We start from the raw sequence: 72,089 nt of genomic DNA on the forward strand, positions 1-72,089 counted from the left end.
TCAACATCTTTTCTGCCATTTTTTGAATCAAATCATTGGGAGAAATTATCCATTTACCTATTGCCAATTTAATCTCACAAATTTTTGGAAAATACATATTAGCAGTTGGATGCTTAGTAGCAGAAAATAATTCAGTGATAGCATTGAACAATTTCAATTTTCCACACACATCTTTTGCAAATTGCCACTGTAAAGTAGTAGGCAAACATGTATATTGAGCCTCTCGTTGCTTTAACCGACTAAACACATCTTCATATGATATGGCAATTTCAAGCATTTTGTACGTCGAATTCCATCTAGTTGGACAATCTAAAACCAAACTCTTATTGTAAGGGATTCTCAATTGTTTTGCTGTTTCTTCAAATTTTTCTTTTCTCTTAGGAGTTGCTGTCCAATATGCTACACTATCCCGAATCTTTTCTATCCCATCTTTCACCACTTCCAACCCATCTTTTACTATCAAATTCAAGATATGTGCACAACAACGCATATGAAACAAAGAACCATCCCTCAATAAAGTGCTTAACTGTAACTTATCCTTAATTTTTTCAATCATAGCATCATTTGTGCTACAATTATCTAGTGTGATAGTGGATAACTTTGTGTCAATGTTCCAATCCATCAAACAGTCAACTAATACATTACAAAGTTTATCACTTGAGTGAGGAGCGGGAACATAAATGAACCTAACACAATAAAATTTTAATTAAATCAATTTATCATACAAATAGTTACATGACAAATAATGTGTAGTGCAAATAAGTTAAAGAAAACTGTTACCTCAAAATACGACTTTGCAAGTTCCAATTCCCATCAATATAATGAGCTGTGACTGCCATATACCCTCTTTTTTGATTACTTGAAGTCCACATGTCTGATGTAATAGCCACTCTTCCTTGAAGGCTATCCAACAACTTTAAAGTAATTGATCTCTCAAATGCATAGATTTTAAATATCTCTTTCTTCATTGTGTTTCTACTAGGAACTTGAAACAGTGGTTGAAGAGCAGTCGAATATCTCTTAAAACCAAGATGATCCACAATTGCAAGTGGATATTCATGCATAATGATTGCATATGCAAGTTCTCTTCTTGCATTTTCTGCATCATAAGTTCCCGTACCTAACTCTTGCTTGCCTTGCATGACCTTGGGCATAAGAAATATTTGTCCTTTATTTCCTCTCATCGCGATCTTTTTAGTTACACAACATTCCATGTGATGCCATAAGTGCTTTGTTCCATTTTTTGATTTTCCACCCAAATGTTTCTTACAATAATTGCATTGAGCTTTGTCTTCTCCATTAACTTTAACTTTTGTAAAATGCTTCCAAACCTCACTTTTAAGCCTACTTGCCCCTGTTTGTGTACTTGTGTCTTCCATATTACCACCTGTTATATCTTGAGGTTGAGGTTCAATTGTTTGAACATGTTCATTAATTGCAGGAGTAGTACCAACACTTGAAGGATCACGATTTCCTTCTGGAATTGCTTGAGGTGTACTTTCTGGTGTCATGTTAATATCTGTCATTACTTTCTTTAAAAAAATCTGTCAAAAAGTATAAAAAAAATGCATTCACTTTACTACATTATAAAAACTGCACTATAATAGTTATACAAATAAATTAACTGCACTATAAATTATTTACTATAGCACTTATTTAGTAGATCAACAATTAACTAGTATGTGAGGCATTCCTATTATTGGGTGCAGTAAGTATAATAAAAATAGTTTGTCTTTATCCATCTAAGAGAACCTTTTTTATGAGAAAATAAAATAAAAATAACCCAAAAAAACTATGTTCCTAAGAATATTTTTTTAAAAATAACTACTAAATATGAGAAATCAAAGATGACAAAGACAAAAAGGGGGAAACAAATATCTTAAAATAAAGAAAATGAAACAAGAAAACTGGGGGTGTTTCATGCGTGCAACAAGCCTAACATAAAATGAATTTTGTACATAACATAACATGTGTGCAACAAATATGCACTACCAACATCATTTTCAATGTAAAGATTTTAAAATGTCAAGAATTTGAAATCAAGATTCTGATATGCAGATTTTGTCAAAGATAAGGAAAGATAAAGAAATAACCTAAATGGACAAAATTCAAGATACTCTCACGTTGCCTGTTTGACTAACCCAACAACAGAGTACCAACACCAATCGAAAATGTTCTCATAACCTGCAAAATGAGTTAATATATATTATTCATCATGTAATTTTAAGATCTTGCACACAACCTCCTAAAAATAAATTGGGAGTGCAGATTCTGCTATTACCTTCAAATTTGAGATAAGAGGAAATATGTAATTAATTGAAGCAATCCCATATTCACCCTCACACGTGGGATGATCACTTTGAAATAACTACAACGTGGGGCTTTCCAGAGTGAACGATTAAGGGTAAAAGCAAGTGATCTGTGGAAAGTCATGAAGATTCAACTTCTCTAAACAGGAAAAAATAGAAGAATCAAGCAAAAAAATAAACTTTAATATCACAAAAATATGGCAATAATGGCAGCAATTTATCCAAACATACTCAATCCCACTTGAACTAGGATGAAGAGATGAAAAAGAGAGAGTTGTGGCTTGCGTTCGTGACTCTAAGAAAGATGAAGAGATGAAGAGATGAAGAGGCAAGAATTGCTGGCCTGCTGCCGTGTGAGGTGAACTTCGTGACTAAAAATGAGGCTAGGGTTTCTAATTTTGGTTTATATATGTATATAAGGGTAGTTTTGTAATTACATTATTAAGCGGGGGCGGGGACGGGGGCGGGTATGGGTGCGGGGGCGGGGCGGGTATTAACATCCCCGCCCCCGCCCCCGATTTTGCAAAGCGGGGAAAACCCGAACCCGAACCCGAACCCGGTCAACACGGGTTTTCCCCGTCCAAATCGGGGCGGGGTCGGACGGGTACCCACGGGGCCGGGTTAGAATGCCATGCCTACATGCAACAAAGCTTAAAACCACACAAAACATGATGCAATTTGTACTCTTATCTATCAAGAGGCTCAATATTCAAAACAAACTACAAGTTACACTCTTATCTCTCAATAGACTTATTTGTAATCATCAAAACCAACTAGGATCATGTCTTCATCTTGAGCTTGATCAACAAACTCCCCCTTTTTGATAATGACAAATATTCCTTTTACTTGTTTTGATTCATCCAATTATACTTTTGTATTTGTACGCTATCTTTCCTTTTAAACCAGATTGAATACTCTTGTTGCTTCAATACTTTGTACACTCAACTTGCAAAATAATTACATATTACCTTTATCCCTCTTTGGATATCATCAAAAATATTTTGTTTTACCAAGTTTCAATTCCAAAACTCGAGAATTATCGAATACTGTAGATTACCCTTAATATCAACTTCTTGTATCATATGCTCAACATGTAATCAATATAAAAGTAACATACAAGTATTGTGAACTATGAAAATTTTCAACACCAAAACATTCTTAGTCATTATCAATCATAGTAATTACCAAACATTGTTTAAATCATTCAATCATTCATTGTTTAAACACCACACTTAAACGTACCAAATTTAAATTTAAGAACTTAATAAAAATATAACCAAATTTGAACTAAAATGAAAATTGTACATAATATCAAAAGATTAAAATCACTATAATACAAATTGTTCAAAAATTAAAATATTATAGACCATATATTTAAAAACTAATAAGAAAACTAGCCTAAGGATAAACCAACAAAGCAAAATAGAACATCCTAAAACTAAGGTCTTCAATTTGAGTCATCCTCTATACCCAAGTGATGTTTGATCTTATTGATCTCATCTTGAAGCTCATCAAATCTATCAAGTATCCCAAAGAATGTAGACTTGTGTTTCTTATTTGTTTTTATGATAGCATCCATCTTGTTATTGAATTTGATCATTTATTTCATTCATAGTAAACGGGTACCAAATGAATATGGGGTGGATTAACAAACCTTGTGTCTAGAAATTTGGATGGTGTTAGGTGTAGTCTTTCATTAAAGGGGTCGTTGTGGCTTCAATGATGATTCTACTGCAACTAATGGTGTTTCTTTGTTGACTATCTTTTATGGCTCTCTATTATCATTATGTTCTTTTTCTTATTTTCTATCTTTGTATGTTGGATCTACAATTAAGGTATATCTCCATGGGAAGGTGATTGCTTTATGCTATATAACTTTCATGTTATTGCTAATATGAGAAATTTTAACATGACTCCAAATTTGAATTTTGAATGGATACTGAATTAATATGACTTTTTGTTAAGGTTTATGAAAAAAAATCATTTTTCTTCTTTGTTGAGTTTTTTTATCCTCTCATTTTTTTATATCAGTAAATAATAAATACTCCTTTGTTGTATTTTCCATTTTGTGCATCTCTATTTTTAATATTGAAATTAAAATCTTTGGTTCATCCTTTGTTGAATTCCATATATTTTATTGATGAATTTGGTTGTAGTAGCCAATTTCTTCAAGAATATTGATTTGAGTTAATTTTAGCTTGTGTTTGATCCCATTTGAACAAATGTTAATTTAATTATTTCTTTTACTTTTGTAATATTTTTCCCTAGACGAGTCATTTTGCAATTTATATTGATGTATAAATTTAGATGATATTTAATTAATTTTTTGTTAATATTATTGTGACTTGACTTAAGTAGCTTGATATGAAGGTTTTGACCATGCTAGACGTTGTGTAACATAGCAAATTATTTCAGAAGGCCCAAAAGTCCAGTATGGGTGATTTAGTAGCCCAGAACGGGCTGTTCCAAGCTACTGAATTGACCTATAAAACGTAGCTGAGAACGGGCCATTCTGGAGGGAGAACGGGTCATTCCAAACCCCAAAACGGGCCGTTCCAAAGGGAGTACGGGCCGTTCTGGATGGAGAACGGGTCATTCTGGATGAGTCTCAGAACGGGCCGTTCTGATTTCAGAACGGGCCGTTCTGCATGTGATTTTTGTACTTGTTGAGGGAGTGTAGAACAGGCCGTTCCGGATTCAGAACAGGTCATTCTGGCCACTCCTGAACTTCTATAAATAGGGGTTGGTGGTTGAGGAGAAAGTGAAGTTTTTAGAGAGAAGTTTTAGAGAGAAGGACTCTGGGTCTGTGAGCTCCTTTCTCTTCCAAATTTCTCTGTATGATTCATTTTCTCCTCTAGATCACTAATGCCTTCTGTCTTTTCTTGAAATTCAGATTAGGAAGCTTGCTTTGGGAGGATTGAAGTTCCGGGTTGAGCTTCGAAAGGGAATTCTACTTATTCTCAGTTATAAGCTATTTTGAGTCAATCTTCAGGTGAGGGAAGCTAGAATGTTTGTTGTTAGGTTGCATGTGAGTTTAGAAACTCAATTGATGCATGAATGTTGAGAATCCATAGATGGATTGAAGAAAATCTCATTTTTTGGGCTTTTGAGAAAAAGGAAGATTTTGATGATTTTGATGCATAGGTTGGATGCATGTGAGATTTAAGTTTATTTTGAGTCGTATGGAGCCTATGCATTGTGTTTTGTGTTTGCATGTGGCTGAGTTTATTAGTTTGGATGAGAGTTTTGAACTCTCTGACTGGGATTTAGGCCAGGCGCAGGTTGAGCGCGCCGGGCATGGAAGAGCTTAGAGCTCTCAGATTGGTGTTAGGCTAGGCGCGAGCTGACTGCGCTGAGCGTGAATATGTTTATAAATAATTGATTTAAATTGATGCTTATGCATGTTTAAAGTTGAAGTTTTAGATCATGTATGTATGATATGTGATGTATGGTGCGGTGTGATTCATATGTATGCTTTGTGATGATACGTATGAATGTTTGAATATGATATGACATGTGTATATGTTCATATGAGTATGTTTATTGATCATAATGGTGGGTAGACCATGTATGATGTATGATGCATTATTGCATGTGATGTCTTATGACATGTGTATGATTGTTGATTCATGATGGTGGGCAGATCATGTATGATGTGTGATGCATAATTGCATGTGATGCCTTATGGCATGAGTCTAGCCTAGGACTTGGGGAGAGGAAAAATATTTTTAAACTGGAAGAGCTCACATAGAGTCTCTTGAGAGTGATGCTTGGACAGGCCACTAATATATGAGAGTGGTGCTCAGGTAGTCCACTAGATTTGGGAGTGGCGCTCAGATAGGCCACTGGGTTGGGTGAGTCTCCTTTAAGTCCTTAGCTAGTGTTGGAGCGGGGTATGAGGTCGAGGGTTATTCCCTTAACCAAGTACTCGGGAAGGTTGCGTGGATCCTTGCGGATAGTCGGTGGGCGAACTCCACAATTGACTTGGTTATGCATGCCAAGGTCATGGTAATCCCGTACCCAGCTGTGCTATACCTGACGGTGGATCTGGACTTCCAATTGTGTAAGTGACATCATTCGAGTAAACCCGAGTGAGGATTATATCCTGTTTAGCTGTTACCGAGCGGGCGCATTGGGCGTGAAAACGGTTGAAATGGTTTCGGTAGGATGGAATGTCACTTATACAGCTCTATTGTTATGGAGATCTCCTAGGTGTATGCATGACGACGCATTAGATGATTAATATGCATTGATATCTGTCATGAGATGCATTTATTGCATGATTATTAATATGATGAAGTGTGGTGTTTGACTTCATGATTGGTGGATTGTATTTTATGCATGAGTGGTGTTGGATAGAGTGTATAGTGTGACTTTATGAACATGATTGGTAGTTGGATGATGTGTAGTATAGATTTTATTCTATACTTGTATGATTGGTTTTGAACTCTAGCTTACCCTTTTGTTTCCATGTGATGGAACAGCGATGATCATACTTGGTATGAGAGCAGGTCAGGGCTAGCTTGGAGTTGAGGTGTCCGTTGCGAGACGGGAAGTTTTGATCCTCGTGTTAAAGTTACCATTTTGGGTAATGGTTTTGTTTGTGCTTGACCGACACTAGGGAATATTATCTTTGGGATGATTGTACATATATGGAGTTCTATTTTATAACCAGAAACTTAGTTATTTTCATTTTTATTTGTACATGTATGTATGAGTTATCCAGCTTAATATTTCTCTTAGTTTCACTAGCAGTAGTGTGATTCCACTAAGTGTAGAGACCATGGCGGGTCGTTACACTTTTATGGTATCAGAGTCGGTCGAGTCTTTTGGGATACTCTGTGGGGAGTGATCCTTCTAGGTTTCTGTTGTGTCGTATCTCTAATATGTGTTAATTTTGGTGAGTTGTAGTGGTGAAGTGTTAGTAAAAGAATGTTTTGAATTCTTTTAGTATGGTGAGGCCTCAGTTTGATCAGATCGCTAGGGCTATGGAGATGATGGCCATGGTGATGCAGCAGCAAAGTGCTCACTTTGCTCAGATGGAGGCGGGTAGAGCTGCGGTTGAGGCATCTAGATCGGTGGTCTCTTAGGATTGGAGAGATTTAGCAAAGTTCAGGAGATGTTAGCCTCCTCAATTCAAGGGGGATTCAGATCTCAATGTGATAGATTTGTGGTTGTGTGAGATGAGAAGATCTTCAGTGTTTTGGGATCTTCTGAGGAGAGGAAGTTGGCCTATGTAGTATGTATACTGGTAGGCGAGGCTGAGTACTGGTGGAGAGGCACCAAACAGATGTTAGAGAGCAGGAGTGTACCTGTTGATTGGGATTGCTTCAGGGGGTCTTTTTGGAGAAGTATTTTCCAGATAGCGTTAGATACGCTAAGGATGTAGAGTTCACGAGACTGCAATAGGGGAGCATGTCTGTTTTAGAGTATGTTATGAGGTTTGAGCATCTGGCTCGTTTCTACTCTCAGGCCGTATCTAAGGCTTGGAGATGTAGGGAGTTTATAGAGGGATTGAGGTATGAGTTGAAGAGGGTCATAGTCCTTATGTCCATAGATGAGTTTCTTGCCTTGGTTGAGAAGGCAAAGACTGTTGAGAGATTGGAGGGTCATGGTAGCAGCGGCAAGGCTGCTAGAGTTCAAGAGGGATCATCTGGATCTAGGAGGGGAGGTCAGCAGAGAGGACCCTATGACAAGCCTGTTTAGTCTCAGAGAGAAGCTGTTAGTAGGGGACCTCGTCCTGCTACTCCTCAGGGTGGAGCACAGTCGGTGCAGTGTTACAAATGTGGAGAAGCCCACATGGTTAGAGATTGTTCCCATTCGGAGATTTTTTTTTCAGATGTGGCAGGCCAGGCCACATTTCCAGAGATTGTCAGATGCTACCGACTCCATCTGGAGTGCCCCAAGGCCAGTCAGGCCTACGGTTGCAGGGAGAGTAATTTTCTTTATCAGGTGTAGAGGCTTCCACTTTATCAGATTTGGTGAAGAGGAAGGGGAAGGCAGCAGGTGAGGATGTTTTGTTCCTGCTTGATTCTGGTGCCACACATTCATTTATTTTGTTGATTGTGTGGGGAGATTGGGTTGTCGGTGTCTGCATTGCACGTTGATTTGTATGTATATACTTCGACTTTAATTTCTTTGGTCACATCGAAGATGTGTGTGAGATGCCCGATAGAGGTGTTTGGTAGGAGGTTCCGAGCGAATCTAATTGTGTTGCTCATGGTAAATATGGACATAATCTTAGGGATGGATTGGTTATCTGCCCATCACACCCTTATAGATTGTGCTCGAAGAGAGTTGGTATTTTCTCAGTTGGAGGATGAGGTGTTGTTGTCAGTGGGTCAGGCTGAGTAGTTGATGAGAGATGGAGTTGAGTGCTTCATGTTATTTGCCGCCTTGAGTGTTGAGACGAAAAGGGTCATCATTGGGATTAAGATTGTCAGTGAGTTTCCTGAGGTGTTCCTAGATGATGTGTCGGGATTGCCACTTATGCGTGATGTTGTGTTTAACATTGATCTGGTACTGGGTGCAAGACCGGTATCAGTGGCTCCTTATACGATGGCTCCAGCTGAGTTGGTAGGGCTGAAGAGACAGATTAAGGATTTGTTGGAGAAACAGATGGTGAGGCCCAATGTTTCTCTTTGGGGTGCCCCGGTATTGTTAGTAAAGAAGGATGGTGGGGCCCGTTTGTGTGTTGATTATCAACAACTAAATAAGTTGACGATAAGGAATAAGTATCCACTTCCGAGGATTGATGATTTGATGGATCAGCTGAGGGGAGCTTCGATATTTTCGAAGATTGATTTGAGATCCGGATACCATCAGATCAGGGTAAAGGAGAGTGACATACCTAAGACTGCTTTCAGGAATAGGTATGGTCACTGTGAGTACGTAGTGATGCGTTTCGGTGTCACTAATGCTCCAACAGTGTTCATGGATTACATGAACAAGATTTTCAGGTCATTCTTGGATAGGTTTGTGGTGGTCTTCATTGATGATGTATTGGTGTATTCTAGATCTTTGGAGGATCACCATGAGCATCTGAGGTTGGTTTTAGAGGTGCTGAGAGAGAGGTAGTTGTATGCCAAGCTGTCCAAGTGTGAGTTTTGGTTGTCTGAGGTGAGGTTTGGGGCATGTAATATCGGTAGAGGGGATCGTAGTGGATCCAACCAAGGTAGAGGCTGTGATTTAGAGGGAGCGTCCAAGGACTGCTACGGAGATTAGGAGTTTTGTTGGGTTAGCGAGTTACTATCAGAGATTCATTGAGGGTTTCTCTTGAATAGTAATGCCTTTGACTTAATTGACTCGGAAGGATCAACTTTTTGTTTGGATGGACGCTTGTGAGTAGAGTTTTCAGGAATTGAAGGGGTGATTGACTACTTCTCCGATTTTGGTGTTACCTGACACTGGTGAGTATTTTGAAGTATTCTGTGATGCTTCTCACTAGGGGTTGGGTGGTGTGTTGATGCAGGGAGGGAGAGTAGTGACATATGTTTCAAGGAAACTTAAGACTCATGAGAGGAATTATCCTACTCATGATTTGGAGCTTGCAGTTGTGGTGTTTGCTTTGAAGTCGTGGAGGCACTATCTGTATAGTGCGAGATTCAGTGTATTCAGTGATCACAAGAGTTTAAAGTACTTGTTTGATCAGAAGGTGTTGAATATGAGGCATAGGAGATGGATGGAATTCCTAAAGGACTTTGATTTCCAGTTGATGTATCATCCTGGGAAGGTGAGTGTAGTAGCAGATGTATTGATTAAGAAATTCATTCATATGTCGGCTATAATGATTAGGGAGTTGGAGCTGATTAAGCAGTTCAGAGATTTGAGACTAAAGGTGGAGGTTGTTCAAGATCACATTAGTTGTGGTATGATTACCATAACTAATGAGTTCTTGAGACAGGTGGGAACTAAGCAATTACATGATCCAGAGTTATTGAGGATTTTGGGATTGCTTGGTACCAAGAGGGCAGCTGGTTTTGAGCTTAGTGCTGATGGAGATTCCCGAGTAAAAGTGTGATAGTGTCACTAAGGACTTTGTGGTTGGGTTGCCTAGGACAGCTAGGAACAGTGACTCTATCTGGGTGATTGTTGATAGGTTGATAAAGTGTGTGCACTTTCTTCCTGTCAAGCGGTGGTCCTTGGAGAGGCTTGCACAATTGTATATTAGAGAGATAGTACGGTTGCATGGAGTGCCTTCCAGTATTATCTATGATAGAGATCCAAGGTTTACTTCCAGGTTGGCAGACTCTGTATCAGGCTTTGGGGACGAGGTTGAGGTTGAGCTCCGCTTATCATCTATAGACAGATGGACAGTCAGAGAGGATAATTCAGTCACTGGAGGCTATCTTGAGAGCCTGTGTGTTGGATCATCTGGGTAGCTGGGAGGAGGTGTTACCATTGGTAGAGTTCACCTACAATAATAGTTATCACTAGAGCATCGGCATGGCGCCTTTTGAGGCTTTGTATGACAGGAGGTGTAGGACTCCATTATGCTAGTATCAGGAGGGTGAGTCTATAGTGGTTGGTCTAGAGTTAGTTCTTTAGACTAATGAGATGGTGAGATAGATTTAGGAAAGGTTGAGGGCTACCCAGAGTCGATAAAAGTCCTAGCTGATAGGAGGAGGAGACCTCTAGAGTTTGAAGAGGGAGAGCACGTGTTTCACGTTTCACAGTTGAGGAAGTACATCAGAGACCCGAGTCAAGTGGTAGAGATAAATGAGGTGCAAGTTAGAGAGAACTTGACCTATGAGAAGAGACCGTTAGCTGTGGTTGATCACAAGTTGAAGAAGCTTCCTGGCAAGTCCATCAGTTTGGTGAAGATTCTTTGGGATGCAGCTACTGGTGAGGCTACCTGGGAGGTGGAGAGTCAGTTCAAGAAACAGTATTCATTCCTCTTTTCAGGTAAGCCTATTTTCGGGGACAAAAATTCCTATTTGTTGGGGGGTATTGTAACGTAGCAAATTATTTCAGAAGGCCCAAAAGCCCAGTATGGGTGATTCAATAGCCAGAATGGGCCGTTCCCAAACTGGAACGGGCCGTTCCAAGTTACTGAATTGACCTATAAAATGTAGCTGAGAACGGGCCGTTCTGGAGGGAGAACGGGCCATTTCAAACCCCAAAATGGGCCGTTCCGGAGGGAGAACGGGCCGTTCCGGAGGGAGAACGGGCCGTTTTGGATGAGTCCCAGAACGGGCCATTTTGATTTCAAAACGGGCCGTTCTACATGTGATTTTTGTACGTGTTGAGGGAGTGCAGAACGGGCCGTTCCGGATTCAGAACAGGCCGTTCTGGCCACTCCTGAACCTCTATAAATAGGGGTTGGTGGTTGAGGAGAAAGTGAAGTTTTTAGAGAGAAGTTTTAGAGAGAAGGACTCTGGGTTTGTGAGCTCTTTTCTCTCCCAAATTTCTCTGTATGATTCATTTTCTCCTCTAGATCACTAATGCCTTCTGTCTTTTCTTGAAATTCAGATTAGGAAGCTTGCTTTGGGAGGATTGAAGTTCCGAGTTGAGCTTCGAAAGAGAATTCTACTTATTCTCAGTTATTAGCTATTTTGAGCCAATCTTCAGCTGAGGGAAGCTAGAATGTTTGTTGTTAGGTTGCATGTGAGTTTAGAAACTCAATTGATGCATGAATGTTGAGAATCCATAGATGGATTGAAGAAAATCTCATTTTTTGGGGTTTTCAGAAAAAGGAAGATTTTGATGCATAGGTTGGATGAATGTGAGATTTAAGTTTATTTTGAGTCGTATGGAGCCTATGCATTGTGTTTTGTGTTTGCATGTGGCTGAGTTTATTAGTTTGGATGAGAGTTTTGAACTCTCTGACTGGGATTTAGGCTGGGCGCAAGTTGAGCGCTCCGGGCGTGGAAGAGCTTAGAGCTCTCAGATTGGTGTTAGGCTAGGCGCGAGCTGACTATGCTGAGCGTGAATATGTTTATAAATAATTGATTTAAATTGATGCTTATGCATGTTTAAAGTTGAAGTTTTAGATCATGTATGTATGATATATGATGTATGGTGCGGTGTGATTCATATATATGCTTTGTGATGATACGTATGAATGAATATGATATGACATGTGTATATGTTCATATGAGTATGTTTATTGATCATAATGGTAGGTAAACCATGTATGATGTATGATACATTATTGCATGTGATGTCTTATGACGTGTATGATTGTTGATTCATGATGGTGGGCAGACCATGTATGATGTGTGATGCATAATTGCATGTGATGCCTTATGGCATGAGTCTAGCCTAGGACTTGAGGAGAGGAAAAATATTTTTAAACTGGAAGAGCTCACATAGAGTCTCTTGAGAGTGGTGCTTGGATAGGCCACTAATATATGAGAGTGGTGCTCAGGTAGTCCGCTAGATTTGGGAGTGGTGCTCAGATAGGCCACTGGGTTGGGTGAGTCTCCTCTAAGTCCTTAGTTAATGTTGGAGCGGGGTATGAGGTCGAGGGTTATTCCCTTAACCAAGTACTCGGGAAGGTTGCATGGATCCTTGCGGATAGTCGGTGGGCGAACTCCACAATTGACTTGGTTATGCATGCCAAGGTCATGGTAAGCCCGTACCCAGCTGTGCTATACCTGACGGTGGATCTGGACTTCCAATTGTGTAAGTGACATCATCCGAGTAAACCCGAGTGAGGATTATATCCTGTTTAGCTGTTACCGAGCGGGCGCATTGGCGTGAAAACGGTTGAGGTGGTTTCGGTAGGATGGAATGTCACTTATACAACTCTATTGTTATGGAGATCTCCTAGGTGTATGCATGACGACGCATTAGATGATTGATATGCATTGATATCTGTCATGAGATGCATTTATTGCATGATTATTAATATGATGAAGTGTGGTGTTTGTCTTCATGATTGGTGGATTGTATTTTATGCATGAGTAGTGTTGGATAGAGTGTATGGTGTGACTCTATGAACATGATTGATAGTTGGATGATGTGTAGTATAGATTTTATTCTGTACTTGTATGATTGGTTTTGAACTCTAGCTTACCCTTCTGTTTCCATGTGGTGGAACTGCGATGATCATACTTGGTATGGGAGTAGGTCAGGGCTAGCTTGGAGTTGAGGTGTCCCCTGCGAGACAGAAAGTTTTGATCCTCGTGTTAGAGTTACCATTTTGGATAACGGTTTTGTTTGTGCTTGACCGACACTAAGGAATATTATCTTTGGGATGACTGTACATATATGGAGTTCTATTTTATAACTAGAAACTTAGTTATTTTCATTTTTATTTGTACATGTATGTATGAGTTATCCAGCTTAATATTTCTCTTAGTTTCACTAGCAGTAGTGCGATTCCACTAAGTGTAGAGACTATGGTGGGTCGTTACACGTTGGCTTTTATGTATGGAAATGATAATAAAATCTTTATTTGATATTTGGATATTTCAAATAATAATAAAGATAAAATGCGGAGAAAATTTGTACATCAAATATTATGATATCCTAAATGATAATTAATAGGTGTATGCTTAAATGAGTGATTCTCAAATGATAATATAATATTTATGAATGAATATTTGTGGATGGTGATGATAATGATTGCAATAGTTTTATTGTATGAATTTGGTTGAAGAGCATTTCACTTTTTTCCAAAATAAGTTGTGATACCTTCAACCCCTCATGCATAAATAAATAAATATAATGATTATAAGAAGGAAATATTATACTTAGATAACTTCAAACAAAGGTAAAAAGTATCACATTTCAAATTCAAATAAAACTAAAACAAATGCCTAGCCATTATAAATCTAAAGAAGATATGTTTTAAGGAAAGTAAACTATAATTCTTAAAACATAAAACATCAACAGAATCCAAGATCTCCAGTATCACAAGTACGATATTTGTTCCTTCAATCATCAACTAGACTCCTCTAAAAAGGAAGAATATGAATTTGATTGAAGAATATTTCACTTTGTTCCAAAATTAGTGTAATACAATCATAACAAAAAAATATGATGAAACATTATAGATGGTTTTTGGGACTATGGAATTGTGTTGCAAGAATTTAATATTTATTATAGATGTAGCTTGAGAATGAGTTGTAGATGTCTATTTAGTAATTTTGGAAGTAAACCTAGAAGTGAAATGTAGAAGAATTCTCAAAGTTGTAGATAGATGTTTTTCATCAAATGCTTGGTGGGTATGTCTTATGGTTATGCTAGAAAGTAGGATTTTAACATGGAAGTCAAACTCAAGTTTTGTGAAAATATGATCAAACTAATGCATATCATAGTTTCACATTTTTATTTTAGATTCATTAACTTTTATGTATTGTTATTTTCATTGTCATGTAATTCAATAAATTGAGTTTTACAAGGGGATATTTTTTTATAGTATGACATTTAGCAAATAATTTGGTTTTTCTTTTGTGGTTGATGGATTAGAGTAGTGTTCCATCTATTGGAAAAAGGATATAACTAGTGTGGTTCGGACAATATGCTATGAGTAGACGTAAAACATCTTTTTGTAATGTTTGTATAATCTTTTTGTATATCTTTTGTCAAAGGGTTTCTATAAATGTATTATTTATTTGGTTGGTCAAAAACATAAAATTAGAGAACGTTCCTTATTATATAATTGACCTTAATACAAACATTGATTGATTTGTATGTTGGTAAGGACCGTTTGTCAACACTTTAAGCAGTGTTAACATTTCAAAAACTATTAATATGTTAACTGAAATATTAGCAATTATGAAAATTTTCATTTTTATGTATCTGGAAATGATTAGCAAAAAAACCTCTTTATGATTTGAATAAAAAAATCTAATGTATTATTAGCAAGTTTTGTCTAAGAAGTTTTTATAATTATACTTTGTACAAATGTGAAAAATCAACTTTTTACAAAGAATATAGTAAAGCAAATGAGTAAAAAAAATTTCTAAAGTATAGGTTACACTAATATAATATAATAGTTTTATAATAATTTAATTGTATAAGTATTTAAAGATGGAACGAATGTTAAAATATAAGTGCTTTATATAAGTGTAAAATTTTAAATATGAAAATATAATGTGTATTGATTATTACATGTTATGATTTCAAGTATAAACATTTTAAATTTTGTATTTTAAAATAATAATAATTTTTATGGAAATTTTGTTATTTTTATGTTTCTAATAGTTTTTAATTTTTTCAATTATTAGGGATTAAAGATAAAATACGTAAAAGAAATTGTACATCAAAAGTCTAGGCCTGGACAGATTTTAATTTTAATTTTATTAAAGACTTTTGGGAGGTTGTCAAGGTAGATTTTTTGGCTTTTATCAATGAGTTTCATGAAAATGGAAAATTGGTGAAGGGTTCTAATAGCTCTTGTATCGTTTTAATTCCAAAGATTGAAAGCCCTCAAAGAGTTGAAGACTATAGACCAATTTCCCTAATTGGTTGTATGTTTAAGGTGGTGGCAAAATTTTTGGCTAACAGATTAAAGGCAATGATAGGTAACGTTATTTCAGATTGTCAGTTAGCCTTTGTACAAGGAAGATCTATTTTTGATGGAGTTGTCGTTGCCAATGAGATTATTGAGGAGATAGAAGGAAGAAAAGTAAATGTTTGCCTTTTAAAGTTGACTTTGAAAAGGCCTATGATTCAATCAATTGGGAGTTCTTTCAGTACGTGATGGAAAAGATGGGTTTTCCGTTAAAGTGGAGGAAGTGGATTGATGAATGTGTGAGCACTGCAATAATTTTTGTCCTACTAAATGGTAGTCCCTCTGGTGAGTTTGGGGTTGGCAAAAGACTTAGACAAGGAGATCCACTTGCTCCATTTCTCTTTCTTATAGTTGCTAAGGGCCTTAATGCATTGATGTGCAAAGTTGTGAAATGTCATGTGTTTAATGGCTATTCATTTGAACACCAGTCAGTTAGTGTGTCTCACCTTCAATATGCAGATGACACTTTGATTATTGGTGGAGCTTCTTCACATAATGTTTGGGTGATAAAATCCATCTTATAGATTTTTGAGTTGGTGGCGGGTCTCAAAGTTAATTTTCATAAAAACAATCTCTTTGGGTTCAATATTAATGTTGAAGTGTTAAATTTGATGGCTTAGTTTACCTTTTTTCTAAACTACAAGGTTAGTTCTTTACCTTTTTGCTATTTGGGGCTACCTCTTAGGGCAAATCCGCGTTGTATCAAGATGGAAGTCTTCAACTTTTTCCTTTGATGGGTGTAGCGTTCTCTTGAAATAAATCCTTAATTTCATTTCGAACTACTATCTTTCCTTCTTCAAGGTTCCTTAAGGCATCATTTCTAAACTTAAATCTCTTTTTAAACTCTTTCTTTGGGGAAGGGATGAAAATTATAGGAAAATTGCTTAGGTGGCTTGGAAGGAGGTTTGTAGGGGAAAGGAACATGTGACACCCTCTACCCCGCATTACCATAAACACATAATTAATAAAATTTGAGTAACTTAATCTTTTATTATTAAACTACCAAACATGTTCAGATAGAGAGCACCACATCCATTACTTAAACAAATAACATAATCATAAGAAATTACAAAAGAAATAAGGCTAAGGTTTTAAAAATAATTTAATAGAAATAACATCTTAATCTAATCCTATCTACGCTTTGATGTCACATGTCTTATCAAAGCAAAGCCCAACACTGGAGCCTAAGCTTCATCACCAACATCTTCAACCTCATACTGATGATCACTTGTATAAAAACCAAAGAAAAATAACACAAGAGAAAAGGGAGTAAGAAACATCCCACTCTGGCTCACGGTGTAGGAATACACACCGGATAGCCAAACACAAACAATACATACATACATACACACACACACACACACACACACACACACACACACACACACACACACACATATATATATATATACACGTAGCGTAGATAGATTAACAATAGTATCACACCCTACTCATCCATGACGTAAATCATCTAACATATAATATTAAAATGCACATGTAATGGACATGGACTACATATTATCATGCATGTGGTGTCAGTAACACATCACATGGTGCATTGCCGCTAGCAACACACGTAGAGTAGTCTAGGAGTATATGTCGGGTCACACCCTTTGCGCACTCTCATTAGAAGGACATACTATCAGGGTCTAGTTGGGATAGCTAAGTCGCACAAGATACGTCCCATGCACACAATGGGTGAGACTGGAACTTACAAACTGAGTTATCCCCAAGGACTAATTCCTAAGCTTTTACACAAGGGGGTCTTTCCTAGTGGTGTATTCCATATCATACCCGTAAAAACATTTATGAAAATGATGCATGTAAATCAAGACTCTATGCATTATCATATTATATTATCATATCTCATTATCATATAACATTATCATGTCATTCCACCGTATCAAATTTTCTCACATCACATACTCATCAATTATATTCATTAAAGGATAATATTGAATAACACAAGATATTCACCTCATTGCATATCATAGATCACAAGAGAGAAGTAACACAATATTCGCATTGCACTAATAGAATTCACCAAACAAAGAAAGAAAGAAGCATAATAGAGCAATTGGCCCTCAATCCTAGATTAGGCACTCAATGCAGGGCTTCTAGAGAGTAATTTTAACTCTTTGGTTGAGCCACGCTAAGCGTGGAATCTCACGCTCAGCGTGGGCTATGCTAAGCCTTAGGCTCACGCTAAGCCTGGGGGTCAGAGATAGCATTATCAATTTTCTGTCACCTTGATGCTTAGTGCCAGAAATGACGCTTAGCGTGGTTTCTAGGATCAGAACTCTGCAGATCTGCAATTTTTTGCATTTTGTATCCAAATTATTGATCTCTTCATACAATCGGTAAAAATGTTATAAATCATACGATAAGCATTTAAAATAATACAATTTACTCATACAATTACATCTTCAAACAATCTTCTCTTATAACTAAACTACCAATGCATTCCCTTAGGGTTTCTCATAGGAACCCATAGAGATCTCAAATCATACAATTACAATTCTAAAATTGAAATTAATTACTCATTCAAGCAATTCATACAATTAATTACATATAAGAAGAACAATAGATGAAACAAATACAATTGGAAAAAACCCATCATACATGAGCATACAACAAACACAGGATTGGTGGCTAATCCCACTACCCAACATACATTCCTATACCCAGAGCAAGGTTTCTCACTCCCTCCTTACCTTGTTGAGCAAAAAAAGATGATGGTTAAATCTAGAGTGATTTCCTCCAGCTTTCGGTTCTCCGAGCTCTGAAACGTAAACGCGTACGAGAGTAAAAGGTAAAATGTACAAACTGATCAGCTTTCAATCTTTTTTTTCATTTTAAAACTTAACCTTCCTTTAACCCTTTAGTAAAAATGTGAACTATGGTTATCAAAAATAAGTTCCCTTCCCTTATTATAAATAATTAAATAATATAACCTGTAATTATAAAACCTCACAATATATACATATAAAATAATTACCAATAGTTACTAAATTCAAAATATTTAATTATCATAAATATAGTAAATAATAATAAAATAAATATCGAATAGCTCTTATTAATAAAAATAAAGTATCAAAATTATTAATAAAATACCTATATTATGTTTTACAAAATTAGGGTGTTACAATTCTCCTATCTTTTTAGAAATTTCGTTCCCGAAATTACCTGAAGCAAATAAAGCGGATATGCTTATTGCATTTGACTTTCTAATTCCCACGTAGCACTTTCTTCAACATTTCCTCCCCAAACAACCTTGACTAAAGGAATTTCCTTACCTCTTAGTTGCTTCACCCTCTTATCCTCAATCCTCAAAGGTATAGTTTCATAAGTGAGGTTATCCTTCAACTGAATGTTGTCAGATTCAACAATATGAGATGGGTCATGAATGTATTTTCTAAGTTGGGAAACATGAAAGACATTATGAAGATTTGAAAGAGTGGAGATGGCGGATGTTAGTTGAAAAGGGTAGGTTTGGGCATAGGGTTGTCACTTTTATTTATGGGGAGGGTTATTTTCAAGGAGTTGGTGATAAAGTACAAAGTTCAAAGTGGTGGGTTGATTTGTGGACCATTGATTCTACTCCATATGCATCATTTGATTGGTTCTCTTCTTGGTGTACCAAGGTGGTGGGGGATGGTCGAAATACCTTTTTTTGAAAGGATGGTTGGAGTGGTTAGGGACCTCTTTGTAATCGATATAGTAGATTATTCTCTATAGCTTCTGACAAGGATGTATCGGTCGCATACATGGTGCTTTGGAGGGATGGAGGTTTTGAGTGGGTTTGGTCTTGGTGTAGGAGTCTATTTCAATGGGAATCAGATTTATTATCACAATTGATTGCTGATTTAGGATCAATTGTCTTAAAGAATGATCTTTGTGATAGCTGGTGTTATAAAGATTCTAATGATGGGATATATAATGTCAAATCAACATATAAGGCGATGATTAATGTTAGTATCTACGTAGATTTTTCGTTTCATAAATTTCTTTGGTCTAGTACTGTGCCTTTTAAAGTATCAGGTTTTGCTTGGAAAGCCTTGCTAAATAGGATACCAAAGTAAATGTAACTTGATTAAGCAGAAGGTTCTTAATATCTTTACTAGTGGATGTTCTTGGTGTGGTGAAGATTTGGAGAATATTTCTCACCCATTATTCAGATGTTATTATGCCTATTCTATATGGTTATCTATTTTTGCTTGGTTTGGTGCTTCAAATTCAACAATTTTACACAACTCCTATCATGAAAATTTTGCCCATTTCATTGGATTTCCAAGATGCAATGGTAAAGATAGGATGAGATGGTTTGTGGTTTGGCTAGCCACAATTTGGTGTCTATAGCTTGTTAGAAATGATGTCATTTATAAAGATAAGGTGGTGACAATTACTTATTTAGTGGAATTAATCAAGCTACATAGCTGGAACTGGATTAAGACCAAAGATAAGTCATTTTCTTATCCATTCTCAACGTAATTTTCTTCTTCTGGTGTTTGTTTTAACTTATGAAATTATGACACTTTCTGATTTTGTATATACCATGGTGTTAGTTCTGTATATGGATTTTTTATCTAGAGTTTGGAATTGCTAAACCTGTTTGATTATTAGATGGAAATTTATAGTCCTGACTTTGTAATAGTGGTAGACATTACAATTTGGTGATTACCTTTTGTATGGGCTACATTGAATTTTGTTTAGGTGACTTTGTATTTTGTAACGGGTTAGGATACCTCTTATACTCCCCTTAATCTAATTTTTTTGCTCATAAAAAAATATTAGTTTGATAATAACAAATTTGGTAGGTTTTTTAATTTTAATGATGTAATCTTAATATTAATAAGTTATATTAATAAATTTAAAAATTATATATGACAATGTTATTAACATAATTCTCATTAAGTTAAGTAATTATTATTGTAATTAGCCTTATCTTATTTGTACAAGTTATACGTTGAATTCATTTTATTTTGACAAAATATAGTGATTTTGTAATTATTATTTATTCTTATCGATAATGTTAGTAGTGATTCATTTGGAGAGGCCTATTCCAACTTATATTTATGAAATTAAATTTGTTTCTTTTAAGAGAATAAATGAGAGAAGATTATCAATTATAATATTTATTTTCACCACTCTCTAATTGATATATTGAAAAGTTTTAAAAAGGGATAATAAACAATAAATTACAATAGATGAAAGAAAATTCTCAATTGTAATAATTATATTTGGCCTCTTTATCAAATATTTTGAATTCTTTTTAAGAAAATCAAAATACAGTAAATTCCTGCGAATGAGAAAGAATGCTTAGTTGTAATTTATTTTTTTTTAACCTCATACCTCTAATGTATTGAAAAGCTTATTTTAAAAAAAAAAGAAATAATAATGAACACTAAACTATAGTGAATGAAAAACTCTTTAATTATATTATTTATACATAACACAACAATTAAAATTTTAAATAATTTATTTAATATACATGCAATTAAGAATATATTTAAAATTATAAAACATAAATGTAATTAATACTCGTGTTTTGCATGGCCTCACCACTATAGTTACATACATTCGTAAGCACGAGAACGCGACGGTAGTTGCCTTTGCGACACCGTTTCGATTCAATAACATATTCGATTTTGTACTATTACTCCACTTTCTCTCATCATATTCCCTTTTCTTTGCATACTTCGTGATATCATTATCAATTTCACGACTCATCGGTGATTCCAGTGTTTTACGATAGTTAAAGAGGCTTGATAGAGTGTAATCGAGTTTGAGAACCACGTGCTTTCGCTTGTCACGAATTGTTTCATAAATCAAAGTAATGAATGAACAATTTATGATATTACGTTGATTCCTCACATTTATATTCTTATTCTTATTATTATTAATATTAGTGGAGCGGGATTCATTCTTTTATAAAAAAAATAAAAATAAAATAATAAAGTACGTTGATTCAACGCTGTGATTGGTCTTTGAATTTTGAAGTTTTAATTTCAAATTTTAGGTTTGATAAAAATATTAATTTTTTTTAACAATAAAAGGATATAATAATTAAATAAGATAATTATTAAAAGGATATTTATTTTATATATTAATATAGATTATTATTATTATGGGATTTTATGTAAAGAAAACCCCATATGCAGTATGTGGTAGTGAATTCGAAATGTGGTAATTGACACCCATAAAAAAGCTATAAAAAAAAAAAAAAACATATCCCAAGTTCTCAAGTCAGCAACTCTCACATATACTGATAGCTATATTAATTGAAGGCTAAAATTTTAATTTGGTCTTTTATAATATTTTAAAGTTTTAATTTAGCCTCACTTTAATTTTTGGGTTCGATTTAGTCTTATTTGTCAAAAATATCAACAATGTTTACCTTCCGTTTAAATTTCTCAAGTGACGTTTAAGAGCTATGAGAATCACGTCCGTGATTTCCACGGTGTCAATCACATAAAAAAAATATGCCAAGTAAGAGTTATAAGAATCACGCCCGTGATTCTCAATCACATGGATACTCTTAGTCGGCGTTTGAGAAATTTAGACGAAAGACAATCATTACTAGCATTTTTAATAAGTGGGACTAAATTAAAACGAGACTAAATTAAAACTTTAATATTATAAGAGAATAAATTAAGATTTTAGCCGAATTATTAAGAAATTTCCAAGCTGAGTCGAGAAAGAAAAAACTGCATAATTGACCGTTAACAAGTGAAGGGTGATTGAAAGAGTGATGAGGTTTATGGTCACTCATACACAACAATTGCGACCGTAAAAAACTCTCATCACTTGTAGAACTACGTGGAGCCAATATTTGATGATTAGGTGTTAACAACAGCAGTGGTGTTCACACAACTAATGATCATGATAATTGGGGTGGTGCAAGTTTATAAATTATATAAAAAACGCCTCAATATGGTACAAACCTAAGGCAGTAATATTTGTTGTGGTTGCTTATAAGTCATTAAAGCCTTGTACAGTTGCTGAGGTTGCATATAAGTCATTAAAGCCTTATCCAGTAGTTGAGGTTGCTACATGGATCTGTTGAAACCATTGGACTTTATCAACAAGCAAATTTTAAGTAAAAAACCATCAGAGCAAGCTTTTTCTAATGGTTAAATGTATTGTTGTCTTAGGTCTTCCTCTACCTCATTATTTTCAAATTCAATCCATTTTTCTGACTTTCTGTTGGTCTTCTTCTGACATGACCAGACCACCTTAAAAAAATTTCCATTGTTTTCTCATTGAGGGCTACTCTGAATTTCTTAAATATTAATAATTTGTAATTTTATCATTTTCTTGTATTTTCACTGATCCACTCAATCACCTTTGTATTCTCATTTCTGCTAAAATTACTTATTGTTTTGTTGGCACTTCACAGCCCAAATACCAAAGAGCATGACTCATAATTTTCAGTAGATTTTTCATTTGAGTGTCATAGGCACTGTAATACTGAAGTCACAAAATTATACCCCAAGCATTTATCCATTTAATCATATTGCCACTAACTAAGATCCAATTTGGATTAGCTTCTACCCAGTGTTGTTAAATAGCTGTTATGGCGACGCCACAACGGTATGGCGGCGGCCGCGATCCGTTATTGCCGTTTAGGCTGTGTATGGCGGATCCGCCATTTCGAAGATAGCGGCCGTTACGGTCGTTATGGCGGTTTAGGAATGGCGGTCCATGGCATGAATGACGCAGCCAATTTTTTTTGTTTTTTTCGGTTTGGGCCATTTTTTTTTTTATTTTCCGGTTTGGGCCCGGATTTCTTTCCCGGATTGGGCACCCAACACATAAAGTAGGGTTGCAGAAACCCTAATACATATTAACCTCTCTTCAGTGCAACCCGCGGCTGCACCGACAAGACCCCCTTGCCACCGTCGCCTCCGCCTGCCACCATCGCCTCCGACACAGCTGCCACCGTCGCCTCCGATGCGGCCGCCACCATCACGTACGGCGTGACTTTCTTCTCCCCCTCCGCGTGCACCACTGTCGCGCCACCCTAACCTCCGCGCGCGCCGTCACCTCTGAGTGCGCCACCGCTACCTCCGACGAGACTTTCTTCCTCCTGGTTCTTCCTCCGCGTGTGATAGATTCTCACTCCGCAGGCCTCCTCCTTTGAGTTCTGCCATCACCGCTGCCATTTAATCTTTTTGTTGGTTAGGAATTTATGTTTCTTTATATGACTATCACTAGATTATGAATGCCATGAATTTTAGATTGTTATATTGTTGGTTTTAATATGTGTTTGTTATTTTTCTGTTTTTCATCATATTATATATATATATATATATATAATTTTTTGTCTGACGTGATGTTCGTCATAGACCACTATGGCATCCGCCATGGCAATATGGCATTTAAAGGTCTTTGCCGCCATCCGTCATATAACCTTAATGATAACCTTGCTTCTAGCTTATGAGAGCTTTTATATTTAACAAGTATTTGATTTCTAACTTACAATAAAGCCCTTATAATTTTATAGGTGCAAAGAGTTAGGTGAGAGAGCTTCTGAAAAATTTGAGGTGTATAAATTAATTTTATGCAAGAAGTTTGATTCAATTTCCTTCCTGAATTCATTTTATTCTCTTATCCTATAAGTCTCTTATCCTATAACATTTTAATTTTATTGCACCTTGCACAATTCAATGTTCATAACACAGCCAAAAATTACTTGATCATTTGAATAATATTTAACCACATCAAGATTCAAGAGTCAAGCTCTCATGACAGAGGAAATAAGAATTTGTGCAATGAATGATAATGAAATAGAATTCAGAGAGATTGAAAGATGTTCTGGGAATATTCCTCATCACTTCTTAGCTTACTACCAGCCACTGCCTCAAACAATGTGGCTTTTACATTGTTTAATGTAGGTCCTGCCTACAAAACAATTTAATCCTCTCTCGTTACTAGTTACTCATATCTGTAGAACTTGGTAACATTTTTGTGAAATTTAGTTGAAAAACATAACTACACTTTCACCAAAACAAGTTTTAGAAATGACTAGGTTGAATGCAAGAGTCACATTAGCATATCACACAAATTCAGACTGAATAAGCTAGTCAACCAGACTTTAGTTTCATCTCTAGACTACCTTTGAGATTCAATTATTGGAAGGCTGACAGCTATGAAGCCTGGATACTTCAAAAATGGAAAAGTATCAATGTCAAACCTGTGCCAAATATTGATACTCCTTAGATACTTCTGGATATGTATCCCAAAAATATCCACTATTTTTTCATTTATTTTTTTTTTTAACTTTTTTTTCTAGGATACTTCTTGGATACATATTTGAGAAGTATCCAAAAAGCTTGCCTTAAGCTTCTTCTGCAACCATATTCTTTCTTATGCTTGAGAGGAGTTAGAGTACACACTCCTCTATTCATTCTTTAAGAAAAACTAAATAGATCCAAAATGGGTAGAATAGATGGTTTATGTGTATTTGTACCTTCAACTTTTGTCTATGATGAAGGGTATAAAAAGGAAAGGCATGGTTGTGGCACATTATTAGAGATATATCATCCACTTGTTAATGGTGCTAGACTTTTTAAACTGACACTATTGTCTCTGGAGAAATCAGACTTAGAAGCTATGCTTCTAAATGATGGTAAAGGGGAGAGGAGAGTGATACAAATAGCATTAGACAATAATTTAGTAATGATGTTTGAGTCCTAGGCTATTGTATAGAGCTCATATTTGTTTTAAGTTCTATCAAAGATGCTTTTATTGATATAGTGAACTAAAGTTGGTTATGGTATGAGCAGAAACTATATTTTATATGTTTTTTTGTTATGATCTCAAATATTTTTTTTTGTGAATTGTAATCATCATGATTATGAATTAATGAGAAATGATAGTGTGTATTTCTTTACCAATATTCTACTTCTACATAAATTTTCCTATAATTTTTTAGTAACGTATCCAAGACGTATCATATCCTAAATTTCAAAAAACTGTCATATCTCGATATCCATATTGTATCTTACCCATGTCGTACTAAGTATATGGCCTTCATAGGCTGACAGCAATAAGTTCACAAAAGAGTTCAATGATTTCTTAAGCAGCCATCATGTTCTCCTCTATGATAATATGCTCTACCTGCACAGAAGACCACATGAAGAACATAACTACCAAAGAAAAAAGTACCGAAATGATTTTCTTGCTGTCCAGAACCATTGGCTTAAAATTCTCAAACAGAAAAAAAAATTCAAGATTAAACATCATATGCAAATCAGTTTTAACCTAATTCGAGCCGTGGCTTCTTGGCCAGTCTGAAGTAGCTTGGCAATATCACGCCGCATATTCTTCAGCTGAATCTCTTTTCTGTTTCTTAGCAGCTCTATACGGGGAATTGTCAGTTTCAGCAGTACAAGTTACTTATAGATAAATGAAATGTCAAAGAACTAACAACAACAATAATTAAAAAAAGAAACACCAAAATAGAACACTTGTCCAGATGACCTATTGCAATAAACATAATCCTTTAGATCAAACTGAAATACAGCCCTCAGAATTCATGTATGAACAATTAAACCATAAGTAGAAAAAAAACCCAATTACTGAGTAAATAAAGATAAGAAATAATTCAGGATAAACTATCTGTAATAGTTCAACAAGACTAATTGATGCACAGTACATAACTCCTTGAGGGGGAGCGCTGAAGTTCAGCTATTAAATTCATTTTCAAAGTATACAAAATATACAATTGCAAGAAAATAAATAATAAAACCCCAGATTATATACAAAATCAAATAAATAAATAAACAGTACCACCTGAAAGCCTTAAAAGTTGAAACCCTTGTGAAGAAGGAATCAAACATGGCCATGGTGCGGGTTTCGATCAGAACCAAACCCTAATCACAGAAAAATAAAACCCAGATACTAAATATCGAGGATTGCTGTGACATTTACGATATCGAAGACGATTTTGGAAATTTCAGGTTTCGATTTTTTTTTAACTTGAGACAGAGTAACTCCTGGAAGAGTGTGATGGTGAGGGACTATCCACACTAAGGCACTCAAGACATGCCAGACTCATTGTGACTCTTGCAATCTTCAGCAACAAGTTGTGTCAGAAATAAGATCTGATTGAAACAAAAGACACAATTGCAATTTTTACTGTGCATTGATTCTCACATTAGACTGAATCTGTGGTGCCTAGAGAGTGGGATGTAGCTTGTAAAAGTATGGGAAGAAAGAATATCATAGTTAACAAAATTTTGAATCATCTATCTTGAAAGATTTGATCAACTTTCACACTTCTTCTCAAAAGAATGCACTGTGTGAGTAAGAAATATTTGATCTTCTCAGCATGTTTCTAACACCTTAGAAAAACAATGAAGCATCAAATGTGGTGATTATCAACCTCAGAATGATTTTCCCTTGCAGAATCACATATTTGATTATGTCAAAGGGCACACTTGGGGCCCTCATGATCTGGAACTGTTTACAAAATAAAAAACCGAAAATACCCTCGTTAAATGAGGGGTTTAGGGTTTTTTTTTGTCCTTTCATTCGAATTATATAGGTCTTGTTTCTTGACCCAATGAGTGAAGCATTTTATCTTTTGCTCTAAGCCGCAATTTTCCCTTCTCCCCCTCTTTCTCAGACGATCTGCTTCTTCTCCGGTAATAGTGTAGTTTCACTTTTCCAATGGTACTAGAACCTAAAAATTTGTTTTATTTTTTATTTTTTCATTTATTAGAAGTCCCATGTCATCTTTATATAGACAACAATTTCCATGTGAAAGTGTGTGCTTGTTACTGCAGGTTTCGGTCATGGTGCACGAAAATGGCAAGAGGGGGAAGCCAAACATTCTGGTGACTGGGACGCCAGGGACTGGGAAGACAACTGTGTGCACTGCTCTAGCAGAAGCAACCCAGCTCCGCCACATCAATGTTGGAGAATTAGTCAAAGAAAAGAACTTGCATGATGGCTGGGATGATGAGCTTGATTGTTATGTTATTAATGAAGACTTGGTAAGCTACCAGTTCGTATATTTAAGATCATTATCATTCTTTTATGCTTTTAGTTGGGATTTGGCTCATCTTAAGGTGAGTAAGTAAGAATCTAATATTATATATACTGATTATTTAAAGTGTGTTAATTTTATAAGGTAATTTAATTCTAAATTTCAAATGAATGGTAGATACACCTTTACTTCCTTATTTTACAAATCTCATTTTAGAATAGCCAAATCCTTTTGTTGTGCAACATATGGATTTTGATGAAGGTCTTTGAAGTTCATTTTTTTTGAAGTATGTAGTAGTAGTAGTAGATGAAGATTCTAATCTTTAACTAAACAATGATGATCCTTGTCAAATTTGAGGTGGTAAATATATTGAGCGTAGAATTGGAGACTATGTCATAGTTCCTTTCTTTTGGAGTAAAAGTGCATGCTACTTAATATTGAGCGTAAAATTGGAGACTACGTCACGGTTCCTTTCATTGGTAGTAAAGGTGCATGCTACTTAATGTTACAATCTTCCTGGATCAATTTCTAGTAACACTTTGGTGACAGTAACTTACTGAAGTAGGATTGTTTCTGGTCATACACTTTACAGACCCTTGCCAGAATTGCCATGTATTCTTGGTTTTCTAATATCTAATCCTTTTGCATCTGTCTTTACCCATTCCCCTCCTTTATTCATCTTGATATCAACTCTTGAAATTATTATCATAGTCCATACAAATGTTTAATTTCTAGTGGTACAACTGCGATAAAAGCACTAAAACTAATTCCTCTGAATTTTCCTTATGAGCGTAGTTGTAATTTCTTTGGGCCTCTTCGTTCAGTCCATTGCCACAAGTAAATGGAATCCCCTTTTTAATTTAGTATTAGAAACCTACTTGTTCAATTATGTGTCAAGTAGTTTAGTTTGATATTGAACTGCTTCCTGCATCTGGTTGATGTTTTGGATTATATGAAACAATTATGATATTATTCCCCCTCGTTGACGCATTTCTTGTCATCTTGTGTATGTAGCCTGATATATAGGTTTTAAGAGTATAATTTGCGTGGTTTCTGTAGGTCTGCGATGAACTTGAGAATGTTATGGAAGAGGGGGGAAACATTGTGGACTACCATGGCTGTGATTTCTTTCCTGAGCGATGGTTTGATTGTGTGGTTGTACTTCAAACTGATAACACCATTTTATATGACCGTTTGAGTAGAAGGTATGGAAGCACGATTTTCTGTAATTGAACGTTGATTTTGCTACTCTATTATTGGTTTCAGATTAACTTACCCAAAATATGTGGCAGAGGGTACAATGATTCAAAGCTTTCGAACAATATTGAATGTGAAATTTTCCAAGTTCTGCTTGAGGAGGCTAAAGAAAGTTACTCGGAGGACAAAGTAATTGCAATGAAGAGTGATAATATTGATGACATTAGTAGAAACATTGCAACTCTGACAGATTGGGTCAGAAATTGGCCTTTACCCTCATAATCTTGACAAAAAAATAGGGTATTTTGTATATACCATATTCTAAGAGAATGATGAAAGTGTTTCTAAGATCAACAGCTAAACTCTAAAGACAAATTTTGGTTTGGACCATGTGGCTTGTACTTTGGGATATTTATGTTATGAGTTTTAAATATGTCATTTAAAAGGGCATTTAACTTTTATTCTTTTTGCATTCAAAAGCATTTAACCCTTTACTGAGTTTTGTTATACTGAGTTTCAAATAGTTGTTGAGTGAGATTTGATTAAATGAGATGAAATACAAATCCAGGTGATGTAAAATGCTATTCCTATGGTAAAAGACAGGGACTTGTTTTTATTATCAAAACTTGGTGACTTACTACATTAAGAGACGCACATGTATTTTACTAAAAATATTATGTAGCAAACCGTGTCTAGTTTTATGGAGGGTTTTGTTTTGTTGAATTGAACCTAGCACGAAATCACATAAGGAGTTTACCCTTCAACAAAGCAACAAGCAAAGTATTTGTTCGAGACTTGTAAGACCAAATTTGCACTTAAATAAAGATGATTGAAAACGTCAAGTCTTAAATTAGTTGAACCTATCTCAACCTGTGAAGAGCAATAGTTACTATATGAGATGAATATTACTTAAGTTATTTTACAAACCTTAACCATATCTGTATCATATTTGCATTTAGCTAAAGATTACACAAGAAAAGGACCCCAACACAACAACTATATAATATATCAAATATATATGAGTCATGATTCTAATCTTTTGCATAGTGATTTTGCTACAGCCAGGTTCACTACACTATACTACATTGGATGTTCATTGCCTCCGTTTCGTCGTAAGATCTCATTACATTTTGCAAGTGTCATACTAACCCTCTTTTAAAATTTTGATATCCCATTTATGGAAATAAGATAGTCAACAATACCTTTAACATCTCAAGTTTTCTAAGCTTATTAAAAACAAAATATATTTTTTATTAATTAAAGAGATTTTATAAAATATTTAGAGGATTTTAAATAATTATGAGTGTTTTTAATAAATGTTGCGATATTGTTGTATAATATTTATTGGAGAAATATTTATTTTTTTAATATTTTGTTTAATAAATATTTATAGAAAAATGTGTTCTTATTATGTATTTTTATTTATAATTGGGCTAGGAGAAATATGTTTATTTTATATAGTATATGATTTTATTAATTTTATATTATTATTGAGGGAAGAAAAAAAAAAGAATCATGATTAAATCTTATAACTAATTGGTTTAAGATGGGGTTAAGTTTTTTTTTTTGTTTTTAAAAAAAAAGGATTACATCAATTTCTTTTCTCGCCCTAGACGTAGGATAATTGTTGAGTAGTGAGACTGATCCCGAATCTCTTTTTTGTTGTATACTTCTATATGATTCTTTATTATTCTAATTGATGATATTTATGTTTAATTTTGTGTATTAAACTAATCTTGTGGATCATTAATTGCTAGTGTGGGAACCTAAGGGAATCCATTTTTGATGATTGTATGAGAAGTTTTGTCTTCTATAGGATTCTTCATTACTCTAATTGATGATATATATATATATATATATATATATATATATATATATATATATATATATATATATATATATATATATATATACACACACATAATTTTGTGTAATTTGAATTATTTGGGAATTTTTGAGTGTTTATACCAATTGATGTCACTTGGCAAACAATCTCCTCCTCAAGAATTGCTCCCACTAAGAATCAAACACATGACCATGACTCTAATATCAATTATTGGATCAAGAGCTTACCACTAAGCTAAAAGTTATAGCTGTTAGTTAGGGTGCAATTTTTTCTACTTAATCGTAGTAGCTCAAACATCCTGTGTCGCTTGTGACTTGAACTACCTAAGCCTCCGCCACGAGACAATTGATGTCACCTAAAAAATATTGATGTTAATTGCATGAATATATGAAATTGAGGTTGGATTTGAATAATTGATGGTATAATAGAGTAGCATTAGGCTTTAATCTATGTTTTTTTCCAACTAGATTGGGAGAAGAGAGTTTAAATCTAAGTTGTGCCTTGTTCTGAAATTTTTGTTATGGATATAACTTGGTAATTATGTGATTTCTCTATGTGATTAAAAAAATGAATTTCAATTACTGGGTTAGCAAGTAGACATTTTGACTATAGTTTAGACTTAAAAATCGCACAAAAATGCAAAGGAATAACCGAGTTATGTGAGTTAAAAGATGAATTTCATGTTCTGTGTGCGAAATATAAGTTACATATATTGTAAGCTTTTAGAGTATACTTTAATAGCATAATTATGTTTTAAAATATTCATAAAAGTTGTAGCTCTAGATGTTAGCTTTCAAATTTTGTTGGAATCATTTAAAAAGGAGGTAACTCTCAAAATCTATTAAAGAAGGAAAAGTCAAATTATCTACTAAAATCAAAAGGCAAAAATCCTGGATATCATGAAAAAAGCAGAAAAAGGTTCTACAAGAACTACTTTATGCTGACATTACTTTTGCTTTATCCATTTTAGAAATAAATGATGATAAGTAGTTTCCTAGATCAGATAAGAAATACACATTTTATTGAAAAACATTTATTAATGTTCGCATTAAATAAAGCAACGATAATCTCTTTCCTCTAAGATCAATAGTGAAGATAGACGAAACAACTTATGAGTTCAACTCAAAATTGCTGCAACGATTTTCTTCTCTAAAGTCATTATATAAGGATCAAGCATTCAAACAAATACAGATATATACACATGCATATAAAGAAACACTTCCTGTGAATTCTATCTAGATTATTTTAAACTTTCATTATAGGTTGCAACACGTCTAGAAGAGACGAAACAACCTGATAATCTCTTGTAACCTTTGTTGTAAGAGGTTGAGCTTGAAGAAGCTTGTTTGAGTTTTTTAAGTAAGTTCTTCAACTACATTGGAAAATTCATTGAAACTTTAAAAGTGTCAAGAAATCAAAAATATAGAAAGAAGCTTGAAGGAGAAACTATATCAATCAAGTCTTTCCTTGAGATTTCCATCATTACATATTCTCTTTTTTAATCAAATCATATTTTATTAGTTTCTTTTGAATTTTCTTTAAATGTTCGAAACTCATGTCTTGCATCTTTCATTCAAATGTTAAGGTGAAGTGTTCTTTTTGTTGCTTTTAGGATTAATACTTTTATTAAATAATAATATTATTATTTTCCATTGATTTAAGTAAATACTATAAAATGTGAGGTGTTATAATTAAGTGGAAAACATCTTAATTTCAATTTTCAAGAGACCCAAAACATTACACGTTTGAATTCAAATTTTTTTCTTCTTTAAAAGAGTGATTACCACATATTTAAATTGCATATGATGGGAAAGGCTTTCCTTCTCCATTTTCATTTTAAAGTTATACATCCCATTATTTAAAGTAATAAAGTCCACATATTTTTATTTCTTTATCAATTAAAAAATATAATGCATATGTTAACAAAATGTTACTATTTTAAATTTAAATTCTTTAAATAAAAAAATTGGAATATGCTTTCTTTAGAAAATAAATAGTCACGTTACTTCATACATAACTAAAATTTTAATGTGATTTCAAAAAAATCAATATACACTAATTAAGATACATACAAAATAAATGTAAAAAAATAAATTGAACATAGGAAACCAAAACTCACAATCCGACTAAAGAATTGGTAATTTGTAACGTTATTTTTGTTATATTTAAATCCATCTTACCCTAATCATAAGTGATTATCCAATTATCATTTATGCATAAAAGATAATTTTTAATATATATATAGAGAACAATAATCCATTTACTTTAAGAATAAGTGTATCTAGATTAACTATATTCAATAAGTTATATTTTACATCAAATTTTAACGATTCAATCATTAAATTAAAAATTCTTAATGTATAGATCAAGTTTATAAATTTTTTTAAAAAAAATGAAAACCATTTGATACTTCATTTATTTAATTCAAATTAACATATAAAATATTTTTATTATTCGTCAATCTGAATTAATGAAACGAAATATCAAATGGTTTTCAAACTTTTAAAAATTTTACAGATTTAATCTATACATTAATTATTTTAAATCTAATGGTTAAATTGTTAAAATATATATATATATATATATATATATATATATATATATAATGTGAAATGATTACTTTACTCACTTTATATGAATTTTTATGCAAATAAATTGATGCAAAAGGGCATTCAAATGCTTAGTAACAAGGAGTTAATATGCAATTAGAGAAAACTATAAAATTCTTTTTGGTTCGAAGACTTGTATAAATTCTGAGGTACATTAATTTTTTTAAAATTTTAATCTTTCAAAATTAGTTAACTGTATTTTATAAATTTGACAACCATCAAATGAATTTATAAATTACTCACCTAGAAAAACAGTTATTTTCCAACAAACTTAACTAAATTTTAATTGATAATAGGAACATATAATTCATAAAACCAGTTGAATATAATTTTTTTACACAATTTTATTCTTTAGTAATTGATAATAGAAATATTTAATTAAAATTAATAATAATAAACATACTTTTAAATTTATTATATATATATATATATATATTCATTACAACAAAGAAATAATTCCAAATTAATCGCTTAATGAGTTTTTACCTTACAAGTCAAAATCTAATTCTGATTAAATTCAAACTAATATAATATAATTAATTAAAGAGAGATTTAAACGATATTTCGATATAATTTTTATTAAATATTACAACACTCAATAATTTTATATTAAATGTGAATTTTATAAATCCAACTATTAGAATAAAATTTCTTTACTCTTAGATCATATATAAAAAAAATTATATTAATCCAAGATGATTTGATACTTCATTCTTATAAAACAAAACTGACGTAATATATATATTTTAAAATATAATAAAATATAAACACTTTGATTACCTTCAAGTTGTTCAATTTTAACAAAATTTAAGATAAACATATAAAGTGATATAAACTTTCAATCAAGCAATTGAATTTACAAAATTCATATTTAATATAAAATTGTTAAACAGTGTAATACTTAATAAAAATTACATCAATGTTGTTTGAACCCTCCTCTTAATAAAAATAGTTATTAAACCTAGAAATCAAATAAAATACAAAAAAATAATGCTAACAAAATTATTCAAGATCGTTGTTTATTTAGTTGTGCTATAAACATGAGTAAATATACAAAAAAAAAAAAATACTAGCAAAACACTAATACCTTTTTTAAACATACTTTAGTCCAAATCTATTGGAAATACAAAATTGTGGATCTTATTTCTTATTTAATGTGTCTCACAAAATTTTATAATTTACAATAAATTTTAATTGATAATAAAAATGTGTTAACACTCCTTTACAATATATAAAAATGTGTTAAACATGCTTTCTTCTATAACACTCTTATTGTTAAAGGGAATGATGGCACATGGACACAATGTAAAAAAAATTGGACAAGCGCCAGCACAAAAATTCGGCTCAGAAGATTGGTATTGAGAACTATTAAAAAAAAAAAATATATATATATATATATATATATATATAAATAAAAAATAAAAACTAACAGTAGAATAGAAAATTAAGCAAGTAAAAAGAAAAATAGGAAAAAGGATATGCTGAAAATCAAGTATACACAATGAATCAAGGATGATGAAGAGCCATAATGAAGGAATTGACGTTTTAGAACAAGAAATCAAGATAAAAATAGAAAGAAAGTCAAATGTAACATGATCAAATAAATCACAGATTAGAAAACGTATGAAGATGGTGTACAGAGTTGAGCTGCAATTGTTTCATCTAAGTAAAATTTCACTTCAACAAACTACAGCAGATGATACACATTGTAACTCAAGAAAGCAATCCGTATGCACAAATGTAAATGAATACAATGCAGTGGACATGACTTGTAATCAGGAAAGGACAAAGTGAAAGAAAACTTTTATAGTTAAAAAAATGTCATAAATAATTCTATTTTACCCCTTATACTTGCTATTGTGCCAAAGTTACCTTGGACCAGATAACTCAACTGCATGTAGATTTTCAGTTGAGTCAACAATCCAATCGGAATTCGGATGCGGGGCAAGCTCCACTTCCTGCCGGAGAACTTCCACCTTTTGCCACTCGTCCCATCTTTCTGCCAAGCCGTCACCTTCGAGCATTCGCACCACTTCTGACATCTTAGGCCGGTCCATAGGGGAACCTTGTGTACAAAGCAGTGCAACCTGGATTAACTGTTCTACCTCAGCATCTATGTAATTGCTTTGGAGATCAGGATCAACCAGCATTTCTAGCTTCTTTTCTTTCAGAAGTGATTTTACCTAAGAACATACTCAGCTGTGTCAGATTTGGACATGGCAGTACTATTTCAAGAAAGAAAATAATGCATCCATCAATACAAGCAATCAGATCTCAACTATGAAGTTTATTACAAGTAACATGGAGTATAAACATGTGATTGTCTCATAGAAGATCATGAATGATACTTCAAATGAATACATGTCAATGTTCAACATCATGCTAATCCTTTCCAATTAGAGGCACAGCGTAATTTTTCTTCCCTAAATGAAAGTGTAATCAGCTATTTCTCCAGTAAGATCCAGCAGGTTACATTTGATGTCATACATATTCCTTTCAACAAAATAAGTGCTAGTATTTCGAAACACAATAAGAAAATCAAAATTAGTACAATGGTGGCAAGAAAAGGCAAATATGAAATATGTTCCTCATTCCCTTTACCATCTAGGGGCATAATTACTCTTCAAAATCATCAGTGTGGGTAGTATTAAAAGAAGGAAAAATATTACTTGGGGGTTACATTAAATTCAAATACTTAACACAAATATATGCTTTAAAGGCAACATACCCAATCCAGCAACATAACATCATCATCATTTGCAAGACGTGCCAAGTCAAAAGCCCTTTGTCCAGTGATCAGCTCCAGAAGCATTATACCATACCCAAAGACATCAGTTTTCTCTGAAGATTTACCAGTGGATAGGTATTCTGGTGCTATGTGCCCAATGGTGCCCCGTACAGCTGTTGTAACATGGGTGTCCTTGTAGTCCATCAGTTTAGCCAACCCAAAGTCCCCAACAACAGCTTCAAACTCCTCGTCCAATAGTATGTTTGCAGCTTTTACATCACGATGAATAATCTTTGGGTCACAATGATCATGCAAGTATGAAAGACCCCTTGCTGATCCCAATGCTATACGTTTCCTTGTTGGCCAATCGAGGGGTTGTTGATGTGCCGGACGCTCTACAATAATGCAAATACAAGATCACGACACATTGTGAAAGAAGAGTTAAAGTTAAGAGTGCTTCTTGACTAATTTTACCATATTCCTGACTTTGATAAACATCATTCTAAAGATATAACTTAGGATTTTATAACTAGAAGTCTCTTTTTTACCACAGATGACAAGTAAACTTTGACCAAACCACAGGTGTACAAATATAAACTATAATTTATCATTTTCATTAGAATTCTTTCAAAATGCCAGAACTGGAGCACCTTAAAACTGTCTACTTTAATACCTAGTGGCAAGCAGAGGTAGAAGTTGAAAGTTGAGAGGAATATTAACCGGTAATGATGGGGGATCAAGAAAGGAGTTGAAAAACTCCTAGTGCACAACAGTTGAAAAATTAGAAAGCCAAACTGAGGTCATATGTAACTCATATGCCAAGCCATCCCCTAAAGACCTAAGTCACTACATAGCAAAAAACCAGAGTAAGGGCCTTTAACATATGGCAGATTCTATTTTCTTGCTTATAGGCCTAATGGCCTCCATGGACTAGAGGAGAAAATAGGAAAATCCCTACCTCTTAAGCATGAGGCAACACTTCCATTAGCCATGTAAGGATATACAAGTAGCCTTTCAGTTGGCGTCATACAGAATCCACGTAAACGGAGGAGATTGCGATGCACAGCCATACTGATCATCTCTACTTCAGTCTGAAACTGAAGCTCCCCACCAGGCGTCCGCTCCTCTTTCAATCTTTTCACGGCAACCAGTGAGCCATCTGCCAAGCGTCCTTTATACACCTTACCAAATCCTCCCCTTCCAAGAATGTTCTTATTGCTGAAAGTATCTGTTGCAACTTGCAGTTCTCGTAGTGAGAACCTCTTAAGCTGTCCAAGGTGTACCTCAGGATCCTCTTCAGCTGCAATTAGACGCAAGTAAGTCAAATTCCACCCAATGAATTTATTCAACAAATACAGTACTCAACTGGATTGGATGGGATAGCTCACCAGGAACATCAAAGAAAAATTCTTGTGGTTTCCTTCGACGCCACCATGCAAATGCAATTGCAGGAGCAGCAAATAACAGTGCAGCACCTGCAGCTACTCCTCCAGCTATTGCACCAGTGGGACCATTTGTTTCTGCAATTAGATAGAGGAAAGTTGAAACATCAGTGCTTCTTTTATCACGAGGTGTTCAAGAACATATATAACAAAATATAACTGTAAACATGAAGCAAAAACAGGGATTGAACCTATTAAAATGGATAACTGACCAATGACTTTTTATTCCAAGTGGATCATTAAAGATTTTAATCTTCAAAACTTAACAAGAAAATAAACAGCAGCAATGGAGAATGAACAACAAGTCTATGTAGATTGATACGAACTTGCTAGCATGAGACAGTAAGAGCCCTAATATGTTAAATGAAAAGGAGAAAAGCACCATATTAATACCTATAATTAAATTTCAATCAATAAAAAATAGAAAAAATTAGTATGTTGGAAATGACCAGTCAATATAATCACATACATTATAAAAAATTGAAATAGCCACCACCACAGGTATAGCATGAACTTTAAGTTGAAACCCAGGTTGAGAAAAAATAAGAATAGCTATAGAAGTTATGTCAAATATATAGATAACAGTGTTATCTAAACTTAAAAGCTTCAAATTAGCAATAAAGATTACCTGGAGGTGAGATTGGGGGTGGTGGGACAAAAGGGGGAGGGGGAGAAAATGGAGGAGATCCAGGACAAGGATGCCCAGTGACTGGGCCACATAGATCCAAATTGTTGGTAAAACTGCAAGAAGAGCAGTCCAATCAGAAATCATTAGCTAGTCAAAAGCACAGCAAGCCATGCAAATATCTCAAAGATGATCAAAAAACCTGATAGGAGTGAATAATGAGAAGGAGCCATTATCGGGAACCACACCCGAGAGACGGTTGTTAGACAAATCCCTACAGTTTAAAGTAAATATTGAGAAAACATTAGCTTTGCATACAAACATCATGAAGAGATATTAGCCACGAGTTGAGGTAAACTGGCTCACAGCACTTGGAGAGCAGTAATATTAGTCAGTGGCATGGGAATAGGGCCAGTCAAGCTGTTGTTGTTAAGCCGGCTATCCTTAGGCAAACATACCAGGAAAATGGTATTAGATCTTATATTCTACAGTGATATCAGAAATACATGCACAAGACATCATATTGAGATTTTACAGTTCTACCTTATGAAATAAACTTATGACAAAAAAATAACGAGTTAATCATCCATACACTGCCAGTGTAAAGTTTTTTACACTAGCAACCAATCATATCTTTTAAATCATTTTATTTTATTTTAATTTCATTAAATAAGCAACTGACATGGCACTATTAAAAGATATGATTGGTTGTCAGTGTAAAAAAACTTTACACTGGCAGTGTATAGGTGATTAACTAAAAAATAATAGTATTTATATCTGAAGTAAATATATTTCCCTTTTTCATTTTGGTTCACTTAAATTTTTTCAAAGAAACATGCATGACAAATTAAAGAAATGTATGTATACCGAGAGCCAAATGAACATGATTTAATTAATGAAGAAAAAGAAAACAAATGTTTTGGGGCAGGGGACGAGTGAAGGAGTAATTTTGGGTAGACAAGAATAGAATGAAAGTTCCTTCTGAGTAATTATTCAAACTTAGTATTTCAATATGCATTTAGAACCAAGAATAAAATCTTTGGTTGTATTAATGGTTAGATTTCAGTCAGGAATGTTGCATGTAGAGGACAATTTTCTTTTGATTGGTTTTAACTCTCAAATAATAGACTTAAAAATTTCAAGTTTGTAAACAGCTCCCTTTGATACAGAGAATTTGCAGCAAACCCAAAACCATAGTTGGATGTAATTCATCTAATTTTTAAATTTATTTTAGAACTTAATTAGTATGTACCGAGACTGTTCTCTAATATAGGATGATTGTTGACTTTTATAATAATTCCTTTAGAAGTCATATTTAAGATGATTTCTATTTAGTTGACAGTACAAATATCTTTACATTGACAATGTATGAAAATTAAATTCTATCATAACCCATAAGAATTTGTTTTGTCATCTCGATTTCAATATTTTAAGTTTTTAACTCAGGAAGAAAGCACTTAAGCATATTCACCTTTTCATATACGCTAATGGGAATTGATTGTAAATCATAATGCAAACCAAGTTTACTGACGATAAATAATGGAATTCATGACAAAAACAATTTCTTAAGAATTTCCACAGAATATATATAGAACAAATCATTCCAACAATAAGTATACTCACAGGAAACGCAATTTTGATAACTTGCCCAATGACTCTGGGATAGGTCCACTGAAGCGGTTTAGATAAAGATCCAAGCTCACCAAGTTAGTAAGATTCCCCAGGTCATTTGGAATTGGGCCACTAATGTTATTGCTGTAAAGCTCCCTATTATGAAAAAATATGAAGATATCAGATATCCAAATTAATATTTTGTAAAATTAGCATCTAGCTAAAACTTAAAAAATTTCATGAAAATTATATCAATGACTGCTAAGCAATCACCACTTTTGTTTCATAAGTATTCCACTATGGCCCTATCATATAAATAAGAGTCATACAGCTGTTAAAGTTAAAGTTAAAAATTTCTTTTAAAAAATATTTAATGCAGAAACTCAGAGAAACACTGTTTTCTTCAGGAATAAAACAAATGCAACATACAAGTATGGGAAATTCCTCTATTGGATTAACTTCAAAAGATTCCTTTTCAAATATATTAGAAAATTTAGAATACGATCCACACAATCCCAAAACACAGGAGGCCTTGGATTACCTCTTTAAGAAACTTCTGATCAAGTCAAATGCAACTGCCGAATCTCAAACTCAAATAGATAGCATAACCAAAGAGAACCTATGCACAATTATAATGCTAGTCAAACCACCCTTAGCCAAATCCATTTTCAATTTAGATAGCTTCTCAATAATCCATATCCAACAGTGTACAGATAAATAGAGGCTAGAACATTCTCAAGAGTCAAGACAAACCCTCAACTCCCCCTTCCCTCCTAACATAAAAATATGAAGAAATACATCACCATGCCCAAATTAAAAACCAAACAGCTACAAAAACAAAGAGGAATAAAAGTTCCCAGAGAGAATCACACATAAAAAGCTTGCTTGTCACTGCCCCCATGCCATGGTTTTCATTGGCCAGTTACAAAGGTTATTCATATTATCTTTAATGTTACTGATATGATGGGCTTCATCATGCTTTGGATACCTTAGCTAAAGTCACCAGTTACAGAAAATATTATAATTATTTTGAATAATAAACTAAATTACAATAATAACATGCACCTATTCAGTCTGTTTCTTACATAACAACCTTACCACCTAAAGTCTGCAATGTAAAAACTGAATGGCGTGTTATAGAAAGAACACAACTTCAAAAAGTGAGAATAAATAATGTAAATAACCATAACCTTAGAGATTTGAGGACCAATGTTGGCCATTAAGAAGACAACGCAGAAAAAATATTGTTTCAAAAGAATGCAGCTCCTTTGCAACTCAAATGAAATGACAACAATCTATAACCTGTAGTGTTTTGCTCCACATTATTGGAAGACCTTTCCTATGATGATACTATTTTAAATTTGTAATAGAAAACTAAACTGTCAAATATAATATTAACAAAAAGGAAAACAAAACATGTCATCCATTAACCAAGTTCATAAAAAAGTTATAAGAGGAAAACTAAAACTTTGAAACATCAAAGGATGAAAGTATAACATACAAATACTGTAAGTTTTTGAGTTGGCCAAGCTGCGGAACAAGTTGACCAGACAAAGCAGCATTTCCCAGATCACTGATATTAAACCAAAGGAAAGAACACATCAAAAAAAGATGAAATTAAGCTGTACAAATATAGAACGAACATGAATGTGATGATATCAAGGGACATGCAGCTTACACTCTTATGACACTATTGTCATTGTTGCAGGTTACATGAAACCAAGTGCATGGATTGACAAGTGTAGGGTCCCAACTTTGCAAAACATTGTTAGGATCCTGTAAATTTGTCCTCAGGCTATGTAAGGCGTCACCTGTTTCACAATACAAGGACAAGAGATCAGGTGCTGTAAAAATGATGAACTTCAGAAGCAAAGTTGCAAAAATTAATCTGCTAGACACTGCAGATAAGAAAGCACCATAGTGATAGGATTTGAGCAATACATTTCAGCTTCCCCCCCCCCCTCACAGACACAGTAAAATAAAACAAAACAAGTTCAGCAGTATGTGAATGAAAACATTAGGATCGGGTCCCCTACTAGACAAACAAGTACAAACAATTGAGGGAAAAGATAAGCGTAATGAAAACTGTTCCTATTCCATGAGTAATCATTCAATACTGTTTATATTTATTCTATAACCATAAGGACATAACCCATCTTCTGAGCACTTGGCGTACCCAGAGGGAAGGCATTGTCATCAAACACTCAAATAGAAAACCCATAAGAAATTAAGACCAATGAGACAACAACAATCCTCTATGAATCAACAGATGCAATGTCATGTCCCTCAGAACATCTTCTGTACCCCAAAAGAAATGATGATCACATCAAAATCACTCCAACACTTGACATTCCACAACCGCTAGAAAAAACAGAACACAAACGGCACAAACAATGAAAGGTTCAACCCATTGATCCAACTCAAACACAATCAAGGAATTAACATGCATAAACTCCTTTAAAAATGAGCCACAAAGCAAAGAGTTATATCAACACAAACCTTCCATGTTAGCAGAAACCAACCACAATGGGTGAGCTAATAACACCCACCAGATGAAAACAGAACCCCACAACTCTCTCTCCATCAAAAACTAAGTAACTAGAACAAACCTCAGATCCAAATGACACCTCACCCCCCAACACACCATCACAAAACCAAACCTTATTCTCCTCAAAAACCCAAAATGCCACAAAACCCTAACCCCCAAAAAATCTCACATGCAAGTAACCACCACCAACACACCCAGAACCCGATCTCATCCAAACAAACCTATTCCAAAACAACCCTCAAAAAACAATAATCACAACATTATCCGAATTTTCCCACGTTCTTCTTTTTTTAAGTAAAAAAAAAAAAAAAACTTTTTAAATTTTTTTCTCTCTTGTGATTCTAAAAGCACACACTTTTTATTATTTTTCTCTTTCTGTATTTATCTTCGAAGGTGGTGAGTGTAATAATAATAAGAGAGTGGAGTTATGGTGTGTTGAGTGAGGCGTGCTGTGAGTGAGGCTGCCCGAACGGTGCTGCCCGCTGCCCGAATCCAGTCAAAACGCCTTCGCGCTATATCGCGGAAAGCGACATGAGGCAAAACCCCTCCGTTTTGGGGTCAATGAGCGTGTGAGTTTGGTGGGTCCCACGTCTCGACCTTTTATGCGTTATTATGTTTTTTATATGCTTTTCTATCTTCTTATTTATTATTGCTATACCATGTTATTATTGTTCGTATATGCCATGATTACAGTGACTTCTCTTTGACTATCCATGCTATTCCTAGTAATAATTTTATGTTACGGCTTTTTTTGTTTGAAAATTTATGCTGATGTTTTTTTAATATAGAATTGACTTAATTGTAATTTTAATCTCTTAAATATTATAATTGTGCAATTTTAATCTTTAAGATTTTAATTAAGTAATTTTAGTCTAAAAAATTATAATTTTATAATTTTAGTTCTTTAATTTTTAATTAAAAATTTTAGTCCTTCAAATATCATAATTGTGCGATTTTAATCTCTCATTAAAAATTTAATAATTTATTTTTATATATATATAATATTTTAAAAGTATATAATTATTTGCCTATTCAAGTTAACATATATTATAATTTTTATTAATATATCAAATGATATATATTTATTATTACTAAATAAATAAAATTTATATATTACTATTTTTATAATATTACTAATAAATTAATATCAATAATATTGTTAATATATTTATAGATAAACTAATAATTTGATAAATATAGCTTATTATATATTACTATACTTTTACAAAAATATAAGTATATTAATTAGAAATATACATATCTTATCTAATATATTTATATTTTTGTAAAAGTATATTAATATATACTAAGTTATATTTATCAAATTATTAGTTTATCTATAAATATACTAAAAATATTATTGATATTAATTTATTGGTAATATCAAAATATTAATATTATATAAATTTTATTTATTTAGTAATAATAAATATATATTATTTGTTACATTAACAAAAATTACAATATGCGTTAATTTAAATAAGTAAATAATTGTATAATTTTAAAATATTATATATATATATATATATATTAAAATTTTAAAATTATTAAATTTTTAATAAGAGAGATTAAAATCGCACAATTATGATATTTGAGGGACTAAAATTGTTCAATTAAAAATTGAAGGACTAAAATTGCACAACTTCAATCCTTTAAGGACTAAAATTACTTAATTAAAACTCTAAAGATCAAAATTGCATAATTACAATACTTGAGGGATCAAAACTGTAATTAAACCTTTAGAATTAAATATGTTTTTTCTCAATTTTTGTTTTTAAGTCTTTAACAAAATTTTTACTAATTTAAGTTCTTCAACTTTTATTAATTTTTACTTTTAGTTTTTGATTTTTTTTTTGTCAAAATTTTGAGTCATGTCAAAAAAATTTGTTTATGTAAAAAAGTTTCGGGGACTAAAAGTAAATAATATTTGTTTGGAGATTAAAATAACATTTTATTCATTTATTATATGTATTTTGTGTGAATCTTGTATTTTGATTATTTTAAAGAAAAGTATAAATGTGTCTTTTGTTAAGGACCATGCTTAAAATTTATTATTTTTAATTTAATGTTATATTTGACTTGTGAAAAACAGTAAAAGATATTCTTTTCGGTTAAAGTTTCTTTCAAAACATACTTTTTTATAGTTAAAAAAGAAATACTTTGTATTTTGGGAAAATCTTAAACAACTTGCTTATAAAATCATTTTTAAAGAAAGGTGTAATTTAAAAAATTCCAACGGATTAATAGTAATTTATATTTATACTATTAATAAATATTAACAAAGGTGACATATTTTTTTATTATACACATTTTGTTAACTATTTTATCTCTTAACTTTCAAAATACTTTTACACATAATTTATTTTATAATTAGATTATTATTATAAAATATTTAACGATTTTATTAATGACTAATTTCATCAAAGTTCCTAATTAACCACTTTTATTATGATCCTCTTTTTAACTAATTTTTTTTAAATACAAGTATTTTTCCAAATTTAGACCTTCCCAACAACTTCTTCGTGGTTTTTTTTTTTGTTAATTCGAAAAGCTTCTTCGTGGTTTAATCTAAATTAGCATTTAGTTTGAATTACAAATTTAGAAAAAAGTAATAAATTATGTATCTCTTATTTTCGGCTCCTGTGTTTCATTTTTTAAATTTTTAATATTTAAAAAATATTTTTAACTAGACAGCTTTTTTTGTTTTTTTCAGGAAATAAAAGAATTGAAAATATGTTTGGATTAGTTCATTTTCAATGAAAGTTTATGAAACGTGTGTTGTAAAATGTTTAGAAATATTTTTGTTTTGTTATTAAGAATATATTTATACATTTATTAATGAAAATTATAAATAAAAATTTATTTTATATATATTATATAGGGGTGTTTGTGGTTTGATTTTTGCCTTAAAAACCATTTGAATTAAATAAGAAAATTAAGTGTGATTTAATTTGAATAAATTATAAAATTCAAACTAAACCAAACCAATTTTTTATAGTATGGTTTAGTTCAATTTTTACAATTTTAAATTTTTTTATTTAAAAATTAACTAGAAATTTATAATATTATGTTATTTGCTTAAAATTGTACTTAAAAAATAAAACTAAAAGTATACAAATACTAAAATATTTTAGTCACTTAATATACTTAACACCAATTTTTATCTTATTATTTTAGTAAAAACATTTATTTAATACTATTTTAGTTATCATATTAAATATTTCTTCTTATATATATACTTTGTCACTTAAAAAAATATTTTTGAATGTTATAAATGATTGTGATTTTTATTCTAAAATTTAGTTTAATAACTTACAATTTTATAAAACATCTTATATGTTACGTGTCATTTTTTGTATACATTCAATAAAATATATATTTACAAATAAGTGTGATTTTATTTTATTTGAAGGGGTTTTAAATTCTAATAAAAAAAATGAACCAAATCACATGATTTTAGAAATTTTAAAACCAAACCAAACAGATAATTTATAAATTTTTATTAGTTTTTAGTTTTTTGGATCAATTTGTGATTTTTTGTTTGGGTTGTTCGATTTTGAACACCATTATTAATAAGATCGAAACACTTCGAACCTCTATATTTAATCTAAAAAATTTAAAAATAAAATTAATATTAAATAATAAAGGTAGTTAAGTAATAAAAATAATATAATGGATAGTTATTAAAAGAGAATGGTAGTTACTATAAAAATTATTATTACTTTTTTTATTTTTTTAATAATAGAAGGGTATAATGATTTACTAAATGTGGAGACTAAAGGTAGTTACTAAAAAGAGTATTCTTTTTTATATATTAGTATAAATGGGCACACAAGTGGCACCTTAGATTATATATATATATAGGGTACTAGTTATTAGTTGCATCTCAAAACTCTCGTGTTGCTCGGGACATAAAATCTGTTTATGTAAACTTATTCAAAAACAGTTCTAAGAAAAAAATATGAAGGAAAATCTTATAAGTTAAAGTTAGCTTATGCATAAACTAATTTGTAAAATTTTTCTCCTATTAGTTTTTTTAAAATTTTATTTTTGACTTGTAAATAAACTAATTTTGAGGTATCTACATGTACAAAATTCACTTTTGAGGTTTTCTCCAAGAACTCTCCAAGAACATAGGAGTCCTCCTTCTCACCCATGCTTAGGCATGGGGGACAAGTTCTCTTGCCCGTGGACCTGCCTTGGCACTCCACCAAGTCAAAGTTATCATCCAAAGACTTCCTTTGCAAAGATTGTCACCTCTTCGATAACTCCAAACCTCACCACTCTACCTAAGCCTTGCTGGAAAGGGGAGTCTCTTGCAATCAAGATTCTTGAAGATGCATATCAAGAAGGACTTACAAGGTGCTCCAAGCATTTACATGGACGAGTCCTCTTGGCTAAAGGCCAAAAACTAATCAAAACGGTGGAGTTGATAGACAAACTCACCAAGCTATGGAGCCACATTGCTGGATGGATGGTCATCTCCCTAGGGAGGGGATTCTTTGAGTTAGAATTCTAGAATTCACATGATCTTGGAGTGGTTCTTGCGGCTGGTCCATGGAACTTGGACCCGGGATTGTTTAGGTTGTCCTTTGGAAGCCGGATTTCAACCCAATAAACTACAAGAATAAGTTTGCTCAAGTATGGTTGCGCATAATGGAGTTGCCTCAAGAATATTGGAGTCCAAGAATCCTTCTTGCCATTGCCTCAACCGTGGGGACCCCAATTTCCTTGGACAAAGCTACATTGAATCGGACATATGGACATTTTGCTAGAGTCTTGATTGAATTAGACCTCTCGAACCAAATTCCCACACAGCTATTGGTGGAAAGGGAGGGTTATGCGTTCTATGTTTTCTTTGAATTTGATAAACTTCCCTTGTATTGCTCTAAATGTAATTGTATATGACATGCTAATGCGGCATGCTGTCATGCAGAGAATGGATAGCCAAGACACTCAGATGGTGCAGCAGCTGCTAGTGCACATGATGCTAACAATGCTGGCCTGCATGGTACAGCAACTGATGGTCTGTACATGGAGGAAGCCACTGATTCAGCTGCTGTCTTGAACCAGCCACGAGAAGTAGGTGCTAGAAACATGGAGCATCATTGTGTTGCTGGAAACGGAACAAAAGAGGTGCCTTCAGCTGCTGATCCAATCGGTGAGGAGGTGGAAAAGGCTGCTGTCATTAAGCACACAACAGGTGAGACAACAGCTACTTGTGATCCAATTTCAGCTGTTGAAACGGTTGGTGCAGCAACTTGTAGCTCTACAAGGTCTGGTCTCAAAAAGGGACGAATTAATATCACAAAGAATGCAGCAGTTGCTGCAATAGACATTGGCTATACTAAGACAAATTTCGGGGCAGCAGACTTGCAAGTGATCAAGGCACATGATGCATTATTAACTCACACAACTGGTGCTGGTAGCAATATTATAGGTGCTGGTTTCATTCCAGCTGTTGCGAGCAGAACTATAGAAGGGACCAGCACACGTGATCCTACTGTGATGATTGATCCCACCTTAAAGACCTCGATCAAAGTTGGTGCAGCAGCTCACCTAGCAATGAACACAATAGCTGATTCAGATGTAGGAAGTGCAACAGCTTCCGGTTCCAAAATTCTAACAAGAAGTGCAGCTGTTGCTGCAAAAAAGACACTAATAATGCAGTATCAAACTCGGCAGGTGCAGCTGACTCTAGCCCCAAAAGGAGTGCAGCAGTGGTTGCAAATTTACCAAGGAGGAATGTTGTGTCTGCTTTAAAAAATAGGAGTGGTGCTTATGCAGATTCAGATGTTGATTCTCCTCCTTCGGGAAGGCACATGATACTCTATGAGGAATACCAACTAAGAGCTAAAGCAAGGGCTGCTAGATATGCCAAATACTCTTAAATTGTATTTGGAAACCTAGGGGATGCAAGTTGATTTGGCTTTAGACTATGCCACTTTTCTTTTTGGCATTGTATTTCTGTTTTTGATTTCTTTTTCTGGTGGGTTTTTGGTTTGGTCCCCCCACCATGAACGTTTTCCTTCATTTTAATTTTTAGCTTGTCTTGATGTGGAGCACATGATTAGTGCGGTGTGGGGTGCTAACCTAGTTAGGACCCCCCTTCGCATAGTGATGCTATACCACATCTATCCCTTTATTCAAAAAAAAATTGTACATAAACTAATTTTATCTTATGAAGAAGCTTATTTTAGTTTTTCTTCTTGTTTTATTCTTCTAAAAGTACTTTTAGATAAATTTATCTAAGCAAACACTTTCTACAAATGTGTTGAAAGTAACACTTTCTCTCAGGCTTTTTACTATATTAAATATGAAAAAAAAATCAAAAAGTGTATATCTCGAATTATGAGCAAAATACAATGGTGTGAATGTTGAGAAAATGCACCAAGGTCTACATTAGTTTAGAACCATGAAAGAGTTTACCCACAAATATAAAAGTGTGCTTTAGAAAGCATAATTATACTGTGGTTTTCTTATCTTAATAAGTGTGGAAGGTCACTTCAATTGTAAAATTGTTAGCTTAAGTGGTACAATACTTGATTTCTTTACCAAAGATCAAAGTTCGATCCTTGCCTTAGACATGAAGTAATGACTAAAGATACCACTTTACTCTTGTAAGAGCTAACTCATGGAAAGAGTTATATCTCTTTTATCAAACAAAAAAAATTAACAAATGCAAACAAATTATTAGTAAAATTTTATTTATCATTGAACATAAGAAAAACATTGTTAGACTTCATTAATGCTTTGCTTACTTAGCTCAATAATGATCTTTGTTGGACTATTAGTTGTTAAGCCCACCTAACTTGTTTATAATCCTAAACCTTGTGTGAGAAAGGCATGAATGATAATTCTGATTCGTAAATTTTCTTAGCATTCTCTTTAGTAGGTCAAGTAACCTTTTATCATTGGTATTTTCTCTCTCATTCACCATCCCTCCCAAACAAAATTATAAGGCCAATCCAAAAATTTCTAGAGATTCTAATGATGCAAATTTTGCCCTTACTACACAAATCCAAACCCAAATCAATCATCAAAACTAGCTTCATGACACCCATCATGAATCCTTCATCACACTCACAGCCACTTTTATGGACAACGTCACCCAACCATCTGTTTATTCTCGACCTTCTACATCATTTTCGACTTCCTTTTTCACTTATCTCAACCATTAATAGCTTCTATACCACCTTTACCCTTCTCCCCGATTATCCCAACAACATATACAACCCTTTCTATTTTTGTCCCCACTTTTTACCTCACAATCCCCATGTGGGCATGGCAACGGGGCGTGGCGAGGGCGGGTTTTATGTTCCCCGCCCCTGCCCTGCAGATTTAACCGCCCCCGCCCCCACTTTCAATACCCGCTGGGGTAAAATCTGGATACCCATCCCCGTCCCCGGCGGGGTTCAGGTTTTCCTGCCCTGCCCCCCGCTCCCAGCTTTTTTTTTATTTCCTTCTTTTAAATAAATATGAACAAATTTTAAAAAAATAAAAGAAAAATAAAATAATACAAATTTTTACATATAAATATTTCTATTTTTGGTTTATATATATATATATAAATAATTTTTTAATTATATTATTAAGCGGGGCGGGGGCAGGGACGGGGATGTTAATACCCGCCCCACTCCCACCCCCGATTTTATCAATCAGGGAAAACCTGAACCCGAAACGGGTTTTTCCCGTCCAAATTGGGGCGGGTTCGGGCGTGTACCCACGGGGCGAGTTAGATTGTCATGCCTAAATCCATGGCTACCACTATCCTACCTTTTTTTTTGTGAATAATGTGGCCCAACCCTTTTATTTGTCACTACCCAACCATAACCTCCCTTTTGTCACTAGATCAATGTGGGCTAATCGTGGCCTTCTATATGAAGGGTGAAACATTGAGTTGGTTTAAGTGGATGTTCACTAACAACCAACTCAATGACTAGTCTCATTTTAGCAAATCCTCATAGATGTGTTTTAGACCCTCAACATATGTAAATCATTAGGTGGAACTATTCAAAATAAAGCAAACTAGTTCAATTTCTAATTACCAAGTTGCATTTGAAAAACTGTGTGATAAGGTTGTAGTTTAACTCCTAAAAACTTTTTAAATAACTTTACATTTGGTTTATCACCTGCTATAAAAAGAGAAATGAATATATTAAAATCTTATTATGTTACTCAAGCCATTGGTTTGGCTAAAGTGGTTGAAGATAAGTTTCATGATTATAAACCATGATCTAACTGTTCCACTACCACTCTCTTCAGGCCTACTCAATCCCCATTTACACACACACCACCCTATAGGTATAAAATATGTAGATATAAATTTATTTAACATATAATTTTAATATAGATTTTAAATAAAATTTAACATGTATTGTGTGTCACCATACATAATCTATACATACACTTTTTAAAACATATATTGTATCTATAGTAGGTAAAAGTAACTTTTAGTAACAAATATTGTGTTACTATAGGGTGCATTTTACTATGTGACAAATTTTTTTATAGTGCATATAAATAACTACTCCTTCTATTCTATTTTGTTTGTTTTTTAAAATTTTTGACACGAGACTTAAAATATACAATTAATAGTCTAATTTCATAAAATAAGTTATGTAACTTCTTAATCTACTCTTAAACTTTTTGAATTCCCACCAATAATTAAAGAATACATTAATAATAATCTAGTATATAATAGAAAAAAAAAATATTTAATGCTACATTAATATTGTAAAATGATAATCAAATTGAAATAGATAAAAGATGTTAAAACATCAAACAAAATGGAATAGAGAAAAATAATAGTTAACTATTTATAATCAATTAAAAAATATTTCTTATATTAAAAACATAAAATATTTTGATGGAAATCTACTTTCCAATAATCCCTTTGGAAGAGATAAGTCTAAAAAGGGTCAAGGTTGATAAAGTTGGTTTGAAAATTGTAGGGTACTTAGCCTTATTTTGTAAGGTACCCTACCTTTGGAGGCCTATCTTACCTTAAAGAACTCATATTGTTGTTATACATTTTACCTTGTAATTCATTTTAGTAGTGATTGTATTAGGATATTTTTAGCCTTGTATTTTGGGTCAAGTGGTGTAGGTAATTTTGTCCTTGTATTACTTGAAAATATAATTAGCTGATTAGGAGAGGTGTAACTAGCAAAGTCTTGTTAGACTTATTTGGGCTTGGATGGTCCAAATCATTTTTATTGTTCATAGGTTTGGACTTCCACTTTCTCATGCAAGTGGTTTAGATGTCCAATCCATGCCAAGCTTGCCATCCAAGCCACAAATTAAGTCACATGACTTTGATAGTGACATCTCAACAAACTTGTTAAAAGTAATCATTAGTCTAGTAGTTGTAATGATTAGATTAAGTAGTTGGAGTTAACTTTAGCCAACCTAGGTTATTCTTAAACTAGGATTAACTTAGGTTGCTCCATAAGCTTCTAGACACTTAACTATACTTGTAGACATTTAACTAGAGCTAGTTAGCTTAAGTACAAGATAGCTAACCATGGTTACACTTAACCATGGTTCGTCTATAGCTTGCACCATAGGCCAAATAAACTCTATATATTGTAGTTTTGACCCATTTTGTACTACTTTTGGAGCATATATTTGAGATTGTCGAGATTTCTCTCTCATATTCTCTCTCTCAAAAGTTTAAATTCTCTCTTTGATTTGCTTCCATTTTTCTTATCCTTTTCCTAAGAGTGTGGTGAGATTTAAAGTGGTTTATCTTCTTCCTTGAAGTGGCACCACTTGAAGAGAGTTCTTCACCATTGAAGGTGATTCCTGTAGACACCCAATTTCATCCGGGGCATACAAACAACAAGATAGGACATCAGAGGGCCCAAAAGCCCAAATCAACTATTTTTAGTGGCCCGGAACGGGCCGTTCCCAAGTCCAGAACGGGCCATTCTTGAATTGGAATGGGCCGTTCCGAGGCTCCTAAAAGGCCTAAAAATTGTAGGTTTGAATGGGCCGTTCCAGACCAGAACAGGCCGTTTCAAACCAATGAAAGGGCCTAAAATTTGTACCTCGGAACGGGCCGTTCTCATTTCAGAACGGGCCATTCTAGGGTGCAAAAATAATACATAACGTTCGGATCCGGAACGGGCCGTTCCGGCCCACATCTGATGCCTATAAATAGAAATCTCGGCCACAGTTCTCAGGACTCCAAATTTCATGCAGACTCCTTAGAGCTCGAAATTTCTCTCTCTCTCTCCTATTGTATTTCTTGAGTTTTGTGAGACTTATTGTAGTGTGAAAGGTTGCCACAAAGCACTTAAATCTCTATATTTGAAGATTAATAGAGCTCGTTCAAGAGGTATTTCAGTTAATTTTCTTCTCTCCTTTTTATTTCTTATCTTTAATAAATATTGTTTATAATAAAAGCAATCATGTAGATATTTTAGGGTCAATTGTATAATTTAAATTTCAAGCATGTAAATAGTTATTAATAAAAGGGGATTTAATATCTATATTATTATTGTTTATAACGCTAACTTCATCATAGGGTACCAATTGAGGGCGTTGTAGGGTTGCTTAATACCTTCCCTAACGTAATCGACCCTCGAACCCAATTTTGGTTATCAAGGCCATTATTGGATTTTAAAAAACCTTTTCTTTTTTTCCAATGTTTTGAGTAAAACATTGGTAGCGACTCCATGAACTCATTTTTCAAAACCATTAATTAAGGATTAGTCTGGTGTCCGGGCATTCCTTAATTGATGAGATCTTTCAAAGGATGTCTAAACCATAGGTCGCAAGATCGGAAATTTTCGGGTTGCGATGGATGGCGACTCCGCTGGGGACGTTTAAAGAGGGTTAGGCTCATTTAATTGATGAAGTTAATAAAATAAAAATAATAATTTAAATTTTTCCCCTTTACTTTATTTGTTTTATTTGTTTGGCTTTAATATTTGTTTGTTTGTTTATTTAAATTCTGCACCTGTTTGAATAAAATTGTATACTATCCTTTGCACACAACAGTTCCCCCTACACCCGGGGGCATGAGGGTAATAAACATAGGGAGTGGTTGACGTACGACCAGTCCAAGTTTGGCCTTGGAGCCTGCGAGCCTTGTCAGAAATCACACTCAAGGTGATAACCGGTTACTCTAGCCTGAAATACTGCGACAGACCTTAGAGTTTGCCAAGTGACGGTGACAGAGATACTGGGTCCCTATAATTGGGGCACCTTGGGGGCCTTAAGACCAATGAGATTAGAACTATCCTATACAATGCATTTTTTTAGCAGGGACCACAGACCAAGGATTTAAACGTGACTGTTCGCGGGTGTACATTTGTTTGAGCATATGTGTGTTGCATTTGTTTGTGTTTATTTATTTCAAATGGATAAAAACTACAAACAAATAGATATTAATAAAAAAATATGATAAAAATTTTAACTCTCTTTTGTATACCCTAACTCTAAAGCATCATATAGGGTAATTTATTTAAAAAAAAAAGACAAAAAAAATATAGCAAAAAAAATCATGCATCATAACCCTTAGTCAAAAACATGATAAAATTTAGGTAGAAAACAAATATCATGCATCTTTTAGTTTAGCATATATATTCACTAGAAAATGGAAGGCACATAGTATGTAAAGATTTTTGAGAAAGAAGAACATTCTAAAGTACAAGAATCGTGTGCCCTTATACAAAGGAGGCCTACTAGACTTTGGACTCTCATCATCCTTTCAACAAAAGGCAAAGTCTACATCTTCTCAGACTTCTTCCAATTTAGAAAGATTTCATTCCTTAACCCAAATAGGAGATTATTTGAAATTTCGAAAAGGAGGCACGCAAAAAAGGAAATTGAAGCACAAAAAAATAAATAAGAATTTGCTTCAAAAGAACATAGTTTAGGAAGCTAAAGAAAACTCTACTGATGAACGAGAAATCATGAACCTAGGGAGTTTAAAAAAAAAATTGATGATAAGCTCCCTTACACCTCCAATTCGTTATCAGATCACTCCAAACTGCATCTTTCTTCTTTGACTCATGAACCTCGTCAATAAAGATGAAAATTTTGGCAATCATCAAAATAGTGGTGAACCCGAAGATCCTATTGACGGTTACTTCTGATGGGAATAACAAGAAGAGAATTTGAGAAGAAACAAGAACTAATTGCAAATCAACGAACGAGCAAGCATGTCTATAGGGACATCACTCAAGCATTAGCTTCTGCAGCCTGTTACAACATCGTCAAAGTGCACCGAAAGATTTGTACAAAGAATGTTCTCTAAACAAACAAATCAATGAGAATGATATTTGTTGAATTTCTCAATCACCTTTGCATCTTATTTTGCACTTCATATAGATAATATGCCTTCCTTGTAAATAATAAATAAGAATAAAAAGGGAAACTTAACCTGTGCATGTTAACCAAATAATGAGATCACTGGTAATCAAGTGCAAACTCGATACATCAAATTGGAAGCACTTAAAAACCAGTAATTGTGCAAGAAGACTGGGGGGCATAACACGCCCAAATTGACGATTCAAATACCAAGAGTTCCCCATGTGGAAACGACAATTGTCGGGATAGGAAGAATGATCAAGAATAGACGAATCCTTGCTTCTAGGAAATTACAAGACAAAACCCAATTAAAGAATAAAGGCATTGCATGATGAGGACCCGCTAGGACGAAAACCCGCATGGGGCGTTCTAGGCAAAAATTAGGGCAAATAAAAAAAGAATCAAAATTCCGATAGGATACATCCTATGCAAAAATTAGGGATACATAAAAATAAAAAAAAAGCAACGCCTGCTCGAGTTGAAAAAACCAAAAGGCAGCTTGAGTATTCCCTTTGAGAAGCAAGAATCTATAAAGGTCTCACTTCAAATTCAAAACACCGACATTCAAGTAAGTGGGAATGTGTTCCTAAAGTAGTCCGACCAATCATCAACCATGACTCTCTAGGGGGCAACCTCCGTCTATCTCTCCGTGTACGAATCACGAACTCGGGGCATGCCCGAGCCTTCGAGCTTTGCTAAAGGGGCACGTGTAAATTGGAAGTATTGTTTTAAATGCCATAACACTCCTTCATTTGTTTTCTCCCTTTTAATATTCACTCTAGGCCTCATCCATCAACCCTTAACAAAAAAATGTATTTGCGAAAAAGATGTTACTCGATAATAGCACGAAAAGGATAACAAAGGAACAATCAGGAATCCAAACATATGACTAGGGTTCAATAAAAATAAGGGTGTCCCACAAAACCGCTGCAAAAATGAAAGCCTGGCAGAAACCCACTAAGGGGGCTGCAAAAAATTAGGGCAAGATCTGTTAGGGGACCCACAATCAAAAAGGGTAACCTAGGCAAAAGTAAGGATTAAAAGAAAAATGTCTGCTAGGAAACACATCCCAAGTGACCTAGGAAAAAGTTAGGACGTTAAAGCAAAAACCTGAGTTGAAAACCGAAAGGCAACTCCGGAAAATCATTCAATCAGAGCACGACCCCAAGTCATAACTCCACTTTCCAAAAAGGCTAAAACACAATAATAGTTTCCTTGTAGCAAATACGTTTTGTTTGATAACCTAAACACCAAAGCCTACCTTGGCTAGCCATTCTTCTAAAAACCCCTTTTGAGAAAATCCCTTCTAACAACCCTTTTGAAAAAATAAATAAATAAATACAAACATCCCTCATTTCTCTTTTCTTAACCCTTATGGCATTAAAACGATACCGAAAAGATACACGAAAAAGGCACAGTGAATACTCACAGAGGGAAGACAGAGAAGTCCCTGAACAGAGTCTGGAGATGTTTGACCACATAATTAAGGAGCCACTAAGATCTTGGGTTCAAAAGAACATACCCCGACAATGATCACAAATGGCATGGATAAAAAGGAATCGTCAACATTAACCTTAACGCGCACAGGTTAATTTTCCGAAATTAAAAAAAAATTGAATTGCATGTTTAGGACTAAACACATGAGCATAAATTGCATTGCATGCATATGCGGTAGGGGCATATGGAAGGGAGTTACACAAAAAAATGGAATAAATAAAAGAATCATTCCTGTCTTGCATTTTCATTGCATCCATGCATCCATGCATTCTACTTCCTATGGGTTAGAAGGAGTCATCAGGACGAAGCACAAGCTAAACAGCCAACCATGAGCCAAGCAGTGACAAACGGCAACCCCAAGTGATTCTATGTGTCCACTAAGCAAAGACATATCAACAGTGGAGTAGAATAGAATCGACCAAACAAGCAAGTCTGTAAGCATGAAGAGGCCATCGCGCCTTACTCCTCAACTAAATGAAGGATGATCAAAAAAATGTCAAGACCAGGAATGACTTCCTAACCAAAGCTAGGAGTGGCTTCCAAAATAATACTCATCAATAAAGATTGAGAAAATAACATCATCATGGGATGGGATCCCTCCACCAATGATGACAACAAAAGATAAAATAGAAAAAGGCAAGCTTCGTACATGTTGAAAAAGCTGAAGCATTTAGAAAAATAGCAGAAAAAGGCAAGCTTCAAATATGAAAAGGACGAAGCTAAATAAAGATACAAAATTAAAAAAAAAACCTACCACAAAAAGGCGCCTAGAGAGGCATCACAATACTCACGTGGTAGGGGCAACATTGGAATCCCTGCTAGCCATCCACTTCTCTGCCCACCAACACAGGGGCACAACAAACATCTCCTGCCCATTCACCTAGGGGTAGTCTTTCATTCCACAACCATCCATCAACAATCAAACAATCAGTCATCGAAAGGACTCAACATTACACCTGGAGAGGCATCACAATACTCATATGGCAGGGGCAACACCAGAATCCCCGTCAACCATCTACTCCTTTGCCCGCCAGCACAAGGGTACCACCTACTAGCAATCCTCGTCAAGGGGCAATCACATCATCATCACCAGCAGACGGCCTGGAGAGGCTACGAAAATACTACGGCCTGGAGAGGATAAGAAAATACTAAGTGTGACACCCTCTACCCCGCATATCATAACACATAATAATAAAATTTGAATAATAAAACATTTTATAATTAAAAAAAAAATAAAAGTAAAGTCTCCAAAAATAATTTAATAAGTGAACATCCTAATCTAATCCTATCTACACCCCGATGTCACATGTCCTATCAGAGCAAAGCCAAACACTGAAGCCTAAGCTTCATCACCTACATTTCCAGCCTCACGCTGATAATCACCTGTACAACAGTCAAAGGAGAACAACAAAAAGAAAAGGGAGTGAGAAACATCTCACTCTAGCTCACAGTGTAGAAATACACACCGAATAGCCAAACACAAACAAGATAGATATAACAGATTTATTAATAACAATATTACATCTCACTCATCCAAGACATAAAAATATCAATTAATTATATAACATTGAAAATGCACGTGTATGGACACGGACTACATGTTATCATGCATGTGGCGCCAGTAAAACATCACATGGCATATTGCCTCTAGCAATACACGAAGAGTAGTCTAGGAGTACATGCCGGGTCACACCCTCTGCGCACTCTCACTAGAAGGATATACTACTAGAGTCTCGTTGGGATAGCTAAGCCGCGCAAGATACATCCTATGCACACAATGGGCGAGACTGGGACTTCCAAACCGAGCTATCCCCAAGGACTAATCCCCAAAGCTTTTACACTAGGGGGCCTTCTTTGGCGGTGTATTCCATATCGTACCCTTAAAACACTTATGCAAATGATGCATGTCAATCAAGACTCTATGAATTCTCATATCACATTATCATTTCCCATGGTCATATCACATCATCACATTATCTCATCATATTTCATTATCACATTTCATATCTCATGTCTCAATCACATTTCACATTATCACATTATCTCAACATATTCACCAAGCCTTCACAGAGCACTTTAATTTATATCAAAACTCGTTTATTTATAAAATTAAATACATATTTTTACATCTCATCAAACAAGAAATATAACAGAGCAATCAGAAATCAAAACAGAAAATATTTATATTTTACCTATTTCTCATAGGGTTTCCCGCAGGAACCCATAGAGCACTCTAAATCATATCAAAACATATTTATTCTCAAAATTAATCATATAGTTACACATTACATTTAACAAGGAATACAATAGAGCAATCAGAAATCAAAACAGAAAATATTTATATTTTGCCTATTTCTCATAGGGTTTCCCATAGGAACCCATAGAGCACTCTAAATCATACAATTAATTGCATATAAGAAAAATAATAAACAAAACAGATACAATTGGGAGAAACCCCTTATACATGAGCATACAAAAAAATACAGCAAACACAGGATTGGGGGCCAATCCCACTACCCAGCATATATTCCCACACCCAGAGCAAGATTTCTCACTCCCCCCTTACCTCGATAAGTAGGAGCTGAATCTTGTTGGTCACCCCCTCTAGGTTCCCCTTTTTCTTCAGAGAGAAAGGAGGAAAAAGATAAGAAAATGAAGAAAATGAAGAAAATAAATTTTAAAGAGTGCAAAACGCTCTATTTATAGGCACCAGGCCGCGGCCAGAACGGCCTGTTCCAAATCCGGAACGGCCCATTCTGGATTCCTTCGTCACCTAAAAAATATGCCACCGGAACGGCCCGTTCTGGATTCCTTCGTCACCTCAAAAATATGCCACCGGAACGGCCCGTTCTGGACTTATTAATGCTATGTAAAAAATGTAACCGGAATGGCCCGTTCTTCATTCAGAACGGCCCGTTCTGGATTCGAAATTTTCTTATAAAATCGTGTACTGGAACGGCCTGTTCTTAAACCGGAACGGCCCGTTCTGGTTTCAAATTTTTCTCATAAAGACATGTCTTGGAACGACCCGTTTCGATGCAAGATTTATATGCTATTCTAGTAGTTTGGAACGGCCCGTTCCAATTTTGGAATGGCCCGTTCTAGGCTACTAAAATATAAAATATTTTTTCGTAAATAATTATTATTAAAATATTCATATTCATTAAAAATATCTAAAATACTTTATAAAACTCATTTAATTGGTTAAAATAATCATAAGAATTAATCTCCATATATAAAAATAATAATAACAATTAATTATTACATTAGTAAAAAATTTCAGGATGTTACACTAAGGCTTGGAGAGGCTATGAAAATACTAAGGCCTGAAGAGGCTATGAAAATACTACAACAACAAAGAGGATTACCTGACCTTAGAGGAGGCCGGCTGAAGCCTTAAAATATCAGTCCAGCTTGGAGAGGCTGAGCTACGAAACTACTTCAACAACAAAGAGGGTTACCTGACCTTAGAGGAGGCCGGCTGAAGCCTTAAAATATTAGTCTAGCTTGGAGAGGCTGAGCTACGAAACTACTTCAACAACAAAGAGGGTTACCTGACCTTAGAGGAGGCCGACTAAAGCCTTAAAATATCAGTCCAGCTTGGAGAGGCTGAGCTACGAAACTACTTCAACAACAAAGAGGGTTACCTGACCTTAGAGGAGGCCGGCTGAAGCCTTAAAATATCAGTCCAGCTTGGAAAGGCTGAGCTATGAAACTACTTCAACAACAAAGAGGATTATCTGACCTTAGAGGGGGGCGGCTAAAGCCCTAAATATCAATCCAGCCTGGAGAGGCTGAGCTCAGAATATACTCCCTCTTCAACAAGCTACAAATAAAGGAACACATTATCACAAGAAAGACAATGAAGCTTCTACTCGAAGACTGAAGATTAGGTATACAGTTTTTCAGCCTTGTTACCCAATAGAGTACGCAATTGCTCTAAAGGGTGAGGATACGAACAAATACACCTATTTAAGGGAAACAATGCAGAAGGGCCAACACCAAAGAGATGAAGAGAAGACCCGAACGAAATGTCTACGTCTTTACTTGCTTTTGAAAAAGCAACACATTACTATTCTAAAGGACAAGTAAAGAGGGGCAGCTGTAGACACCCAATTTCGTCCTGGGCATACAAACAACAAGATAGGACATCGGAGGGCCCAAAAGCCCAAATCAACTATTTTTAGTGGCCCGGAACGGGCCATTCCAAAATTGGAACGGGCCGTTCCGAGGCTCCTAAAAGGCCTAAAAATTGTAGGTTTGAACGGGCCGTTCCAGACCAGAACGGGCCGTTCCAAACCAATCAAAGGGCCTAAAATTTGTACCCCGAAACGGGCCGTTCTCATTTTAGAACGGGCTGTTCTGGTTCCCGGAATGGGCCGTTCTAGGGTGCAAAAATAATACATAACGTTCGGATCCGGAACGGGCCATTCCGAATCCAAAACGGGTCGTTCCGGCCCACATCTGATGCTTATAAATAGAAATCTCGGCCACAGTTCTCAAGACTCCAAATTTCGTGCAGACTCCTTAGAGCTCGAATTTTCTCTCTCTCTCTCTCTCTCTCCTATTGTATTTCTTGAGTTTTGTGAGACTTATTGTAGTGTGAAAGGTTGACACAAAGCACCTAAATCTCCATATTTGAAGATTAATAGAACTCGTTCAAGAGGTATTTCAGTTAATTTTCTTCTCTCCCTTTTATTTCTTATCTTTAATAAATATTATTTATAATAAAAGCAATCATGTAGATATTTTAGGGTCAATTGTATAATTTAAATTTCAAGCATGTAAATAGTTATTAATAAAAGGGGATTTAATATCTATATTATTATTATTTATAACGCTAACTTCATCATAGGGTACCAATTGAGGGCGTTGTAGGGGTGCTTAATACCTTCCCTACACGTAATCGACCCCCGAACCCAATTTTGGTTATCAAGGCCATTATTGGATTTTTAAAAAACCTTTTCTTTTTCCAATGTTTTGAGTAAAATATTGGTGGCGACTCCATGAACTCATTTTTCAAAACCATTAATTAAGGATTAGTCTGGTGTCCGGGCATTCCTTAATTGTTGAGATCTTTAAAAGGATGTCTAAACCATAGGTCGCAAGATCGAAAATTTTCAGGTTGCAACAATTCCAAAGGTTTTATCCTCTATTAGTGACCTTGAAGAAGCTTAAGGAGTTTCAAGAAGGAAAAAGATCTAGGAAGAAACTTGAAGGAGAAGCTACAATAATTTAGTTCCTCCTTGAGGTTTCCATCATTTGGTATCAAGAGTTAGGTCTCATTGGTAAACACTTTACTTAAGCATCCTTTTAATTTGTTCAGTTAATTCATCTTGTGTAGTGTTCTGATTTGATCCTTGTGTTTGTTCCTTGATTGTATTGTGTTTGTATGGATTAGAATTGTTCGTGTCACAACTATAAATTTATAGAACAATTCACTTTATCTTGAAATTTTTTGATTCATACATCAATCTATATGGATCAATCTTGTTGTGTTCATTTAGGTTAATCTTGTTATTGCATTTGTAATGTTTTAGGATTGTTTATATCTATTTTGAAACTCCAAAACATTCAATCAAAATAAAACTCCAAATAAAAACAAGTAGTTGTATGCATTTTTCTTTTCTTAATCTCTTAGTTTTTTTCTTAGAAGTCTTATGTAGTTGTTTTACTTGTCATTACTTCTCTTGTGTGCCTTTTTCTTTTGAAATCTATAAATATTATTCTATGTTTTTGTTTGGCTATATTGCTGACTGCACATATTAGTGTCCTTATAAGTGCTCATTGAATGATTCCTATGCATGTTACTAGATCTAGCATGTCCTAGTGTCATATTTTGTGAACTTTACTTGCTAACTCTTACTTAGCAATTTAAGGCCAATAATTCCTTGAGTCTTTTGTGATTTATTTGAGTTATAAAATCAGTTTAGGAAGTGTAAATTTTAAATTAAAGAAAGTGTACAAAAAAGAGAACAAACTAGAAGCAAAACTAGTTACTAGTAACCTAGAAACTTATCTAGTACACTTACACTTCCTATGACTCTTTTCCACCACTTGTAAACCTTTTTAATTCATTGTTAGGCCACCTTTAGTGCTCATATTCAGTGTAAAAAAAAAAGAGCCAAGAAGGCAACAAAAGAAAAAGAAACAAAAGCAAAAGATAGAAAAACAAAAGTGTAAGACAAAGAAAGTTTAGAGCACTTGGTCTTATGATTTTTTTTGTGTGTATTTTTTCCTTTGGTTTACTCTCTATTTAGTGGCTGGAAACAAATTAAAATCTCTTAAAGTTTTAGCACAAATTTTTATTCATTTTGTAATCAACTCTAGTATCATTTCCATGACTATTCCTTTGAAAGCTAGTGTTGAAATTATCTTTTATTTTCTTGTTTTGTATCTTTTAATATTATTTAAGTTTGTCACATATATTCTTACTTGAGTTTAGTCTCATCTAATTGTGCTTTTTAGTCTTGATTTTATTGACTTCCACTCTCTTTTGTTGGTTGTTAACTCTTGGTAGTGATAGGTTCACTTTCAAGTTATCACACTTAGAAAGAAGTTGATAATTAAGACATATTAGAACTATTTTAAAAGGGGCTGTAACTTTTGGGAGATTTAGGTACCTAAAATCTTGAGTGAGACACTTTGGTGACGCTAACTTGAATGTTTATCTTGTAGGGAAATTTGAAGAAAGGGAAATAGCAACGAAATTAGAGACAAAAATTTTCCATTGTAAGCTAATCTGTCACTAAATCCGTCTCCAAGCCTGTCACTAAATTCATTTCTAATTTTTTGAATTATATTTCATTTGTATTTCAATTAGTTTCATTGTGGATTAACTTGTTTGATATTTATTTGTTTCCTTAAGCTTGCACTTGACCTTTAGAAGTGTTTTAATTGGAAAGCCTTTAGTGTTCTCCCACCTCTCTTAGGTATTATTAGTGAAACTTAATATTCGTTAATACTTGTGAAAGTGTCCTAAGGGACTTAAAGTTTCACTTAGGCTTCCGCTAAGGACATGCCCAATTTACTTTTTAGAATCGTTTAGTACTTGTGGAAATGTTCTTAGGGGCTCTAAGTGTCACTTAGAATTTCACCCTAGGGACTTCGACTAGTATATGTTTTTACTTGATTTTTTTTATTGCTATATTCATTTTAGTTTAATTTTCAACACATTTAGGAACGTTTCCAAGTTCATTTAGAAGGCTCCCTTGTCTATTATTTGCAAATCTTGTGAGAACCTTTTCAAGTAAAGATGAGTGATCTTTCTAGACATAATAGTGTGCATGGTTATAACTCTAATAGTGATAAGAGCTCTACTAAAGAATAACTTAGAAAATTAAAAAAATATATTAGGAAAAAGGAAGAAGAAAATATAAAGAGAGAAGAAAAAAATAGGAAAAACAATGAGGCCCTTAGAGAGATGTTGGCCAAACGCATGGCTAGTCATTCTCATGGGAATGGTGTGTCTAGTAAACCCAAGAGGGATGGTGAGGGGACTTCTAAGCCCAAAAGGGGTAAGGAAGTAGAAACGCCTAAAAATAATGAGAGGCCCAAAAGTGATTATGGAGAAGATCATCATCAAATAGCTTCTCACATCTCCCAAAGTGATTCATATTATAGTAGCCACTATGATGAAAACCATTACCAAAAGCCTCTTAGGCAACATAGACATAGGCATGAACAATAAACTTTTAATGAGCCTAAAATAAACCTTCCTCCCTTCCATGGAAAAGATAGTATAGATGACTTTTTAGATTGGGAGATGAAGGTAGAACAAATTTTCACTTACTACAATGTGAGTGAAGAAAAAAAAGTACCTCTGGCCACCCTAGCCTTTCAAGGGAGTGTCATGCATTGGTGGACTTCCCTAGTGAGAGAAAAGTAATTATGAGAGAGCCATCCATTAGATATTGGAATGAACCTAGGAGTGCCTTAAGGAGAAAACACATTCCTCCTGATTATGAGAAGGAGTTAATGGACAAGTTCTAAAGACTCCAACAAAGAAATCAAAGTGTGGAGGAATATAGGCAAAAGATGGAGTTTCTTATGCTAATGGGTAGGGAAGAAGAAATAACCACCATTGCAAGATTTCAAAGTAGCCTTAACATAGATATTAGGGACAAGGTTAAGCTTTTACCATATAGGGACTTTAATGAACGAGTTCAACTTTATGTAAGGGTAGAAAATCAATTAAGGAGAAAACCTAACCTTAGAAAGGAGTCTACCTCTTACCCTAGGAAATATTACAAGAAGGAAGGAGTCTACCTCTTACCCTAGGAAAGATTACAAGAAGGAAGGGTCTTCCTCCCAATCGAACATAGAAAGGTCACAAGAAAAGAATAAAAAGAAAGAAAAAGAAAAACCTAGAGATAAATCTTAAATAGAATCTAGAACAAATTCTATCAAGTACTTTAAATGTTTAGGGAGAGGACACATAGCCTTGCAATGCCCAACTAATAATGATTTTAAGGGGCACTGACATTTATAGTAGTCATAGTACTACATCTTCTTCATTCTATAGTGAAGAAGCTCCACCTTGGGATGGAGACCTTCTTGTTGTTGCTTGCATACCAACTACAAGAGCAACACCAATCTCAAAGAGAACTTATTTAATACAAGATGCAACATTTTGAAAAATACTTGTTCTCTCATCATGGATATTGGTTCTTGTAATAATTTTAGTGCAAGGTTGGTTGAAAAGTTACACTTGACTTCTATTACCCATCCAAAATCACAAATTACAATGGTTTAATGAGGATGGACCAATAGAAGTCAATGACCAAGTAAACATTTCTTTCGCCATTGGAAAATACAAAGATGAAGTTTTATGTGACATAATTCTCATGAAAGAAAGTCATGTATTAATTGGGAGGCCTTGGCAATATGATAGGCAAGCCATCCATGATGGACTCACCAATATGATATGCCTTACCCATCTAGGAAAAAAGACATATGTTGAATCCTTTATCACCTTCACAAGTTTACTCAAAATGACAAAGAAAAAAGAAAAAGAAAAGAAGACACTACTCTTAGAGAAGAGTAAGGAGGATGATGTCTCTTCCAAAAATCTTGTGATAAGGAAAAATCATTTTTCTATTAAAAATGATTGCAAAAAGACTTTTTCTCTTCACAAAGATTTTAGCCTTTCTCCTACTACTGCCATGGGCTTGGAGATTAAGATCCAAAACCAAAATATTTTTGAAAAGAAAGGATCTCAAGTTCTTAGTTTAGTGAAGAAAAAGTGGACTTCACCTAGTTCTACTTCTTATGCTTTTAATTTAGTGGTGCCCAAAGTAGACAACCATTGTCTTTTTAGGTCTCTGTCTACTTTAGTTGTTATAATAAAGCACCCAACCTTTATTTTATATTGTTTGTTAGATATATCTCATGGTGTCTTATTTTTATTTTTTTTAATCTTAAAGGAAGTTCAAATTTTTTAAACTTAACTTGACTAATTTCCTTCAAGACAAAATTAGATTATAGGAGCTTTCTAGACTCTTCTCCACACCCTCTTCCATTTCGTATCTAACAAATAATATGTTCAAGTATTGTCTAGGTAGTTTCCTTGTTATGTTCAGTTTGTTTTCTTGTAGACACCCAGGTTACTACATAGGGTACCTCAAACACGATACCTTAGTATGTAGAAGTACTTCCTTAGTTCGCTATAGGTTTAATACCTTCACATTTTTAAGATTTAGTTTTACATATAAACTATACTATAATGAGGATCCTATCCTTATTCTTAGAGAGTCTATCCTTCCCAGCCTAGGGAACCTTATTAGGACTATAGAAAGAATTCCTCATAGAGTGCACTTTCCACACATATTATATGAATATATCATCTATAATGATTTGCTCTTATTTGTCTTGTAGGCGATGTTGTTTATGTGGAAGAACCACTTGATTTGAGGACAAATCCTTTTGAAGAGGGAGGGGATGATGGAAACCTACTTCCCAAGAATCCCTTTGGAAGAAATAAGTCTAAGAAGGGTAAAGGTTGATAAAGTTGGTTTGAAGAATTGTAGGGTACTTACCCTTATTTTGTAAGGTACCTACCTTTGGAGGCCTATCCTACCTTAAAAGACTCTTATTGTTGTTATACATTTTTTACATATAATTCATTTTAGTAGTGATTGTATTAAGATATTTTTTACTTTGTATTTTGGGTCAAGTAGTGTAGGTAATTTTGTCCTTGTATTACATAAAGGTATAATTAGTATATTAGGGGAAGTGTAACTAGCAAAGTCTTGTTCAACTTATTTGGACTTAGATAGCCCAAATCATTTTATGGCCCAAAGGTTTAAACGTCCAAACCATGCCAAGCTTGTCATTCAAGCTACAAATTAAGTCACATGGCTTTGATAGTCACATTTCAACAAACTTGTTAAAAGTAATTAGTCTAGTAGTTGTAATGATTAAGTCGGGTAGTTGGAGTTAACTTAAGTTAACCTATGTTATTCTTAAACTAGGATTAACTTAGCTTGCTCCATAAGCTTCTAGGCAACTAACTAGACTTGTAAACATTTAACTAGAGTTAATTAGCTTAAGTATAAGATAGCTAACTATGGTTACACTTAATCATGGTTAGTTTAGCCTACATCATAAGCCAACTAAACTCTATATATCGTAGTTTTGACCCATTTTGTACTACTTTTGGAGCATATATTTGAGGTTGCCAAGATTTCTCTCTCAAAAATTTAAATTCTCTCTTTAATTTGCTTCCAATTCTCTTATCCTTTTTCCTAAGAGTGTGGTGAAATTTGAAGTGATTTATCTTCTTCCTTGAAGTGACACCACTTGAAGAGAGTTCTTCACCATTGAAGATGATTTTAGAGGTTTCATCCTCTATTGGAGACCTTGAAGAAGCTTGAGGAATGTAAAAAGGAAAAGATTTAAGAAAAAACTTGAAAAAGAAGTTATATATAACAATTCAATTCCTAACTCCTTGAAATTTCCATCATATTCTATGCTTAATTTTAAGGTAATCATTCATATTTTTTAAAAGAATTTATAATAAAAACAACTTTCTTAAACAAATCCATTTAATTGATTGAGATACTAATAAATAAGGACATTTTTAAAAAAAAAATAATCTTTCTTAACTTTTTAAAGTGATAAATAACAGTGATACTTTTACTTCTCTTATGAGTTTAATTACAAATAATAAGATAAAATTAATAAATTATAATATTTTTAAATTAATAAAATTAACTAATATAACTATTAATTTTGTTATAAGTTTCTTATATAAGTTCTGGAACAGTTATAAAAAAAAATATTTCAGTAAAGACAATATTTATTGATCAGAAAAAAAAAAAAGTAAAGACAATATTAAATGTTGTAACTTAATGGTGTGGAGCCTATATTTATGAGAGTATGACACCCCACCTGAAACACATATTGAATAACATTTAAAGCTCAACTTTGAAAGTTTGAAACACAAAAAAGGCCAAAAAGAATGGAAGGAACATCAACAAACCAAGAGGACGAGGTTCCTGTGAGGAATAATGCCACATTTTATTTATACCATCCATGGTATTTTCTTGAAGAAACTCTCAAGTCTGTCTTCAAATGTTTAGGGTTAGAGATTGGAGCCAACAAAAGAAAACATGTAAGCTCAGTGGTGAAATCTTCTTCTTCTTCTTCAGATTCAGGAGAGGATGCTACAACCCTAGAAAGCAATGAAAGCAAGGGCAAGAAAAACTACCAAGAAGTTCATACAAGTACAGAACAAACAGCTAAGGAGGAGTGTTCAACTTCTGGAAGCTTTGTAAGTTTCTTTCTTTCTTCAAATTGAAAATATTTAGTACATTATTATTTACTTTTTACTTTTTTTTTGGATTTAATTAAAAACAATTTAGAATATTTTATGCTACTTAATTAACAACGAATTGCATCTTAACAATGAAAATTTCAAATTAAAACACAACGAAACCGTTTATTTATTTTTATTTAAAAATATTTTTTTAATAAATATGTAGTCTTATATTATTTATTATATATTTGTCTAAACTTTCTATTTCATTTTAAAAAAAATCTATTTTTTTTTTAAAATAATTTCTATCTACTTTTTAAATTATATTTTTAAACGACATTTCTTTTATAATCACTTTTTTTCTTATTTTAAACAAACTGACCAAATAATAAGTGGGAGATTTCTCTTTTTTCTTCTTCTTTTGTTTTGTGTTGTTAACTCAAGGCTGTGTGTCAATTGGTGTGACATTGCAAGTGGTGAGTGATACAATATATGTGATTAGATACAAGTTTGGTGTGAATCTGTTTAGAATTTAGGGTGAGATACAATATCTGCTTTCTTTGTCTTTTTAAACAAAAAACAGTTTATGAAAATAAAAATCAATCTATTATTATTATTATTATTATTAGTGTCAAAAAGACACTTCGAATTTTTATATATTTTTCTTAAAAAACAAAAATAAAATAAATAATAAAAATAATTGAAGTTGAATTATGTGTGAGTGGCTAACAATCGAAAGATGCATGCGAACGGTTTTAAGTAATTACTTGGAGAGTGTGAAAATTTTGAAAAATAAATTTATGAAAAAATAGAGAAAAAATAATAAAAAAAGAAGTACGAGAGAAAAAATATTTTGAAATTAAGAGGTAAAAACAATTAACAAAATGTATACAGCAAAAAGATATATCTGTCTTTATTAATAGTAGAAATTATCTCTTTTCAATATTTCTTTTCTTCTTTTTATTTTTGCAGTTTGTTATAAAATATTTCAACAATATTTGTGTGATTTCTTTTTGGGCAGGAACTTATCACAAGTTTAATAATTAGGCCATTTTATGGAATCCCAGATCTTTCAAAAGGATCAGATCCTCAAACTAATTAGTTAATGCTTAGTGACAGGAGCTCTAATTAAGTTGTTCTCGTGCATCGTTTAATTATTAGAAGTTCATGGATATATATATATATATGTTTTCTGTAGCTACTCCAACCTTTTCATCCCTCTTTTTACTTTGCGAGACGGTAGTTGTGTGAAAAAAAGTTGTATATGTGTGTAGAAAGTAACTATTTGCTATATATGCATATCTATAGAAATGTTTGTGTTATGCTTTGGAGTTTGTACGTTATTTTGCTACATACAATGCGATAACTTTGATAACTTAATTCGTACATATATACATTTCAAGATATATTAAATATGAATATTTTGATTACCTTCAAGTTGTTGTTCAATTTTAACAAAATTTGACATATATGATCTAATTAAGAGATATGAACTTTCAATCTAACGGTTAAATTTATAAAATTCACATTTAATATAAAGTTATTGAGCGGTGTAACACTTAGTAAAAGTTACAGTGATATCGTTTGAACCCTCCTCTCTCTCTCTATATATATATATAGATTTTCTTTAACTGTAATATTGATACAAAATAAGCAATAATTTATTGCTGTTGAAGATTGCGAGCTTATACAAAATAGATATTCTTTTTTCAATAGTTTATTTCATACCCATGTTGATTTTAGTCTTAGGATAGAGAAAAGCAATGCAAAACATACCTTATTTTATGGAATATGACTTATGTTTAAATACATTAAAATAATTGAATAAAAATCATACTTCATGATTTTAAGAGTTTTTAATAATAATTGAAGAATAAAATTTGAAATTAATCTGCTAACAACATAATAACATTTTTATCAAATAACTAATTTGACAATTAAATTAAAAATCAAAATTGCTTTGACAACATTTAAAGGCACATTTCCAACACTCTTTGCCTTAGAAGCTGAAAACTCTTATCTTCATCCTTCAAAATTTAACATGCTAATTTAGATTGACTCGGTGAAGTCATTAGCACTTCAATCTTTTTTGTAAAAGACTCTTCTCCTGCTAAAAAATATTGCTCCTCTCTCATATGATTGAGTCTTATTAGAACTTTCAACTTTAAATTTTTTAGTCAACTCTTTAATTTCAAACCTCATTGACAATATTTTTGTACCATAACTCTATATCTTTGATTTAGCAGTCTTCAACTCTAGATTAAGAATTTTTAAATACTTCTCACCATGCTCAACTTTTGCAATTTTCTACTTTATTTCATTTTATTTTCTAGCTAAAATTTTAGAAAATTCTTTTCTTAAAGCATTTTCCCTTAATTGCACTTGCTTATTTGTGCACTCCTGCATAATAGTTGCTTTCTCTAAACTAGAGTTTCATTCCTAGATGGCAATATCATACTTTTTTACCTAAGTAAGTTGAGATTGTTACTATTTCTTTTCCATTCACAACAATATATACTTGTCATTTCCAACTTGAACCTTTGATGTGCTTGCATTGCTTAGTTCCTTGAATAGATTCTTAATGTTTGTCACGTGGTTAGTGCAACCACTGTCAATAAATCAATTTTCATTTAATTTCATGCTAGAGAAACATGTGATGACAAACAAGTAATCCTCCTCCTTTTGATTAACAATCTTTTCCTCTTCACCATGTGGTTGATTCTTGTTTCTACATATAACAACTTCATGCCCAATTTGATTACACTCACTACACTTAGCATGAGGTCTTTTCCAACATCTAAATGGGGGATGACCTTTCTTTTCCTAGTGTCGATATGGTGGATATCTTGATCTACCTTCTAAACTTTCTTCTTGATCTTCACTCCATTTCTTCTTTTCTTTTGTTCACTACAAGAAAATGACGATTTTGCGACAGTTATATGACCTACATTGCGACGGTTAAAACTGTCGCAAAGACACAATTGCGACGGTTCACCAACCGTCACAGAAATGTCCGTCACGAGTGAATTTTGCGACGGTTACTGAAACCGTTGCACAAACCATCACAAAATTGGAATTGCGACCCTTACAGCACCCGTCGCACCAACTGCCTCTAAATCAGTCGCTAAATATTTATTTTTTCTTTTATTAAATTTTTTAGACGTCTCAAATTCAGTTGCTATTCTTCTCAAGGATTTTATTTCACAATACTTCACTTTTTAGCATGTTTTGTCCTTACTTACACAGTTTTTGGGAAACTTCTCAGAAGGTCACCCATCCCTATATTACTCCAAGTCAAGCACACTTAACTGTGGAGTTCTGATGAGAAAAGCTACAGAAAAGCATATACATGTTGTCAGTATAAGTAGTACAAATTAATTCATTTAAGTCATTATCAACTATATACAATCTCATACTTATATTATCTTTGGATTCCTCTCATTCCGGTGTATCAGAATCGTTATAAATATATAATAATTATATTACTAATAATAATTATATTATATTTTATTAATTAATCTTTATTTATATATATACTTACTTTTATAATTAACAATCTACTTATTTCTATTTAAAATTAATATTATGATATAATTTAAATTATTTATTATAAATTTAAAAGTTTAAATAATAATTTATATATTTTAAAATGAGAAAGGTTATAATAACACTAGTGTAACTTTTACTAAATATTACACAGCTTAATAATCTTATATTAAATGTGAATTTTGTAAATCCAACCGTTGGATTGAAAGTTCATATCACTTTATATGTTTATATCAAATTTTGTTAAAATTGAACAACTTGAAGGTAATCAAAGTGTTCATATTTTAGTATATTTTGAAATATATATATTACGTCATTTTTTTTACAAGAATGAAGTATCAAATCATCTTGAATTAATATAAAATTTTGTATATATGATCTAAGAGTAAAAAACTTTCAATCTAACGATTGGATTTATAAAATTCACATTTAATATAAAGTTATTGAGCGGTGTAAGTAAAAGTTACACTGGTGTTATTATAACCTTTCTCTTTTAACATATTATTTTTATAAATTAAATTTTAACATTTAAAATAAATTATTAATTAATTTAATTTATTTATTCCTCTTAAATCTAAGATATAAAATTCAA

The 72,089-nt window shown here is 33.5% G+C and overlaps 3 protein-coding genes and 1 long non-coding RNA gene across 6 annotated transcripts; 3 read left to right on the forward strand and 1 right to left on the reverse strand.

Moving 5' to 3' along the window:
• Positions 1-15,971: 15,971 nt before the first annotated feature.
• LOC145952776 (putative mitochondrial protein AtMg01250) lies at positions 15,972-16,298 on the forward strand. Its single transcript, XM_083065766.1, has one exon. It carries the CDS (start codon positions 15,972-15,974, stop codon positions 16,296-16,298), a length of 327 nt encoding a protein of 108 aa, XP_082921892.1.
• A 7,311-nt stretch (positions 16,299-23,609) lies between these two features.
• AAK6 (P-loop containing nucleoside triphosphate hydrolases superfamily protein) lies at positions 23,610-29,427 on the forward strand. 3 transcript variants are annotated; one of them, XM_020379616.3, is made up of 4 exons: positions 23,610-23,954; positions 27,567-27,776; positions 28,829-28,974; positions 29,062-29,427. In XM_020379616.3, the coding sequence occupies exons 2-4, from the start codon at positions 27,576-27,578 to the stop codon at positions 29,246-29,248; spliced, it is 534 nt and encodes a 177-aa protein (XP_020235205.1). In that variant the 5' UTR covers positions 23,610-23,954; positions 27,567-27,575; the 3' UTR covers positions 29,249-29,427. The 3 variants fall into 3 exon arrangements, with proteins under 3 accessions (XP_020235205.1, XP_082932678.1, XP_029130530.1); XM_083076552.1 differs by lacking the exon at positions 23,610-23,954 and adding an exon at positions 27,316-27,425; XM_029274697.2 differs by lacking the exon at positions 23,610-23,954 and adding an exon at positions 27,317-27,453.
• Positions 29,428-35,007: 5,580 nt separating this feature from the next.
• LOC109815034 (somatic embryogenesis receptor kinase 1) lies at positions 35,008-42,859 on the reverse strand. Its single transcript, XM_020379615.2, has 11 exons — positions 42,327-42,859; positions 41,506-41,638; positions 41,329-41,400; positions 39,840-39,983; positions 38,583-38,654; positions 38,419-38,490; positions 38,220-38,332; positions 37,538-37,669; positions 37,108-37,449; positions 36,150-36,544; positions 35,008-35,604 (listed from the first exon to the last, which is right to left on the reverse strand). Exons 1-11 carry the CDS (start codon positions 42,409-42,411, stop codon positions 35,290-35,292), a joined length of 1,875 nt encoding a protein of 624 aa, XP_020235204.1. The 5' UTR covers positions 42,412-42,859; the 3' UTR covers positions 35,008-35,289.
• A 24,506-nt stretch (positions 42,860-67,365) lies between these two features.
• On the forward strand, positions 67,366-69,289 carry LOC109815043 (uncharacterized). Its single transcript, XR_014434473.1, has 2 exons — positions 67,366-67,966; positions 68,973-69,289. It is a non-coding gene; the product is annotated as an uncharacterized LOC109815043 (long non-coding RNA).
• The last annotated feature ends 2,800 nt before the right edge of the window (positions 69,290-72,089 follow it).

This window comes from Cajanus cajan, chromosome 1 (assembly GCF_000230855.2).
Source record: "Cajanus cajan strain Asha chromosome 1, NIPB_CcT2T_4, whole genome shotgun sequence".
Taxonomy (NCBI): domain Eukaryota; kingdom Viridiplantae; phylum Streptophyta; class Magnoliopsida; order Fabales; family Fabaceae; genus Cajanus; species Cajanus cajan.

Excerpts from the sequence above, each read along its gene's own strand:
- AAK6 (XM_029274697.2), top strand. Across the intron at positions 27,777-28,828 it reads ATGTTATTAATGAAGACTTG|GTCTGCGATGAACTTGAGAA; the intron begins GTAAGCTACCAG and ends TGGTTTCTGTAG. Across the intron at positions 28,975-29,061 it reads TATGACCGTTTGAGTAGAAG|AGGGTACAATGATTCAAAGC; the intron begins GTATGGAAGCAC and ends AATATGTGGCAG.
- LOC109815034 (XM_020379615.2), bottom strand. The coding sequence starts at position 42,411 with ATGGAGAGAGAGTTGTGGGGTTCTGTTTTCATCTGGTGGGTGTTATTA. Across the intron at positions 37,450-37,537 it reads ATTTTTCTTTGATGTTCCTG|CTGAAGAGGATCCTGAGGTA; the intron begins GTGAGCTATCCC and ends GTCTAATTGCAG. Across the intron at positions 35,605-36,149 it reads ATGTTATGTTGCTGGATTGG|GTAAAATCACTTCTGAAAGA; the intron begins GTATGTTGCCTT and ends GTATGTTCTTAG.
- LOC145952776 (XM_083065766.1), top strand. The coding sequence starts at position 15,972 with ATGGGTTTTCCGTTAAAGTGGAGGAAGTGGATTGATGAATGTGTGAGC.